This window comes from Ipomoea triloba, chromosome 9, assembly GCF_003576645.1.
Source record: "Ipomoea triloba cultivar NCNSP0323 chromosome 9, ASM357664v1".
Lineage (NCBI taxonomy): Eukaryota > Viridiplantae > Streptophyta > Magnoliopsida > Solanales > Convolvulaceae > Ipomoea > Ipomoea triloba.
Genome location: NC_044924.1, coordinates 5,756,868 through 5,821,226, shown reverse-complemented (window position 1 = coordinate 5,821,226; position 64,359 = coordinate 5,756,868). Strand labels below are relative to the sequence as shown.

At 29.8% G+C, this 64,359-nt stretch overlaps 4 protein-coding genes across 4 annotated transcripts; all 4 read right to left on the bottom strand.

Moving 5' to 3' along the window:
- Positions 1–34,289: 34,289 nt before the first annotated feature.
- LOC116030300 (tropinone reductase homolog) lies at positions 34,290–35,838 on the bottom strand. The gene is made up of 5 exons (XM_031272517.1): positions 35,726–35,838; positions 35,415–35,622; positions 35,077–35,296; positions 34,849–34,961; positions 34,290–34,690 (listed from the first exon to the last, which is right to left on the bottom strand). The coding sequence occupies exons 1-5, from the start codon at positions 35,785–35,787 to the stop codon at positions 34,511–34,513; spliced, it is 783 nt and encodes a 260-aa protein (XP_031128377.1). The 5' UTR covers positions 35,788–35,838; the 3' UTR covers positions 34,290–34,510.
- Positions 35,839–38,762: 2,924 nt separating this feature from the next.
- LOC116028733 (tropinone reductase homolog) lies at positions 38,763–40,534 on the bottom strand. Its single transcript, XM_031270544.1, has 5 exons — positions 40,370–40,534; positions 40,059–40,266; positions 39,546–39,762; positions 39,220–39,332; positions 38,763–39,133 (listed from the first exon to the last, which is right to left on the bottom strand). The coding sequence occupies exons 1-5, from the start codon at positions 40,429–40,431 to the stop codon at positions 38,954–38,956; spliced, it is 780 nt and encodes a 259-aa protein (XP_031126404.1). The 5' UTR covers positions 40,432–40,534; the 3' UTR covers positions 38,763–38,953.
- A 1,991-nt stretch (positions 40,535–42,525) lies between these two features.
- LOC116028734 (tropinone reductase homolog) lies at positions 42,526–44,022 on the bottom strand. Its single transcript, XM_031270545.1, has 5 exons — positions 43,866–44,022; positions 43,556–43,763; positions 43,251–43,467; positions 42,950–43,062; positions 42,526–42,859 (listed from the first exon to the last, which is right to left on the bottom strand). The coding sequence occupies exons 1-5, from the start codon at positions 43,925–43,927 to the stop codon at positions 42,680–42,682; spliced, it is 780 nt and encodes a 259-aa protein (XP_031126405.1). The 5' UTR covers positions 43,928–44,022; the 3' UTR covers positions 42,526–42,679.
- Positions 44,023–56,178: 12,156 nt separating this feature from the next.
- On the bottom strand, positions 56,179–58,225 carry LOC116028416 (tropinone reductase homolog At2g29290-like). Its single transcript, XM_031270131.1, has 5 exons — positions 58,038–58,225; positions 57,747–57,954; positions 56,972–57,188; positions 56,778–56,884; positions 56,179–56,548 (listed from the first exon to the last, which is right to left on the bottom strand). The coding sequence occupies exons 1-5, from the start codon at positions 58,127–58,129 to the stop codon at positions 56,360–56,362; spliced, it is 813 nt and encodes a 270-aa protein (XP_031125991.1). The 5' UTR covers positions 58,130–58,225; the 3' UTR covers positions 56,179–56,359.
- Between the last annotated feature and the right edge of the window lie 6,134 nt (positions 58,226–64,359).

The window sequence follows — 64,359 nt, the reverse complement described above, 5'->3', positions numbered from 1 at the left end:
ACATTTATCTGTTATTACAGGTCACTAAAAGGTTATTATGTCTTGATGAACAAAATTGGCATGTTTATGTACCAAAATGCAACTTTAAATATTTTGATAGCCTAATTGATGCCTATTTGACACATTTTATGGAAAAAAATGTGACATTTAAATTTACCTGGTATTACAGGTCACCAACATGTAATTATGTCTTATAAACTAAATTGACATGTTTATATATCTAATTGCAACTTTAAAAATTTTAAGGGCCTAATTGATTTTTCAGGTAAAGTTCGATGCCCTATTTGACACATTTTATGCATAAAAAGTGACATTTACATTACCTGTTATTACAGGTCACTAACAGGTAATTATGCATTGATGAACTAAATTTGCATGTTTATGTATCAAATTGCAACTTTAAATATTTTGAGAGCCTAATTGATGCCTATTTGACACATTTTATGGATAAAAAATTGACATTTAAATTTACCTTGTATTACAGGTCACCAACATTTAATTATGCCTTATAAACTAAATTGACATGTTTATGTACCTAATAGCAACTTTAAAAACTTTAAGGGCCTAATTGATTTTTTAGGTAAAGTTTGATGGCCTATTTGACACATTTTATGCATAAAAAGTGACATTTACATTACCTGTTATTACAGGTCACTAACAAGTAATTATGCCTTTATGAACTAAATTTGCATGTTTATGTATCAAATTGCAACTTTAAATATTTTGAGAGCCTAATTGATGCCTATTTGACACATTTTATGGAAAAAAAAAATAACATTTAAATATACCTGGTATTACAGGTCACCAAGAGTTAATTATGCCTTATAAACTAAATTGACATGTTTATGTACCTAATTGCAACTTTAAAAACTTTAAGGGCCTAATTGATTTTTTAGATAAAGTTCGATGGCCTATTTGACACATTTTATGCTTAAAAAGTGACATTTACATTTACCTGTTATTACAGGTCACTAACAGGTAATTATGTCTTGATGAACTAAATTGGCATGTTTATGTACCAAATTGCAACTTTAAATATTTTGAGAGCCTAATTGATGCCTATTTGACACATTTTATGGAAAAAAAAAATAACATTTAAATATACCTCGTATAACAGGTCACCAAGAGTTAATTATGCCTTATAAACTAAATTGACATGTTTATGTACCTAATTGCAACTTTAAAAACTTTAAGGGCCTAATTGATTTTTTAGGTAAAGTTCGATGGCCTATTTGACATATTTTATGCTTAAAAAGTGACATTTACATTTATCTGTTATTACAGGTCACTAAAAGGTAATTATGTCTTGATGAACAAAATTGGCATGTTTATGTACCAAAATGCAACTTTAAATATTTTGAGAGCCTAATTGATGTCTATTTGACACATTTTATGCAAAAAAAAGTGACATTTAAATTTACCTGCTGTTACAGGTCATCACCAGGTAATTATGTTTTATAAACTAAATTGACATGTTTATGTACCTAATTGCAACTTTAAAAACTTTAAGGGCCTAATTGATTTTTTAGGTAAAGTTTGATGGCCTATTTGACACATTTTATGCATAAAAAGTGACATTTACATTTACCTGTTATTACAGGTCACTAACAAGTAATTATGCCTTGATGAACTAAATTTGCATGTTTATGTACCAAATTGCAACTTTAAATATTTTGAGAGCCTAATTGATGCCTATTTGACACATTTTATGGAAAAAAAAAATAACATTTAAATATACCTGGTATTACAGGTCACCAACAGGTAATTATGCCTTATAAACTAAATTGACATGTTTATGTACCTAATTGCAACTTTAAAAGGTTTAAGGGCCTAATTGATTTTTTAGGTAAAGTTTGATGGCCTATTTGACACATTTTATGCATAAAAAGTGACATTTACATTTACCTGTTATTACAGGTCACTAACAAGTAATTATGCCTTGATGAACTAAATTTGCATGTTTATGTACCAAATTGCAACTTTAAATATTTTGAGAGCCTAATTGATGCCTATTTGACACATTTTATGGAAAAAAAAAATAACATTTAAATATACCTGGTATTACAGGTCACCAAGAGTTAATTATGCCTTATAAACTAAATTGACATGTTTATGTACCTAATTGCAACTTTAAAAACTTTAAGGGCCTAATTGATTTTTTAGGTAAAGTTCGATGGCCTATTTGACATATTTTATGCATAAAAAGTGACATTTACATTTACCTGTTATTACAGGTCACTAACAAGTAATTATGCCTTGATGAACTAAATTTGCATGTTTATGTACCAAATTGCAACTTTAAATATTTTGAGAGCCTAATTGATGCCTATTTGACACATTTTATGGAAAAAAAAAATAACATTTAAATATACCTGGTATTACAGGTCACCAAGAGTTAATTATGCCTTATAAACTAAATTGACATGTTTATGTACCTAATTGCAACTTTAAAAACTTTAAGGGCCTAATTGATTTTTTAGGTAAAGTTCGATGGCCTATTTGACATATTTTATGCATAAAAAGTGACATTTACATTTACCTGTTATTACAGGTCACTAACAAGTAATTATGCCTTGATGAACTAAATTTGCATGTTTATGTACCAAATTGCAACTTTAAATATTTTGAGAGCCTAATTGATGCCTATTTGACACATTTTATGGAAAAAAAAAATAACATTTAAATATACCTGGTATTACAGGTCACCAAGAGTTAATTATGCCTTATAAACTAAATTGACATGTTTATGTACCTAATTGCAACTTTAAAAACTTTAAGGGCCTAATTGATTTTTTAGGTAAAGTTCGATGGCCTATTTGACATATTTTATGCTTAAAAAGTGACATTTACATTTATCTGTTATTACAGGTCACTAAAAGGTAATTATGTCTTGATGAACAAAATTGGCATGTTTATGTACCAAAATGCAACTTTAAATATTTTGAGAGCCTAATTGATGTCTATTTGACACATTTTATGCAAAAAAAAGTGACATTTAAATTTACCTGCTGTTACAGGTCATCACCAGGTAATTATGTTTTATAAACTAAATTGACATGTTTATGTACCTAATTGCAACTTTAAAAACTTTAAGGGCCTAATTGATTTTTTAGGTAAAGTTTGATGGCCTATTTGACACATTTTATGCATAAAAAGTGACATTTACATTTACCTGTTATTACAGGTCACTAACAAGTAATTATGCCTTGATGAACTAAATTTGCATGTTTATGTACCAAATTGCAACTTTAAATATTTTGAGAGCCTAATTGATGCCTATTTGACACATTTTATGGAAAAAAAAAATAACATTTAAATATACCTGGTATTACAGGTCACCAAGAGTTAATTATGCCTTATAAACTAAATTGACATGTTTATGTACCTAATTGCAACTTTAAAAACTTTAAGGGCCTAATTGATTTTTTAGGTAAAGTTCGATGGCCTATTTGACATATTTTATGCTTAAAAAGTGACATTTACATTTATCTGTTATTACAGGTCACTAAAAGGTTATTATGTCTTGATGAACAAAATTGGCATGTTTATGTACCAAAATGCAACTTTAAATATTTTGAGAGCCTAATTGATGCCTATTTGACACATTTTATGGAAAAAAAAAATAACATTTAAATATACCTGGTATTACAGGTCACCAAGAGGTAATTATGCCTTATAAACTAAATTGACATGTTTATGTACCTAATTGCAACTTTAAAAACTTTAAGGGCCTAATTGATTTTTTAGGTAAAGTTCGATGGCCTATTTGACACATTTTATGCATAAAAAGTGACATTTACATTTACCTGTTATTACAGGTCACTAACAAGTAATTATGCCTTGATGAACTAAATTTGCATGTTTATGTACCAAATTGCAACTTTAAATATTTTGAGAGCCTAATTGATGCCTATTTGACACATTTTATGGAAAAAAAAAATAACATTTAAATATACCTGGTATTACAGGTCACCAAGAGTTAATTATGCCTTATAAACTAAATTGACATGTTTATGTACCTAATTGCAACTTTAAAAACTTTAAGGGCCTAATTGATTTTTTAGGTAAAGTTCGATGGCCTATTTGACACATTTTATGCATAAAAAGTGACATTTACATTTACCTGTTATTACAGGTCACTAACAAGTAATTATGCCTTGATGAACTAAATTTGCATGTTTATGTACCAAATTGCAACTTTAAATATTTTGAGAGCCTAATTGATGCCTATTTGACACATTTTATGGAAAAAAAAAATAACATTTAAATATACCTGGTATTACAGGTCACCAAGAGTTAATTATGCCTTATAAACTAAATTGACATGTTTATGTACCTAATTGCAACTTTAAAAACTTTAAGGGCCTAATTGATTTTTTAGGTAAAGTTCGATGGCCTATTTGACACATTTTATGCATAAAAAGTGACATTTACATTTACCTGTTATTACAGGTCACTAACAAGTAATTATGCCTTGATGAACTAAATTTGCATGTTTATGTACCAAATTGCAACTTTAAATATTTTGAGAGCCTAATTGATGCCTATTTGACACATTTTATGGAAAAAAAAAATAACATTTAAATATACCTGGTATTACAGGTCACCAAGAGTTAATTATGCCTTATAAACTAAATTGACATGTTTATGTACCTAATTGCAACTTTAAAAACTTTAAGGGCCTAATTGATTTTTTAGGTAAAGTTCGATGGCCTATTTGACACATTTTATGCATAAAAAGTGACATTTACATTTACCTGTTATTACAGGTCACTAACAAGTAATTATGCCTTGATGAACTAAATTTGCATGTTTATGTACCAAATTGCAACTTTAAATATTTTGAGAGCCTAATTGATGCCTATTTGACACATTTTATGGAAAAAAAAAATAACATTTAAATATACCTGGTATTACAGGTCACCAAGAGTTAATTATGCCTTATAAACTAAATTGACATGTTTATGTACCTAATTGCAACTTTAAAAACTTTAAGGGCCTAATTGATTTTTTAGGTAAAGTTCGATGGCCTATTTGACACATTTTATGCATAAAAAGTGACATTTACATTTACCTGTTATTACAGGTCACTAACAAGTAATTATGCCTTGATGAACTAAATTTGCATGTTTATGTACCAAATTGCAACTTTAAATATTTTGAGAGCCTAATTGATGCCTATTTGACACATTTTATGGAAAAAAAAAATAACATTTAAATATACCTGGTATTACAGGTCACCAAGAGTTAATTATGCCTTATAAACTAAATTGACATGTTTATGTACCTAATTGCAACTTTAAAAACTTTAAGGGCCTAATTGATTTTTTAGGTAAAGTTCGATGGCCTATTTGACACATTTTATGCATAAAAAGTGACATTTACATTTACCTGTTATTACAGGTCACTAACAAGTAATTATGCCTTGATGAACTAAATTTGCATGTTTATGTACCAAATTGCAACTTTAAATATTTTGAGAGCCTAATTGATGCCTATTTGACACATTTTATGGAAAAAAAAAATAACATTTAAATATACCTGGTATTACAGGTCACCAAGAGTTAATTATGCCTTATAAACTAAATTGACATGTTTATGTACCTAATTGCAACTTTAAAAACTTTAAGGGCCTAATTGATTTTTTAGGTAAAGTTCGATGGCCTATTTGACACATTTTATGCATAAAAAGTGACATTTACATTTACCTGTTATTACAGGTCACTAACAAGTAATTATGCCTTGATGAACTAAATTTGCATGTTTATGTACCAAATTGCAACTTTAAATATTTTGAGAGCCTAATTGATGCCTATTTGACACATTTTATGGAAAAAAAAAATAACATTTAAATATACCTGGTATTACAGGTCACCAAGAGTTAATTATGCCTTATAAACTAAATTGACATGTTTATGTACCTAATTGCAACTTTAAAAACTTTAAGGGCCTAATTGATTTTTTAGGTAAAGTTCGATGGCCTATTTGACACATTTTATGCATAAAAAGTGACATTTACATTTACCTGTTATTACAGGTCACTAACAAGTAATTATGCCTTGATGAACTAAATTTGCATGTTTATGTACCAAATTGCAACTTTAAATATTTTGAGAGCCTAATTGATGCCTATTTGACACATTTTATGGAAAAAAAAAATAACATTTAAATATACCTGGTATTACAGGTCACCAAGAGTTAATTATGCCTTATAAACTAAATTGACATGTTTATGTACCTAATTGCAACTTTAAAAACTTTAAGGGCCTAATTGATTTTTTAGGTAAAGTTCGATGGCCTATTTGACACATTTTATGCATAAAAAGTGACATTTACATTTACCTGTTATTACAGGTCACTAACAAGTAATTATGCCTTGATGAACTAAATTTGCATGTTTATGTACCAAATTGCAACTTTAAATATTTTGAGAGCCTAATTGATGCCTATTTGACACATTTTATGGAAAAAAAAAATAACATTTAAATATACCTGGTATTACAGGTCACCAAGAGTTAATTATGCCTTATAAACTAAATTGACATGTTTATGTACCTAATTGCAACTTTAAAAACTTTAAGGGCCTAATTGATTTTTTAGGTAAAGTTCGATGGCCTATTTGACACATTTTATGCATAAAAAGTGACATTTACATTTACCTGTTATTACAGGTCACTAACAAGTAATTATGCCTTGATGAACTAAATTTGCATGTTTATGTACCAAATTGCAACTTTAAATATTTTGAGAGCCTAATTGATGCCTATTTGACACATTTTATGGAAAAAAAAAATAACATTTAAATATACCTGGTATTACAGGTCACCAAGAGTTAATTATGCCTTATAAACTAAATTGACATGTTTATGTACCTAATTGCAACTTTAAAAACTTTAAGGGCCTAATTGATTTTTTAGGTAAAGTTCGATGGCCTATTTGACACATTTTATGCATAAAAAGTGACATTTACATTTACCTGTTATTACAGGTCACTAACAAGTAATTATGCCTTGATGAACTAAATTTGCATGTTTATGTACCAAATTGCAACTTTAAATATTTTGAGAGCCTAATTGATGCCTATTTGACACATTTTATGGAAAAAAAAAATAACATTTAAATATACCTGGTATTACAGGTCACCAAGAGTTAATTATGCCTTATAAACTAAATTGACATGTTTATGTACCTAATTGCAACTTTAAAAACTTTAAGGGCCTAATTGATTTTTTAGGTAAAGTTCGATGGCCTATTTGACACATTTTATGCATAAAAAGTGACATTTACATTTACCTGTTATTACAGGTCACTAACAAGTAATTATGCCTTGATGAACTAAATTTGCATGTTTATGTACCAAATTGCAACTTTAAATATTTTGAGAGCCTAATTGATGCCTATTTGACACATTTTATGGAAAAAAAAAATAACATTTAAATATACCTGGTATTACAGGTCACCAAGAGTTAATTATGCCTTATAAACTAAATTGACATGTTTATGTACCTAATTGCAACTTTAAAAACTTTAAGGGCCTAATTGATTTTTTAGGTAAAGTTCGATGGCCTATTTGACACATTTTATGCATAAAAAGTGACATTTACATTTACCTGTTATTACAGGTCACTAACAAGTAATTATGCCTTGATGAACTAAATTTGCATGTTTATGTACCAAATTGCAACTTTAAATATTTTGAGAGCCTAATTGATGCCTATTTGACACATTTTATGGAAAAAAAAAATAACATTTAAATATACCTGGTATTACAGGTCACCAAGAGTTAATTATGCCTTATAAACTAAATTGACATGTTTATGTACCTAATTGCAACTTTAAAAACTTTAAGGGCCTAATTGATTTTTTAGGTAAAGTTCGATGGCCTATTTGACACATTTTATGCATAAAAAGTGACATTTACATTTACCTGTTATTACAGGTCACTAACAAGTAATTATGCCTTGATGAACTAAATTTGCATGTTTATGTACCAAATTGCAACTTTAAATATTTTGAGAGCCTAATTGATGCCTATTTGACACATTTTATGGAAAAAAAAAATAACATTTAAATATACCTGGTATTACAGGTCACCAAGAGTTAATTATGCCTTATAAACTAAATTGACATGTTTATGTACCTAATTGCAACTTTAAAAACTTTAAGGGCCTAATTGATTTTTTAGGTAAAGTTCGATGGCCTATTTGACACATTTTATGCATAAAAAGTGACATTTACATTTACCTGTTATTACAGGTCACTAACAAGTAATTATGCCTTGATGAACTAAATTTGCATGTTTATGTACCAAATTGCAACTTTAAATATTTTGAGAGCCTAATTGATGCCTATTTGACACATTTTATGGAAAAAAAAAATAACATTTAAATATACCTGGTATTACAGGTCACCAAGAGTTAATTATGCCTTATAAACTAAATTGACATGTTTATGTACCTAATTGCAACTTTAAAAACTTTAAGGGCCTAATTGATTTTTTAGGTAAAGTTCGATGGCCTATTTGACACATTTTATGCATAAAAAGTGACATTTACATTTACCTGTTATTACAGGTCACTAACAAGTAATTATGCCTTGATGAACTAAATTTGCATGTTTATGTACCAAATTGCAACTTTAAATATTTTGAGAGCCTAATTGATGCCTATTTGACACATTTTATGGAAAAAAAAAATAACATTTAAATATACCTGGTATTACAGGTCACCAAGAGTTAATTATGCCTTATAAACTAAATTGACATGTTTATGTACCTAATTGCAACTTTAAAAACTTTAAGGGCCTAATTGATTTTTTAGGTAAAGTTCGATGGCCTATTTGACACATTTTATGCATAAAAAGTGACATTTACATTTACCTGTTATTACAGGTCACTAACAAGTAATTATGCCTTGATGAACTAAATTTGCATGTTTATGTACCAAATTGCAACTTTAAATATTTTGAGAGCCTAATTGATGCCTATTTGACACATTTTATGGAAAAAAAAAATAACATTTAAATATACCTGGTATTACAGGTCACCAAGAGTTAATTATGCCTTATAAACTAAATTGACATGTTTATGTACCTAATTGCAACTTTAAAAACTTTAAGGGCCTAATTGATTTTTTAGGTAAAGTTCGATGGCCTATTTGACACATTTTATGCATAAAAAGTGACATTTACATTTACCTGTTATTACAGGTCACTAACAAGTAATTATGCCTTGATGAACTAAATTTGCATGTTTATGTACCAAATTGCAACTTTAAATATTTTGAGAGCCTAATTGATGCCTATTTGACACATTTTATGGAAAAAAAAAATAACATTTAAATATACCTGGTATTACAGGTCACCAAGAGTTAATTATGCCTTATAAACTAAATTGACATGTTTATGTACCTAATTGCAACTTTAAAAACTTTAAGGGCCTAATTGATTTTTTAGGTAAAGTTCGATGGCCTATTTGACACATTTTATGCATAAAAAGTGACATTTACATTTACCTGTTATTACAGGTCACTAACAAGTAATTATGCCTTGATGAACTAAATTTGCATGTTTATGTACCAAATTGCAACTTTAAATATTTTGAGAGCCTAATTGATGCCTATTTGACACATTTTATGGAAAAAAAAAATAACATTTAAATATACCTGGTATTACAGGTCACCAAGAGTTAATTATGCCTTATAAACTAAATTGACATGTTTATGTACCTAATTGCAACTTTAAAAACTTTAAGGGCCTAATTGATTTTTTAGGTAAAGTTCGATGGCCTATTTGACACATTTTATGCATAAAAAGTGACATTTACATTTACCTGTTATTACAGGTCACTAACAAGTAATTATGCCTTGATGAACTAAATTTGCATGTTTATGTACCAAATTGCAACTTTAAATATTTTGAGAGCCTAATTGATGCCTATTTGACACATTTTATGGAAAAAAAAAATAACATTTAAATATACCTGGTATTACAGGTCACCAAGAGTTAATTATGCCTTATAAACTAAATTGACATGTTTATGTACCTAATTGCAACTTTAAAAACTTTAAGGGCCTAATTGATTTTTTAGGTAAAGTTCGATGGCCTATTTGACACATTTTATGCATAAAAAGTGACATTTACATTTACCTGTTATTACAGGTCACTAACAAGTAATTATGCCTTGATGAACTAAATTTGCATGTTTATGTACCAAATTGCAACTTTAAATATTTTGAGAGCCTAATTGATGCCTATTTGACACATTTTATGGAAAAAAAAAATAACATTTAAATATACCTGGTATTACAGGTCACCAAGAGTTAATTATGCCTTATAAACTAAATTGACATGTTTATGTACCTAATTGCAACTTTAAAAACTTTAAGGGCCTAATTGATTTTTTAGGTAAAGTTCGATGGCCTATTTGACACATTTTATGCATAAAAAGTGACATTTACATTTACCTGTTATTACAGGTCACTAACAAGTAATTATGCCTTGATGAACTAAATTTGCATGTTTATGTACCAAATTGCAACTTTAAATATTTTGAGAGCCTAATTGATGCCTATTTGACACATTTTATGGAAAAAAAAAATAACATTTAAATATACCTGGTATTACAGGTCACCAAGAGTTAATTATGCCTTATAAACTAAATTGACATGTTTATGTACCTAATTGCAACTTTAAAAACTTTAAGGGCCTAATTGATTTTTTAGGTAAAGTTTGATGGCCTATTTGACACATTTTATGCATAAAAAGTGACATTTACATTTACCTGTTATTACAGGTCACTAACAAGTAATTATGCCTTGATGAACTAAATTTGCATGTTTATGTACCAAATTGCAACTTTAAATATTTTGAGAGCCTAATTGATGCCTATTTGACACATTTTATGGAAAAAAAAAATAACATTTAAATATACCTGGTATTACAGGTCACCAAGAGTTAATTATGCCTTATAAACTAAATTGACATGTTTATGTACCTAATTGCAACTTTAAAAACTTTAAGGGCCTAATTGATTTTTTAGGTAAAGTTTGATGGCCTATTTGACACATTTTATGCATAAAAAGTGACATTTACATTTACCTGTTATTACAGGTCACTAACAAGTAATTATGCCTTGATGAACTAAATTTGCATGTTTATGTACCAAATTGCAACTTTAAATATTTTGAGAGCCTAATTGATGCCTATTTGACACATTTTATGGAAAAAAAAAATAACATTTAAATATACCTGGTATTACAGGTCACCAAGAGTTAATTATGCCTTATAAACTAAATTGACATGTTTATGTACCTAATTGCAACTTTAAAAACTTTAAGGGCCTAATTGATTTTTTAGGTAAAGTTTGATGGCCTATTTGACACATTTTATGCATAAAAAGTGACATTTACATTTACCTGTTATTACAGGTCACTAACAAGTAATTATGCCTTGATGAACTAAATTTGCATGTTTATGTACCAAATTGCAACTTTAAATATTTTGAGAGCCTAATTGATGCCTATTTGACACATTTTATGGAAAAAAAAAATAACATTTAAATATACCTGGTATTACAGGTCACCAAGAGTTAATTATGCCTTATAAACTAAATTGACATGTTTATGTACCTAATTGCAACTTTAAAAACTTTAAGGGCCTAATTGATTTTTTAGGTAAAGTTTGATGGCCTATTTGACACATTTTATGCATAAAAAGTGACATTTACATTTACCTGTTATTACAGGTCACTAACAAGTAATTATGCCTTGATGAACTAAATTTGCATGTTTATGTACCAAATTGCAACTTTAAATATTTTGAGAGCCTAATTGATGCCTATTTGACACATTTTATGGAAAAAAAAAATAACATTTAAATATACCTGGTATTACAGGTCACCAAGAGTTAATTATGCCTTATAAACTAAATTGACATGTTTATGTACCTAATTGCAACTTTAAAAACTTTAAGGGCCTAATTGATTTTTTAGGTAAAGTTCGATGGCCTATTTGACACATTTTATGCATAAAAAGTGACATTTACATTTACCTGTTATTACAGGTCACTAACAAGTAATTATGCCTTGATGAACTAAATTTGCATGTTTATGTACCAAATTGCAACTTTAAATATTTTGAGAGCCTAATTGATGCCTATTTGACACATTTTATGGAAAAAAAAAATAACATTTAAATATACCTGGTATTACAGGTCACCAAGAGTTAATTATGCCTTATAAACTAAATTGACATGTTTATGTACCTAATTGCAACTTTAAAAACTTTAAGGGCCTAATTGATTTTTTAGGTAAAGTTCGATGGCCTATTTGACACATTTTATGCATAAAAAGTGACATTTACATTTACCTGTTATTACAGGTCACTAACAAGTAATTATGCCTTGATGAACTAAATTTGCATGTTTATGTACCAAATTGCAACTTTAAATATTTTGAGAGCCTAATTGATGCCTATTTGACACATTTTATGGAAAAAAAAAATAACATTTAAATATACCTGGTATTACAGGTCACCAAGAGTTAATTATGCCTTATAAACTAAATTGACATGTTTATGTACCTAATTGCAACTTTAAAAACTTTAAGGGCCTAATTGATTTTTTAGGTAAAGTTCGATGGCCTATTTGACACATTTTATGCATAAAAAGTGACATTTACATTTACCTGTTATTACAGGTCACTAACAAGTAATTATGCCTTGATGAACTAAATTTGCATGTTTATGTACCAAATTGCAACTTTAAATATTTTGAGAGCCTAATTGATGCCTATTTGACACATTTTATGGAAAAAAAAAATAACATTTAAATATACCTGGTATTACAGGTCACCAAGAGTTAATTATGCCTTATAAACTAAATTGACATGTTTATGTACCTAATTGCAACTTTAAAAACTTTAAGGGCCTAATTGATTTTTTAGGTAAAGTTCGATGGCCTATTTGACACATTTTATGCATAAAAAGTGACATTTACATTTACCTGTTATTACAGGTCACTAACAAGTAATTATGCCTTGATGAACTAAATTTGCATGTTTATGTACCAAATTGCAACTTTAAATATTTTGAGAGCCTAATTGATGCCTATTTGACACATTTTATGGAAAAAAAAAATAACATTTAAATATACCTGGTATTACAGGTCACCAAGAGTTAATTATGCCTTATAAACTAAATTGACATGTTTATGTACCTAATTGCAACTTTAAAAACTTTAAGGGCCTAATTGATTTTTTAGGTAAAGTTCGATGGCCTATTTGACACATTTTATGCATAAAAAGTGACATTTACATTTACCTGTTATTACAGGTCACTAACAAGTAATTATGCCTTGATGAACTAAATTTGCATGTTTATGTACCAAATTGCAACTTTAAATATTTTGAGAGCCTAATTGATGCCTATTTGACACATTTTATGGAAAAAAAAAATAACATTTAAATATACCTGGTATTACAGGTCACCAAGAGTTAATTATGCCTTATAAACTAAATTGACATGTTTATGTACCTAATTGCAACTTTAAAAACTTTAAGGGCCTAATTGATTTTTTAGGTAAAGTTCGATGGCCTATTTGACACATTTTATGCATAAAAAGTGACATTTACATTTACCTGTTATTACAGGTCACTAACAAGTAATTATGCCTTGATGAACTAAATTTGCATGTTTATGTACCAAATTGCAACTTTAAATATTTTGAGAGCCTAATTGATGCCTATTTGACACATTTTATGGAAAAAAAAAATAACATTTAAATATACCTGGTATTACAGGTCACCAAGAGTTAATTATGCCTTATAAACTAAATTGACATGTTTATGTACCTAATTGCAACTTTAAAAACTTTAAGGGCCTAATTGATTTTTTAGGTAAAGTTCGATGGCCTATTTGACACATTTTATGCATAAAAAGTGACATTTACATTTACCTGTTATTACAGGTCACTAACAAGTAATTATGCCTTGATGAACTAAATTTGCATGTTTATGTACCAAATTGCAACTTTAAATATTTTGAGAGCCTAATTGATGCCTATTTGACACATTTTATGGAAAAAAAAAATAACATTTAAATATACCTGGTATTACAGGTCACCAAGAGTTAATTATGCCTTATAAACTAAATTGACATGTTTATGTACCTAATTGCAACTTTAAAAACTTTAAGGGCCTAATTGATTTTTTAGGTAAAGTTCGATGGCCTATTTGACACATTTTATGCATAAAAAGTGACATTTACATTTACCTGTTATTACAGGTCACTAACAAGTAATTATGCCTTGATGAACTAAATTTGCATGTTTATGTACCAAATTGCAACTTTAAATATTTTGAGAGCCTAATTGATGCCTATTTGACACATTTTATGGAAAAAAAAAATAACATTTAAATATACCTGGTATTACAGGTCACCAAGAGTTAATTATGCCTTATAAACTAAATTGACATGTTTATGTACCTAATTGCAACTTTAAAAACTTTAAGGGCCTAATTGATTTTTTAGGTAAAGTTCGATGGCCTATTTGACACATTTTATGCATAAAAAGTGACATTTACATTTACCTGTTATTACAGGTCACTAACAAGTAATTATGCCTTGATGAACTAAATTTGCATGTTTATGTACCAAATTGCAACTTTAAATATTTTGAGAGCCTAATTGATGCCTATTTGACACATTTTATGGAAAAAAAAAATAACATTTAAATATACCTGGTATTACAGGTCACCAACAGGTAATTATGCCTTATAAACTAAATTGACATGTTTATGTACCTAATTGCAACTTTAAAAGCTTTAAGGGCCTAATTGATTTTTTAGGTAAAGTTTGATGGCCTATTTGACACATTTTATGCATAAAAAGTGACATTTACATTTACCTGTTATTACAGGTCACTAACAAGTAATTATGCCTTGATGAACTAAATTTGCATGTTTATGTACCAAATTGCAACTTTAAATATTTTGAGAGCCTAATTGATGCCTATTTGACACATTTTATGGAAAAAAAAAATAACATTTAAATATACCTGGTATTACAGGTCACCAAGAGTTAATTATGCCTTATAAACTAAATTGACATGTTTATGTACCTAATTGCAACTTTAAAAACTTTAAGGGCCTAATTGATTTTTTAGGTAAAGTTCGATGGCCTATTTGACACATTTTATGCATAAAAAGTGACATTTACATTTACCTGTTATTACAGGTCACTAACAAGTAATTATGCCTTGATGAACTAAATTTGCATGTTTATGTACCAAATTGCAACTTTAAATATTTTGAGAGCCTAATTGATGCCTATTTGACACATTTTATGGAAAAAAAAAATAACATTTAAATATACCTGGTATTACAGGTCACCAAGAGTTAATTATGCCTTATAAACTAAATTGACATGTTTATGTACCTAATTGCAACTTTAAAAACTTTAAGGGCCTAATTGATTTTTTAGGTAAAGTTCGATGGCCTATTTGACACATTTTATGCATAAAAAGTGACATTTACATTTACCTGTTATTACAGGTCACTAACAAGTAATTATGCCTTGATGAACTAAATTTGCATGTTTATGTACCAAATTGCAACTTTAAATATTTTGAGAGCCTAATTGATGCCTATTTGACACATTTTATGGAAAAAAAAAATAACATTTAAATATACCTGGTATTACAGGTCACCAAGAGTTAATTATGCCTTATAAACTAAATTGACATGTTTATGTACCTAATTGCAACTTTAAAAACTTTAAGGGCCTAATTGATTTTTTAGGTAAAGTTCGATGGCCTATTTGACACATTTTATGCATAAAAAGTGACATTTACATTTACCTGTTATTACAGGTCACTAACAAGTAATTATGCCTTGATGAACTAAATTTGCATGTTTATGTACCAAATTGCAACTTTAAATATTTTGAGAGCCTAATTGATGCCTATTTGACACATTTTATGGAAAAAAAAAATAACATTTAAATATACCTGGTATTACAGGTCACCAAGAGTTAATTATGCCTTATAAACTAAATTGACATGTTTATGTACCTAATTGCAACTTTAAAAACTTTAAGGGCCTAATTGATTTTTTAGGTAAAGTTCGATGGCCTATTTGACACATTTTATGCATAAAAAGTGACATTTACATTTACCTGTTATTACAGGTCACTAACAAGTAATTATGCCTTGATGAACTAAATTTGCATGTTTATGTACCAAATTGCAACTTTAAATATTTTGAGAGCCTAATTGATGCCTATTTGACACATTTTATGGAAAAAAAAAATAACATTTAAATATACCTGGTATTACAGGTCACCAAGAGTTAATTATGCCTTATAAACTAAATTGACATGTTTATGTACCTAATTGCAACTTTAAAAACTTTAAGGGCCTAATTGATTTTTTAGGTAAAGTTCGATGGCCTATTTGACACATTTTATGCATAAAAAGTGACATTTACATTTACCTGTTATTACAGGTCACTAACAAGTAATTATGCCTTGATGAACTAAATTTGCATGTTTATGTACCAAATTGCAACTTTAAATATTTTGAGAGCCTAATTGATGCCTATTTGACACATTTTATGGAAAAAAAAAATAACATTTAAATATACCTGGTATTACAGGTCACCAAGAGTTAATTATGCCTTATAAACTAAATTGACATGTTTATGTACCTAATTGCAACTTTAAAAACTTTAAGGGCCTAATTGATTTTTTAGGTAAAGTTCGATGGCCTATTTGACACATTTTATGCATAAAAAGTGACATTTACATTTACCTGTTATTACAGGTCACTAACAAGTAATTATGCCTTGATGAACTAAATTTGCATGTTTATGTACCAAATTGCAACTTTAAATATTTTGAGAGCCTAATTGATGCCTATTTGACACATTTTATGGAAAAAAAAAATAACATTTAAATATACCTGGTATTACAGGTCACCAAGAGTTAATTATGCCTTATAAACTAAATTGACATGTTTATGTACCTAATTGCAACTTTAAAAACTTTAAGGGCCTAATTGATTTTTTAGGTAAAGTTCGATGGCCTATTTGACACATTTTATGCATAAAAAGTGACATTTACATTTACCTGTTATTACAGGTCACTAACAAGTAATTATGCCTTGATGAACTAAATTTGCATGTTTATGTACCAAATTGCAACTTTAAATATTTTGAGAGCCTAATTGATGCCTATTTGACACATTTTATGGAAAAAAAAAATAACATTTAAATATACCTGGTATTACAGGTCACCAAGAGTTAATTATGCCTTATAAACTAAATTGACATGTTTATGTACCTAATTGCAACTTTAAAAACTTTAAGGGCCTAATTGATTTTTTAGGTAAAGTTCGATGGCCTATTTGACACATTTTATGCATAAAAAGTGACATTTACATTTACCTGTTATTACAGGTCACTAACAAGTAATTATGCCTTGATGAACTAAATTTGCATGTTTATGTACCAAATTGCAACTTTAAATATTTTGAGAGCCTAATTGATGCCTATTTGACACATTTTATGGAAAAAAAACTAACATTTAAATATACCTGGTATTACAGGTCACCAAGAGTTAATTATGCCTTATAAACTAAATTGACATGTTTATGTACCTAATTGCAACTTTAAAAACTTTAAGGGCCTAATTGATTTTTTAGGTAAAGTTTGATGGCCTATTTGACACATTTTATGCATAAAAAGTGACATTTACATTTACCTGTTATTACAGGTCACTAACAAGTAATTATGCCTTGATGAACTAAATTTGCATGTTTATGTACCAAATTGCAACTTTAAATATTTTGAGAGCCTAATTGATGCCTATTTGACACATTTTATGGATAAAAAAACTAACATTTAAGTATACCTGGTATTACAGGTCACCAAAAGGTAATTATGCCTTATAAACTAAATTGAGATGTTTATGTACCTAATTGCAACTTTAAAAAATTTAAGAGCCTAATTGATTTTTCAGGTAAAGTTTGATGGCCTATTTGACACATTTTATGCATAAAAAGTGACATTTACATTTACCTGTTATTACAGGTCACTAACAGGTAATTATGTCTTGATTAACTAAATTGGCATGTTTATGTACCAAATTGCAACTTTAAATATTTTGAGAGCCTAATTGATGTCTATTTGACACATTTTATGCAAAAAAAAGTGACATTTAAATTTACCTGCTGTTACAGGTCATCACCAGGTAATTATGTTTTATAAACTAAATTGACATGTTTATGTACCTAATTGCAACTTTAAAAACTTTAAGGGCCTAATTGATTTTTTAGATAAAGTTCGATGGCCTATTTGACACATTTTATGCTTAAAAAGTGAAATTTACATTTACCTGTTATTACAGGTCACTAACAGGTAATTATGTCTTGATTAACTAAATTGGCATGTTTATGTACCAAATTGCAACTTTAAATATTTTGAGAGCCTAATTGATGCCTATTTGACACATTTTATGGAAAAAAATGTGACATTTAAATTTACCTGGTATTACAGGTCACCAACATGTAATTATGTCTTATAAACTAAATTGACATGTTTATATATCTAATTGCAACTTTAAAAATTTTAAGGGCCTAATTGATTTTTCAGGTAAAGTTCGATGCCCTATTTGACACATTTTATGCATAAAAAGTGACATTTACATTACCTGTTATTACAGGTCACTAACAGGTAATTATGTCTTGATTAACTAAATTGGCATGTTTATGTACCAAATTGCAACTTTAAATATTTCGAGAGCTTAATTGATGCCTATTTGACACATTTTATTGAAAAAAATGTGACATTTAAATTTACCTTGTATTACAGGTCACCAACAGGTAATTATGCCTTATAAACTAAATTGACATGTTTATGTACCTAATTGCAACTTAAAAAATTTTAAGGGCCTAATTGATTTTTCAGGTAAAGTTCGATGCCCTATTTGACACATTTTATGCATAAAAAGTGACATTTACGTTACCTGTTATTACAAGTCACTAACAAGTAATTATACCTTTATAAACTAAATTTGCATGTTTATATATCAAATTGCAACTTTACATATTTTGAGAGCCTAATTGATGCCTATTTGACATATTTTATGCAAAAAAAAAAAAAAGTGACATTTAAATTTACCTGGTATTATAAGTCACCAACAGGTAATTATGCCTTATAAACTAATATGACATGTTTACGTACCTAATCGCAACTTTAAAAACTTTAAGGGCCTAATTGATTTTTTAGGTAAAGTTTGATTGCCTATTTGACACATTCTATGCATAAAAAGTGACATTTACATTTACCTGTTATTACAGGTCACTAACAAGTAATTATGCCTTGATGAACTAAATTTGCATTTTATGTACCAAATTGCAACTTTAAATATTTTGAGAGCCTAATTGATGCCTATTTGACACGTTTTATGGAAAAAAAAACTAACATTTAAATATACCTCGTATAACAGGTCACCAAGAGTTAATTATGCCTTATAAACTAAATTGACATGTTTATGTACCTAATTGCAACTTTAAAAACTTTAAGGGCCTAATTGATTTTTTAGGTAAAGTTTGATGGCCTATTTGACACATTTTATGCATAAAAAGTGACATTTACATTTACCTGTTATTACAGGTCACTAACAAGTAATTATGCCTTGATGAACTAAATTTGCATGTTTATGTACCAAATTGCAACTTTAAATATTTTGAGAGCCTAATTGATGCCTATTTGACACATTTTATGGAAAAAAAAAATAACATTTAAATATACCTCGTATTACAGGTCACCAAGAGTTAATTATGCCTTATAAACTAAATTGACATGTTTATGTACCTAATTGCAACTTTAAAAACTTTAAGGGCCTAATTGATTTTTTAGGTAAAGTTTGATGGCCTATTTGACACATTTTATGCATAAAAAGTGACCTTTACATTTACCTGTTATTACAGGTCACTAACAAGTAATTATGCCTTGATGAACTAAATTTGCATGTTTATGTACCAAATTGCAACTTTAAATATTTTGAGAGCCTAATTGATGCCTATTTGACACATTTTATGGAAAAAAAAACTAACATTTAAATATACCTGGTATTACAGGTCACCAAGAGTTAATTATGCCTTATAAACTAAATTGACATGTTTATGTACCTAATTGCAACTTTAAAAACTTTAAGGGCCTAATTGATTTTTTAGGTAAAGTTTGATGGCCTATTTGACACATTTTATGCATAAAAAGTGACATTTACATTTACCTGTTATTACAGGTCACTAACAAGTAATTATGCCTTGATGAACTAAATTTGCATGTTTATGTACCAAATTGCAACTTTAAATATTTTGAGAGCCTAATTGATGCCTATTTGACACATTTTATGGAAAAAAAAAATAACATTTAAATATACCTGGTATTACAGGTCACCAAGAGTTAATTATGCCTTATAAACTAAATTGACATGTTTATGTACCTAATTGCAACTTTAAAAACTTTAAGGGCCTAATTGATTTTTTAGGTAAAGTTTGATGGCCTATTTGACACATTTTATGCATAAAAAGTGACATTTACATTTACCTGTTATTACAGGTCACTAACAAGTAATTATGCCTTGATGAACTAAATTTGCATGTTTATGTACCAAATTGCAACTTTAAATATTTTGAGAGCCTAATTGATGCCTATTTGACACATTTTATGGAAAAAAAAAATAACATTTAAATATACCTGGTATTACAGGTCACCAAGAGTTAATTATGCCTTATAAACTAAATTGACATGTTTATGTACCTAATTGCAACTTTAAAAACTTTAAGGGCCTAATTGATTTTTTAGGTAAAGTTTGATGGCCTATTTGACACATTTTATGCATAAAAAGTGACATTTACATTTACCTGTTATTACAGGTCACTAACAAGTAATTATGCCTTGATGAACTAAATTTGCATGTTTATGTACCAAATTGCAACTTTAAATATTTTGAGAGCCTAATTGATGCCTATTTGACACATTTTATGGAAAAAAAAAATAACATTTAAATATACCTGGTATTACAGGTCACCAAGAGTTAATTATGCCTTATAAACTAAATTGACATGTTTATGTACCTAATTGCAACTTTAAAAACTTTAAGGGCCTAATTGATTTTTTAGGTAAAGTTTGATGGCCTATTTGACACATTTTATGCATAAAAAGTGACATTTACATTTACCTGTTATTACAGGTCACTAACAAGTAATTATGCCTTGATGAACTAAATTTGCATGTTTATGTACCAAATTGCAACTTTAAATATTTTGAGAGCCTAATTGATGCCTATTTGACACATTTTATGGAAAAAAAAAATAACATTTAAATATACCTGGTATTACAGGTCACCAAGAGTTAATTATGCCTTATAAACTAAATTGACATGTTTATGTACCTAATTGCAACTTTAAAAACTTTAAGGGCCTAATTGATTTTTTAGGTAAAGTTTGATGGCCTATTTGACACATTTTATGCATAAAAAGTGACATTTACATTTACCTGTTATTACAGGTCACTAACAAGTAATTATGCCTTGATGAACTAAATTTGCATGTTTATGTACCAAATTGCAACTTTAAATATTTTGAGAGCCTAATTGATGCCTATTTGACACATTTTATGGAAAAAAAAAATAACATTTAAATATACCTGGTATTACAGGTCACCAAGAGTTAATTATGCCTTATAAACTAAATTGACATGTTTATGTACCTAATTGCAACTTTAAAAACTTTAAGGGCCTAATTGATTTTTTAGGTAAAGTTTGATGGCCTATTTGACACATTTTATGCATAAAAAGTGACATTTACATTTACCTGTTATTACAGGTCACTAACAAGTAATTATGCCTTGATGAACTAAATTTGCATGTTTATGTACCAAATTGCAACTTTAAATATTTTGAGAGCCTAATTGATGCCTATTTGACACATTTTATGGATAAAAAAACTAACATTTAAGTATACCTGGTATTACAGGTCACCAACAGGTAATTATGTCTTATAAACTAAATTGAGATGTTTATGTACCTAATTGCAACTTTAAAAAATTTAAGAGCCTAATTGATTTTTCAGGTAAAGTTTGATGGCCTATTTGACACATTTTATGGATAAAAAAACTAACATTTAAGTATACCTGGTATTACAGGTCACCAACAGGTAATTATGCCTTATAAACTAAATTGAGATGTTTATGTACCTAATTGCAACTTTAAAAAATTTAAGAGCCTAATTGATTTTTCAGGTAAAGTTCGATGGCCTATTTGATATATTTTATGCTTAAAAAGTGACATTTACATTTATCAGTTATTACAGGTCACTAAAAGGTTATTATGTCTTGATGAACAAAATTGGCATGTTTATGTACCAAATTGCAACTTTAAATATTTCGAGAGCTTAATTGATGCCTATTTGACACATTTTATGCATAAAAAGTGACATTTACATTTATCAGTTATTACAGGTCACTAAAAGGTTATTATGTCTTGATGATCAAAATTGGCATGTTTATGTACCAAATTGCAACTTTAAATATTTCGAGAGCTTAATTGATGCCTATTTGACACATTTTATGGAAAAAAATGTGACATTTAAATTTACCTAGTATTACAGGTCACCAACAGGTAATTATGCCTTATAAACTAAATTGACATGTTTATGTACCTAATTGCAACTTAAAAAATTTTAAGGGCCTAATTGATTTTTCAGGTAAAGTTCGATGCCCTATTTGACACATTTTATGGAAAAAAATGTGACATTTAAATTTACCTAGTATTACAGGTCACCAACAGGTAATTATGCCTTATAAACTAAATTGAGATGTTTATGTACCTAATTGCAACTTAAAAAATTTTAAGGGCCTAATTGATTTTTCAGGTAAAGTTCGATGCCCTATTTGACACATTTTATGCATAAAAAGTGACATTTACATTACCTGTTATTACAAGTCACTAACAGGTAATTATACCTTTATAAACTAAATTTGCATGTTTATATATCAAATTGCAACTTTAAATATTTTGAGAGCCTAATTGATGCCTATTTGACACATTTTATGCATAAAAAGTGACATTTACATTTACCTGTTATTACAGGTCACTAACAAGTAATTATGCCTTGATGAACTAAATTTGCATGTTTATGTACCAAATTGCAACTTTAAATATTTTGAGAGCCTAATTGATGCCTATTTGACATATTTTATGCAAAAAAAAAAAGTGACATTTAAATTTACCTGGTATTATAAGTCACCAACAGATAATTATGCCTTATAAACTAATATGACATGTTTACGTACCTAATCGCAACTTTAAAAACTTTAAGGGCCTAATTGATTTTTTAGGTAAAGTTTGATTGCCTATTTGACACATTTTATGCATAAAAAGTGACATTTACATTTACCTGTTATTACAGGTCACTAACAAGTAATTATGCCTTGATGAACTAAATTTGCATGTTTATGTACCAAATTGCAACTTTAAATATTTTGAGAGCCTAATTGATGCCTATTTGACACATTTTATGGAAAAAAAAAACTAACGTTTAAATATACCTCGTATAACAGGTCACCAAGAGTTAATTATGCCTTATAAACTAAATTGACATGTTTATGTACCTAATTGCAACTTTAAAAACTTTAAGGGCCTAATTGATTTTTCAGGTAAAGTTCGATGGCCTATTTGACACATTTTATGCTTAAAAAGTGACATTTACATTTATCAGTTATTACAGGTCACTAAAAGGTTATTATGTCTTGATGAACAAAATTGGCATGTTTATGTACCAAAATGCAACTTTAAATATTTTGAGAGCCAAATTGATGTCTATTTGACACATTTTATGCAAAAAAAAGTGACATTTAAATTTACCTGCTGTTACAGGTCATCACCAGGTAATTATGCTTTATAAACTAAATTGACATGTTTATGTATCTAATTGCAACTTTAAAAACTTTAAGGGTCTAATTGATTTTTTAGATAAAGTTCGATGGCCTATTTGACACATTTTATGCTTAAAAAGTGACAATTACATTTACCTGTAATTACAGGTCACTAACAGGTAATTATGTCTTGATTAACTAAATTGGCATGTTTATGTACCAAATTGAAACTTTAAATATTTTGAGAGCCTAATTGATGCCTATTTGACACATTTTATCCAAAAAAAAAAAAAAGTGACATTTAAATTTACCTGGTATTATAGGTCACCAACAGGTAATTATGCCTTATAAACTAAGTATTATAGGTCACCAACAGGTAATTATGCCTTATAAACTAAATTGACATGTTTATGTACCTAATTGCAACTTTAAAAACTTTAAGGGCCTAATTGAATTTTTAGGTAACGTTTGATGGCCTATTTGACACATTTTATGCATAAAAAGTGACATTTACATTTACCTGTTATTACAGGTCACTAACAAGTAATTATGCCTTGATGAACTAAATTTGCATGTTTATGTACCAAATTGCAACTTTAAATATTTTGAGAGCCTAATTGATGCCTATTTGACACATTTTATGGAAAAAAAAAACTAACATTTAAATATACCTCGTATTACAGGTCACCAAGAGTTAATTATGCCTTATAAACTAAATTGACATTTTTATGTACCTAATTGCAACTTTAAAAACTTTAAGGGCCTAATTGATTTTTTAGGTAAAGTTTGATGGCCTATTTGACACATTTTATGCATAAAAAGTGACATTTCCATTTACCTGTTATTACAGGTCACTAACAAGTAATTATGCCTTGATGAACTAAATTTGCATGTTTATGTACCAAATTGCAACTTTAAATATTTTGAGAGCCTAATTGATGCCTATTTGACACATTTTATGGAAAAAAAAACTAACATTTAAATATACCTGGTATTACAGGTCACCAACAGGTAATTATGCCTTATAAACTAAATTGAGATGTTTATGTACTTAATTGCAACTTTAAAAACTTTAAGGGCCTAATTGATTTTTTAGGTAAGTTTGATGGCCTATTTGACACATTTTATGCATAAAAAGTGACATTTACATTTACCTGTTATTACAGGTCACTAACAAGTAATTATGCCTTGATGAACTAAATTTGCATGTTTATGTACCAAATTGCAACTTTAAATATTTTGAGAGCCTAATTGATGTCTATTTGACACATTTTATGCAAAAAAAAGTGACATTTAAATTTACCTGCTGTTACAGGTCATCACCAGGTAATTATGTTTTATAAACTAAATTGACATGTTTATGTACCTAATTACAACTTTAAAAACTTTAAGGGCCTAATTGATTTTTTAGATAAAGTTCGATGGCTTATTTGACACATTTTATGCTTAAAAAGTGACATTTACATTTACCTGTTATTACAGGTCACTAACAGGTAATTATGTGTTGATTAACTAAATTGGCATGTTTATGTACCAAATTGCAACTTTAAATATTTTGAGAGCCTAATTGATGCCTATTTGACACATTTTATGGAAAAAAATGTGACATTTAAATTTACCTGGTATTACAGTTCACCAACATGTAATTATGTCTTATAAACTAAATTGACATGTTTATATATCTAATTGCAACTTTAAAAATTTTAAGGGCCTAATTGATTTTTCAGGTAAAGTTCGATGCCCTATTTGACACATTTTATGCATAAAAAGTGACATTTACATTACCTGTTATTACAGGTCACTAACAGGTAATTATGTCTTGATTAACTAAATTGGCATGTTTATGTACCAAATTGCAACTTTAAATATTTCGAGAGCTTAATTGATGCCTATTTGACACATTTTATGGAAAAAAATGTGACATTTAAATTTACCTGTTATTACAGGTCACCAACAGGTAATTATGCCTTATAAACTAAATTGACAAGTTTATATACCTAATTGCAACTTAAAAAATTTTAAGGCCTAATTGATTTTTCACGTAAAGTTCGGTGCCTTATTTGACACATTTTATGCATAAAAAGTGACATTTACATTACCTGTTATTACAGGTCACTAACAGGTAATTATGCCTTGATAAACTAAATTTGCATGTTTATGTATCAAATTGCAACTTTAAATATTTTGAGAGCCTAATTGATGCCTATTTGACACATTTTATGCATAAAAAGTGACATTTACATTACCTGTTATTACAGGTCACTAACAGGTAATTATGCCTTGATAAACTAAATTTGCATGTTTATGTATCAAATTGCAACTTTAAATATTTTGAGAGCCTAATTGATGCCTATTTGACATAGTTTATGCAAAAAAAAAAGTGACATTTAAATTTACCTGGTATTATAGGTCACCAACAGGTAATTATGCCTTATAAACTAATATGACATGTTTACGTACCTAATTGCAACTTTAAAAACTTTAAGGGCCTAATTGATTTTTTAGGTAAAGTTTAATGGCCTATTTGACACATTTTATGCATAAAAAGTGACATTTACATTTACCTGTTATTACAGGTCACTAACAAGTAATTATGCCTTGATGAACTAAATTTGCATGTTTATGTACCAAATTGCAACTTTAAATATTTTGAGAGCCTAATTGATGCCTATTTGACACATTTTATGGAAAAAAAAAAGTAACATTTAAATATACCTAGTATTACAGGTCACAAACAGGTAATTATGCCTTATAAACTAAATTGACATGTTTATGTACCTAATTGCAACTTTAAAAACTTTAAGGGCCAAATTGATTTTTCAGGTAAAGTTCGATGACCTATTTGACCCATAATTGATTTTTCAGGTAAAGTTCGATGACCTATTTGACCCATTTTATATTTTTCAGGTAAAGTTCGATGACCTATTTGACCCATTTTATGCATAAAAGGTAAAGTTCGATGACCTATTTGACCCATTTTATGCATAAAAAGTGACATTTATATTTACCTGTTATTACACGTCACTAACAGGTAATTATGCCTTAATGAACTAAATTTGCATGTTTATGTACCAAATTGCAACTTTAAATATTTTGAGAGCCTAATTGATGCCTATTTGACACATTTTATGGATAAAAAATTGACATTTAAATTTACCTTGTATTACAGGTCACCAACATTTAATTATGTCTTATAAACTAAATTGACATGTTTATGTACCTAATAGCAACTCTTATAAACTAAATTGACATGTTTATGTACCTAATAGCAACTTTAATAAACTAAATTGACATGTTTATGTACCTAATAGCAACTTTAAAAACTTTAAGGGCCTAATTGATTTTTCAGGTAGCAACTTTAAAAACTTTAAGGGCCTAATTGATTTTTCAGGTAAAAACTTTAAAAACTTTAAGGGCCTAATTGATTTTTCAGGTAAAGTTCGATGGCCTATTTGACACATTTTATGCTTAAAAAGTGACATTTACATTTATCTGTTATTAATTTTATGCTTAAAAAGTGACATTTACATTTATCTGTTATTACAGGTCACTAAAAGGTTATTATGTTACATTTATCTGTTATTACAGGTCACTAAAAGGTTATTATGTCACATTTATCTGTTATTACAGGTCACTAAAAGGTTATTATGTCTTGATTATCTGTTATTACAGGTCACTAAAAGGTTATTATGTCTTGATGAACAAAATTGGCATGTTTATGTACCAAAATGCAACTTTAAATATTTTGAGAGCCAAATTGATGTCTATTTGACACATTTTATGCAAAAAAAAATGACATTTAAATTTACCTGCTGTTACTGGTCATCACCAGGTAATTATGCTTTATAAACTAAATTGACATGTTTATGTATCTAATTGCAACTTTAAAAACTTTAAGGGTCTAATTGATTTTTTAGATAAAGTTCGATGGCCTATTTGACACATTATATGCTTAAAAAGTGACAATTACATTTACCTGTTATTACAGGTCACTAACAGGTAATTATGTCTTGATTAACTAAATTGGCATGTTTATGTACCAAATTGAAACTTTAAATATTTTGAGAGCCTAATTGATGCCTATTTGACACATTTTATGGAAAAAAATGTGACATTTAAATTTACCTGTTATTACAGGTCACTAACAGGTAATTATGTCTTGATTAACTAAATTGGCATGTTTATGTACCAAATTGAAACTTTAAATATTTTGAGAGCCTAATTGATGCCTATTTGACACATTTTATGGAAAAATATGTGACATTTAAATTTACCTGGTATTACAGGTCACCAACATGTAATTATGTCTTATAAACTAAATTGACATGTTTATATATCTAATTGCAACTTTAAAAATTTTAAGGGCCTAATTGATTTTTCAGGTAAAGTTCGATGCCCTATTTGACACATTTTATGCATAAAAAGTGACATTTACATTACCTGTTATTACAGGTCACTAACAGGTAATTATGTCTTGATGAACTAAATTGGCATGTTTATGTACCAAATTGCAACTTTAAATAGTTCGAGAGCTTAATTGATGCCTATTTGACACATTTTATGGAAAAAAATGTGACATTTAAATTTACCTGGTATTACAGGTCACCAACATGTAATTATGTCTTATAAACTAAATTGACATGTTTATATATCTAATTGCAACTTTAAAATTTTTAAGGGCCTAATTGATTTTTCAGGTAAAGTTCGATGCCCTATTTGACACATTTTATGCATAAAAAGTGACATTTACATTACCTGTTATTACAGGTCACTAACAGGTAATTATGCCTTGATAAACTAAATTTGCATGTTTATGTATCAAATTGCAACTTTAAATATTTTGAGAGCCTAATTGATGCCTATTTGACACATTTTATGCAAAAAAAAAAAAAGGGACATTTAAATTTACCTGGTATTATAGGTCACCAACAGGTAATTATGCCTTATAAACTAAAATGACATGTTTATGTACCTAATTGCAACTTTAAAAACTTTAAGGGCCTAATTGATTTTTTAGGTAAAGTTTGATGGCCTATTTGACACATTTTATGCTTAAAAAGTGACATTTACATTTACCTGTTATTACAGGTCACTAACAGGTAATTATGCTTTGATGAACTAAATTGGCATGTTGATGTACCAAATTGAAACTTTAAATATTTTGAGAGCCTAATTGATGCCTATTTGACACATTTTATGCAAAAAAAAAAAAGTGACATTTAAATTTACCTGGTATTACAGGTCAGCAACAGGTAATTATGGCTTATAAACTAAATTGACATGTTTATGTACCTAATTGCAACTTTAAAAATTTTAAGGGGCCTAATTGATTTTTCAGGTAAAGTTCGATGCCCTATTTGACACATTTTATGCTTAAAAAGTGACATTTACATTTATCTGTTATTACAGGTCACTAAAAGGTTATTATGTCTTGATGAACAAAATTGGCACGTTTATGTACCAAAATGCAACTTTAAATATTTTGAGAGCCTAATTGATGTCTATTTGACACATTTTATGAAAAAAAAAGTGACATTTAAATTTACCTGATTTTACAGGTCGTCACCAGGTAATTATGTTTTATAAACTAAATTGACATGTTTATCACCAGGTAATTATGTTTTATAAACTAAATTGACATGTTTATGTACCTGTAATTATGTTTTATAAACTAAATTGACATGTTTATGTACCTAATTGCAACTTTAAAAACTTTAAGGGCCTAATTGATTTTTTAGATAAAGTTCGATAGCCTATTTGACACATTTTATGCTTAAAAAGTGACATTTACATTTACTTGTTATTACAGGTCACTAACAGGTAATTATGTCTTGATTAACTAAATTGGCATGTTTATGTACCAAATTGCAACTTTAAATATTTTGAGAGCCTAATTGATGCCTATTTGACACATTTTATGCAAAAAAAAAAAAGTGACATTTAAATTTACCTGGTATTACAGGTCACCAACAGGTAATTATGCCTTATAAACTAAAATGACATGTTTATGTACCTAATTGCAACTTTAAAAACTTTAAGGGCCTAATTGATTTTTTAGATAAAGTTCGATAGCCTATTTGACACATTTTATGCTTAAAAAGTGACATTTACATTTACTTGTTATTACAGGTCACTAACAGGTAATTATGTCTTGATTAACTAAATTGGCATGTTTATGTACCAAATTGCAACTTTAAATATTTTGAGAGCCTAATTGATGCCTATTTGACACATTTTATGGAAAAAAAATGTGACATTTAAATTTACCTGGTATTACAGGTCACCAACAGGTAATTATGCCTTATAAACTAAATTGACATGTTTATATACCTAATTGCAACTTAAAAAATATTAAGGGCCTAATTGATTTTTCAGGTAAAGTTCGATGCCCTATTTGACACATTTTATGCATAAAAAGTGACATTTACATTACCTGTTATTACAGGTCACTAACAGGTAATTATGCCTTGATAAACTAAATTTGCATGTTTATATATCAAATTGCAACTTTAAATATTTTGAGAGCCTAATTGATGCCTATTTGACATAGTTTATGCAAAAAAAAAAAGTGACATTTAAATTTACCTGGTATTATAGGTCACCTACAGGTAATTATGCCTTATAAACTAATATGACATGTTTACGTACCTAATTGCAACTTTAAAAACTTTAAGGGCCTAATTGATTTTTTACGTAAAGTTTGATGGCCTATTTGACACATTTTATGCATAAAAAGTGACATTTACATTTACCTGTTATTACAGGTCACTAACAAGTAATTATGCCTTGATAAACTAAATTTGCATGTTTATGTACCAAATTGCAACTTTAAATATTTTGAGAGCCTAATTGATGCCTATTTGACACATTTTATGGAAAAAAAAAGTAACATTTAAATATACCTAGTATTACAGGTCACCAACAGGTAATTATGCCTTATAAACTAAATTGACATGTTTATGTACCTAATTGCAACTTTAAAAACTTTAAGGGCCTAATTGATTTTTCAAGTAAAGTTCGATGACCTATTTGACCCATTTTATGCATAAAAAGTGACATTTATATTTACCTGTTATTACACGTCACTAACAGGTAATTATGCCTTGATGAACTAAATTTGCATGTTTATGTACCAAATTGCAACTTTAAATATTTTGAGAGCCTAATTGATGCCTATTTGACACATTTTATGGAAAAAAAAAGTAACATTTAAATATACCTAGTATTACAGGTCACCAACAGGTAATTATGCCTTATAAACTAAATTGACATGTTTATGTACCTAATAGCAACTTTAAAAACTTTAAGGGCCTAATTGATTTTTCAGGTAAAGTTCGATGGCCTATTTGACATATTTTATGCTTAGAAAGTGACATTTACATTTATCTGTTATTACAGGTCACTAAAAGGTAATTATGTCTTGATGAACAAAATTGGCATGTTTATGTACCAAATTGCAACTTTAAATATTTTGAGAGCCTAATTGATGCCTATTTGACACATTCTATGGAAAAAAAAAAGTGACATTTAAATTTATCTGGTATTACAGGTCACCAACAGTTAATTATGCCTTATAAACTAAATTGACATGTTTGTGTACCTAATTGCAACTTTAAAAACTTTAAGGGCCTAATTGATTTTTTAGGTAAAGTTCGATGGCCTATTTGACACATTTTATGCTTAAAAAGTGACATTTACATTTACCTGTTATTACAGGTCACTAACAGGTAATTATGCTTTGATGAACTAAATTGGCATGTTGATGTACCAAATTGAAACTTTAAATATTTTGAGAGCCTAATTGATGCCTATTTGACACATTTTATGCAAAAAAAAAAAAAGTGACATTTAAATTTACCTGGTATTACAGGTCAGCAACAGGTAATTATGACTTATAAACTAAATTGACATGTTTATGTACCTAATTGCAACTCTTATAAACTAAATTGACATGTTTATGTACCTAATTGCAACTTTAAAAACTTTAATTGACATGTTTATGTACCTAATTGCAACTTTAAAAACTTTAAGGGCCTAATTGATTTTTTAGGTAAAGTTCGATGGCCTATTTGACACATTTTATACTTAAAAAGTGAAATTTACATTTACCTGTTATTACAGGTCACTAACAGGTAATTATGTTTAGATTAACTAAATTTGCATGTTTATGTACCAAATTGCAACTTTAAATATTTTGAGAGCCTAATAGGTGCCTATTTGACACATTTTATGCTTAAAAAGTGACATTTAAATTTACATGTTATTACAGGTCACTAACATGTAATTGTGCCTTGATGAACTAAATTGGCATGTTTATGTACCATATTGAAACTTTAAATATTTTGAGAGCTTAATTGATGCCTATTTGACACATTTTATGCTTAAAAAGTGACATTTAAATTAACTTGTATTACAGGTCACTAACAGGTAATTATGCCTTATAAACTAAATTGACATGTGTATGTACCTAATTGCAACTTTAAAAACTTTAAGGGCCTAATTGATTTTTTAGGTAAAGTTCGATGGCCTATTTGACATATTTTATGCTTAAAAAGTGGCATTTACATTTATCTGTTATTACAGGTCACTAAATGGTAATTATGTCTTGATGAACAAAATTGGCATGTTTATGTACCAAAATGCAACTTTAAATATTTTGAGAGCCTAATTGATGTCTATTTGACACATTTTATGCAAAAAAAAAGTGACATTTAAATTTACCTGCTGTTACATGTCATCAACAGGTAATTATGCCTTATAAACTAAATTGACATGTTTATGTACCTAATTGCAACTTTAAAAACTTTAAGGGCCTAATTGATTTTTTAGGTAAAATTCGATGGCCTATTTGACACATTTTATGCTTAAAAAGTGACATATTTATATTTACCTGTTATTACACGTCACTAACAGGTAATTATGCCTTGATGAACTAAATTTGCATGTTTATGTACCAAATTGCAACTTTAAATATTTTGAGAGCCTAATTGATGCCTATTTGACACATTTTATGGAAAAAAAATTGACATTTAAATTTACCTTGTATTACTGGTCACCAACATTTAATTATGCCTTATAAACTAAATTGACATGTTTATGTACCTAATAGCAACTTTAAAAACTTTAAGGGCCTAATTGATTTTTCAGGTAAAGTTCGATGGCTTATTTGACACATTTTATGCAAAAAAAGTGACATTTACATTTACCTGTTATTACACGTCACTAACAGGTAATTATGCCTTATAAACTAAATTGACATGTTTATGTACCTAATAGCAACTTTAAAAACTTTAAGGGCCTAATTGATTTTTCAGGTAAAGTTCGATGGCTTATTTAACACATTTTATGCATAAAAAGTGACATTTACATTTACCTGTTATTACAGGTCACTAACAAGTAATTATGTCTTGATGAACTAAATTTGCATGTTTATGTACCAAATTGCAACTTTAAATATTTTGAGAGCCTAATTGATGCCTATTTGACATATTTTATAAAAAAAAAAAAAAGTGACATTTAAATTTACCTGGTATTATAAGTCACCAACAGGTAATTATGCCTTATAAACTAATATGACATGTTTACGTACCTAATCGCAACTTTAAAAACTTTAAGGGCCTAATTGATTTTTTAGGTAAAGTTTGATGGCCTATTTGACACATTTTATGCATAAAAAGTGACATTTACATTTACCTGTTATTACAGGTCACTAACAAGTAATTATGCCTTGATGAACTAAATTTGCATGTTTATGTACCAAATTGCAACTTTAAATATTTTGAGAGCCTAATTGATGCCTATTTGACACATTTTATGGAAAAAAAATGACATTTAAATTTACCTGGTATTACAGGTCACCAACATGTAATTATGCCTTATAAACTAAATTAACATGTTTATGTACCTAATTGCAACTTTAAAAACTTTAAGGGCCTAATTGATTTTTCAGGTAAAGTTCCACGGCCTACTTCACACATTTATGCTAAAAAAGTGACATTTACATTTAATTGTGATAAATTATATATATTCCATATTTGATAAATGATTGTTAGCTGATTGGATTAGAGGGTATAACTAGTTGATAATATTAACTGATTGTTGAAATGTGTTTGGTAAAATTAGCTGTTAGCGGATAGCTTTTTGGTATAATTTCTTTTGTTCAAAAAGATAATTATAATAGTTGTTTTGAATAACTTTTAGAATATTAGCATTTTGGAGATACAAATACTATATGAGACGATTGCATTTAATAAAATAGAAAATTAGAGAAATGAATAACGTGAGGAATGGTGAAATGAAAAAGTAGAGGAATGAGGATGGAAAATTGGAAAAAAAAAAAAAGAAAAACTGAAAATGTAAAAACAGAAAAATAAAATAAATGTTCCCTAAGTTTAGAAAACTTAAAATTTTGTGGCAACATAAGGTGTTATTATTTGTGTGCTCATTTGTCTGGACTCTGGATATTCCAAGACAAGCAGGCACTCTACATACAAAACATATTCCAACGCACTTCAATTTTTAGAACAAAAAAAGAAAGAGCATTGACTTATTGCTTATGGAGGACTGGCCTATTAATTAAGGAAAACCATTGACGGTAGCACCACCGTCTACACAGAGTATATGACCAGTAATATATGAAGCTGCCGGAGAGCAAAGAAATGCCACCGGCCCAGAAACTTCAGTAGGCTTGCCGGGACGATGTAATGCAGAACGATTGATTAGACCGTTGATTGCTTCTTTGGTTGTTGAATCTTGCTGCAAAATGTTGAGATTATATGTTAAAAGATAATTAGAATGTATATATTATGTTCACCCATCCATTCATGGTAATTAACCAAACTCAATTCCCAGCAAATTTAAATAAAAAAAATAAAAAAAATAAAAGAAAAGTGAGAGAAAAAATGCATACGTACACAGACTAAATGAACAAGAGGGGTTTCGATAACCCATGGAGCCACTGCATTGACGCGGATATTATCTTTTGCCCACTCGCATGATAAGTTTTTGGTTAATTGATTTATAGCCCCTATAATTGATTAAAAGATTAAATGGTCAGAGGTACTAAATTGAATTATTGCACAAAATTTTTAATTTTTTAGAACCCAAACAGAAATTGGATAGGATATGATGGATATGATTACCTTTAGTGAGTCCATAGAGAGAAGAACCAGGTAATGCAACAATCCCTGCAGTGGAAGAGATAAACACTAAGCTTCCATTACCAGAGGCTTTTAGCAAAGGGTATGCCATTTGAGATATGTGGAAAGAAGCCTCAACATTGGTGCCCATTAGAAGTGACCAATCTTTCTCTGTAATATGCTGCATTTCTTTAGACGATGTTCCCACACCTGCATTATTTACCTAGATTGGACGTGGTAATTATATTAATTATTGATTAATAATACATACCAAGTCTTAATTTTAATTTCTTCGAGATAAATCACAATCTATATATATATATATATGTATTGCAACTTACTAGGATGTTAAGCTTTCCATCGAAGTGATCACTAACAACCTTCATAAGCTTTTCACGCTCCTCTCGTATCATTAGGTTACACGCTGATCCCGATACTTTATATCCCTTGCTAATCCATTTCTGCAAACACGCGTCCAATTCTTCTTGTTCTAGTGCACACGTATATACATGTGCCCCAAAACTTGCTAGTTCCTCTACTATGGCAAGTCTAAATAAGATAAAATAAAAATTTTTACACACTCTAAATATTATAAAATTATAATAAAATATTGAAACTTTATATGAATTATATTCTACAATCGATCTCTTACCCTATACCTCGAGCACCACCAGTAACAAGGGCAGTCATGCCATTAAAACACCATGATGCCATAGCTGAAGCTATAGTATAAAATGGTTTAAACTAAAGGAATTATATAGTGGTAATATAACCCAAATAAGCTAGCTAGTATATATAATGTACAAGCTAGGCCATTGAATTCTTTTATTTAATGCGATTCAATTAGTCCCAAATGGAATATAGGTACACTAGACCCCAACATGGTCAAATATGGCTTGCAGGATCTTGTATAACATTATAACAATAAATAGCTGGAAATATTAGAAGTATGCATTGTTTTATTAGACTACATGAATTTATTCTTTTGAAACTATAGTATTGTAATAGTTTTATAACTTTTATTATTTATCCCAAGTCAAATTCAAGACATGACAATACTAGATTTTTAAAATGCCCATATTTTTATTACTTATAAATTAAATAAACTCATAACAGTCAATTATATATAAAGTTGTATTAGTCATTCAAAAGATTCGTTACATTGTTATACAGATTTCTAGAAGATAGTATTACTCTATTTTATTTATTCAGTTCAACTCCTGATGTGACGTTGCAAAAGACAATTCAAAATGGAAATGATATATAAATTTTAAAATTTTTGAAAATAAATATTGAGCAGTCAACTAATGAAATGCAGTTTACTATATATAATTGTACAAAATAGAAAATATATACTATAGGTGATCGAGCCGTGGGACATTTTCTTGTGGATTAACTCGTTTGACTTTTCAATTCAAACGGGTAAAAGAAGTCTCATCCGGCAGAAGTGACTTCTAGAATTTGGATATATATATATATATATATAGGGAAGGGGTCAGGTGCGGGTATATCTTTCCGTGCAGTTGTGCGGTACTCACCTTAAGCATTAAAACGGCGCACTTTAAGTACACGAACCACGCACATTAAGCTAAGAACACAAACCACGCACTTAAAGTTTTTAAATAGTGTACCTTCAATTGAGAACATACAATGTGCACCTTAAGTATACAAATCACGCACTTTAAGTACACAAGTCACGCACTTTAAGAACACAAATCACGCACCCAAAGTTTTAAAATGGCGCACCTAAGTTTCAACAACTCATGCACCTTAAGCGTACATATCACACACCTTAAGAAGAAAAATAACGCACCTTAAGTAGAAAAATCATGCACCTTAATCTTCTTTAAGTTCACTCACCTTAAGTTTTAACACTCACGCACCTTAAACATACAAATTACGCACCTTAAGAAAAATATTACGCACCTAAGACCACCGCAAAACCGTACGGGAGACATCTCACTGCATGGGAACTGAATTTTATATATATATATATATATATATATATATATATATATATATATATAAAGCCCATAACATGGCTTGGCCCAACTCCAAGCAAAAGAAAAGGAAATTAACATTCATAGCATTTCTTTTTACGTTGGGTGGTTATGCCGTGGATCCAGGTCCACCTTGCAAGGTGGACCTGGGTCTACATTCACATACACTATACTCTACATTCACATACACTATACTGTACATTCACACTCTGTAAACTCTACATTTACACATTACAGGATTATATGTTTAGTAACTATATTACCACTGTTATGCATTCACACATTCAAAACTCTATATTCACAGGTCCTGTACTCTATATTCACAAATTAAGAACTCCACATTCACACATTACAAGGCTATAAGTTGCTAGAACTTCTTAACTCTATTACAGATTCACACATGCATAACTCTACATTCACGATTTCTATACTCTACATTCACACTTTGAAACCTTTACATTCACACATTTCTAGGCAACTCTACATTCACACAATCATAAGTCTACATTCACGATTTCTATACTCTACATTCACACTTTGAAACCTCTACATTCACACATTTTTGGGCAACTCTAATTCAGCAATATGTTTACTAATTTAAAAAAAAAAAAAAAAAAAAAAAAAAAAAANAAAAAAAAAAAAGACGAAACGACGTAGTTTTGGACCCAGGTCCACCTTGCAAGGTGGACCTGGGTCCACGGCATAATTTGCCGTATGCCGCGGCACGGATAATTTATTTCTTTTTGGACATCAGATTTTTTTCTCTTGTTACGATTTTTTACAATTTCTTTCTTATTTACAGTTTTCTTCATGACCGTGCCTGGCTAATTTATTTATTCTTGGCCAAATTACGTGAACCATTAACCATTTGTACTGTAAGATAAATTTGTGTCAACTGTGAATTCGTGATGGTTGAATAATTAAAATTCTTCTGTGTTTTTACCAAATATTTGTCAGATTAGTTGATGAATCTTATAATTATTTTTTTCTAGTCTGATAAACAAATAGGGCTGATGAATATTACAACTTTAGTGTTAATTCAGTTTTAACGAGAATATTAATCTAAATTAAACATAATTTCTTGTGCTTATATTATTTTGTTTTTTGAATTTTTCTGCTATCAAATTAAATTTAAGCATTTTGGCCGTAGTTATTTTTATCAATGAACAATGCTGATTATTGTTTTGGCCGTAGTTATTTTTATGTGTTTTTGTTTAGTTTCAAAAATTAATTCTACCCCCCTTTCCCTTTATATTTAGTACAAAAATCAATCTAGTTGCTTCTCCTAGGAACAATCCTTGCTCACACTAGTACATTTGTAAAGTTTGATCAATAATCCTAATATCTTGCATTTAACTATCCTTTTAAAGTCAAATGTCCATCCTTTGTATATGCCAAACCATAATCCATGGTTCATTTTAAGATATTTTAATTTAGTACCCTTTTAAATGCTTCCCAATAAAACATGCTAGGTTACCAATCCTAATTACAAGTGTTTGTACTTAATTTCTAATTCTTAAATATCATATCAATAATATATACATTTTTATTTGTTTTTCTTTTTTTTTAGTGATTTAGTACATTTTCCTTTGAGTTTTTTTTAGTGATTTAGTACATTTTCCTTTGAGTTTTTTTTAGTGTTTGACAATTAGTGAATAGCTAATAGCAGACAACAAATCACATACATTATAAAAAGTTTATGAGATCAGATTCTATATTTATGCATAAATCTTTGTTGTAACATATTTGTGTGCCCGTTTGAGACTACATATCAAATTCAAATACAACTCAATTTTAATTCAATAATGTTCAAAATCACAATCAAGAAAAAAAAATACACTTAGTATTTATTGGGACATGTGAATTGAATAGGTTATTAATTAAGGACAACCATTGATACTGGCTCCTCCATCTATGCATAGAATATGGCCGGTAATATATGCAGCCATCGGAGAGCAGAGGAATGCCACTGGCCCAGAAACCTCTGTAGTTTCACCGGGGCGACGCAATGGTGCCCTATTGATCATGTTGTTGAGTGATTCTCTTGCTACAGGATCTTGCTGTAACACGTTGAAAATTTTTAAGATTATTAGATTACTCAAAACCAAGCCCACAATAATAATAATAGTAATAATAGTTTACTTACTTGGACTAAAATAGTAAGAGGAGTTGTGATGACCCATGGTGCCACAGCATTGACGCGAATATTATCTTTTGCCCACTCGCATGCTAAGTTCTTTGTCAGTTGGTTTATTGCCGCTATAATTAATCAAGAAATTAAATAGTTAGATAATCAAAATATATAACATTGTATTTTATTTACTCCCAAACATACTAATTTTTCTATAGCATTAATTGATACTTATGTCGATAATACTGTTACAATCAAATCTGGTATATCTGATTGTATTAACTACTATATATACCAATGCCAATAATATCCAATATAATTATAATTACAGATGTAGTTACCTTTGGATGTTCCATAGAGAGTAGAACCAGGTGTGGAAATAACCCCGGAAGCAGAGGACACAAACACTACGCTTCCATTTCCAGAGGCTTTTAGCAAAGGGTATGCCAATTGAGATATGTGGAAAGAAGCATCAAGATTGGTGCTCATAACAAGAGACCAATCTTTTGCACTACAATCTTTAGCTTCCGTATATATTGCCAGACCTGCATTGTTTACCTACATTCAACATGGTAAATTAATTGGCATATATAGGGATTACTTGTTGACGATATTAAAGAGTTGACATCTAGGATTAATGATGTTCAATTCAGTTTTGTTAAGCGATCTGCGAATCGCGCCGCCCACTATGTTGCTAGGGAGGCCGTTTCTGTGTCAGGTTGCAATGAGTGGTTTGATACTCCTCCTTTGTTTCTTGTTGACATTCTTGCTGATGATTTAATGAATTAATTGTTTCTTCTCAAAAAATATATATATATATTTCTTTAATAATTTAAATTTGAAATATAACTTACCAAGATATCAAGTTTTCCGTTGAAGTGGTCACCAACAGTCTTCATAAGATTTTCGCGCTCCTCTCGAACTGTTAGGTTACAAGGCAGTCCTGACACTTTGTATCCCTTACTATTCCAGTCTTGCAAACATTGGTCCAGTTCTTCTGGCTCCAGAGCACAAGTATATACATCAGCTCCCAATTTCGCAAATTCTTCTACTATTGCAAGCCTAATTTAGTTTAAACAAATAAAAATATAAATATTCCATCACAAAAATTCTATTAATTTTTTTTAATTGATTCAAGCTAAGATATAACCAATAATTTACTTACCCTATTCCTCGGGCACCACCGGTGACGAGGACAGTCTTGCCATTGAAACACCATGATGCCATAGCTGAAGCTAGAGTATAAAATACACTGAAGTTATGAAATCAGAGGTGATACAAAATTAAGTAGATGATTAGAGTGTAGGAGCTGAGACGACCAATTCGTTGTTGTTGTGGTTTTGTGTCAGCAGTAAGTGGGTGGCTTATATAGGTAGAAGTAAACCTAAAGCATGGTCAAGAGTGGCAGGCTAATTTCCCCTTACAGATCAGATGTGCTATTTACAATTTTAAATTAACAGCCATCAGGTCCGCCATTATTGATTGATGAGTGCACCTTTATTTATTTATTTTCTGATCAACTCACTTGTTTTATCCGTCATGAATTCATAATATATTAAAACGGTAGGGACGCTATATTTCGAAACTAATTTTAATTATAACACCTAAAATTTTAAGGGTGACAAATCTAGTAGATCTAACAGTTTAAAATAAACAAACTTTGTAATATTTATGAAAATACTCCACTCATTTAAAATTTTGTAATATTTATGAAAATGACCCTGCTTATTTTTTTACTTGAATTCCCATCAATCAAATCTTGCAGATCAATGTTTTGAATTTGTTCACATGTTCTCACTTAAAGAATGGTTCTCATATGATTATATGGGCAGGATCAAATCAAAAAAGTTTTTTTTTTTTTCTGAATACTACTAACTCTAAATCAAAAAAGTATACTCATGTAAAAAGTGAGAAATTATCTTAGGCGCCAACCATGATTCCTTAATGATGGAAGGTTTTAGTCAAATAAAAAAATATAGCATCAATTTTATAATTATTTAAAACTTATAAGAGCGGAGTTCATTTTACCATTATTAAAAACTTAAAATTTTAATAGTGATAAGATCTTAGTCTTTGATTTCTCAAAATGTGTGTATATATATATATATAGAGAGATATCAAGCTTACTGGTAAGGTAAGTAGAGACAATAAAGTATAATAATAAAAAAAATGTTCCACCTATAGATCGGTCTGGCATGGCATTATTATGGCCTGGTGAGCCGCACACCAGGATTGTGCTTGTGGTAATTTCTTCTGACTTATTGCTATAAAATAATTAATATCCCTTTTAGAATAGATCTGAACTGACTATTCTCTACAAATTTATTTAATAAAAAGTTGTTATTTCAAATGTATAAAATGAATTAAAACTTGACATGTTTTAGTCAAATAAAAAAAATTAGACATTATTTCGACAAATCAGGGATTATCTTAGTATAAAAAAACAAAACAAAAAAAAAATCAATGAAGGTGTTGGGTTTATAACTTACTAATTAATTTTTGACTTATTTGATTAATTTTATCCGTTTAATTTGGTCAAATAGTTATTAAAAAAAAGGTTTCATATGTAGTGTTTTGGTTTCAATAAGTTAAAAAAGAAAAAAGTTACTTTGAATAATTTTTTTTGTATTAGTTGATTGTAAGTTATTCTTAATAATTGTTGGTTATTGTGATGTTTATATTTATTTAATTTTTATTTAAATTTATAATTTTAATGTTAAATTATTATTATTATTATGATAAACAAAAAATAATTTACAAATTTGCAAGCCATAAATGTTTCACCGCTTTTGCTGCCAAAATGGCAGCAAAGCGGCAAGCAATCTACTTTTTCTTGTTTTTTATTTTTTTTTTTAAAAAAAATTATTTTCTTTTATTATTATTTTATTATTATATTTATAATATAATATGAAATGGGACTCTGAGAGAGATTTGCAGAGATGTAATGTGAATAGTAAATGAATTGCAAATTTGGTGATTTGAAATTGGGACCCATTTTTTAGGGTGAGAGAGATTCGCTCCATACCCATTATTCATGAGAATATATCTAAGTCAAGCCCCAACATGGTGAGGTCTTGCCACACTTCTTACTTGTATAGGTAAATTTTTAATACCGTGCACCTACCATACAAGCACTTTATCGAAAGAGTTGTATATATGAAATTTAGTTTCAACCTCCCGTACATTGCGGGTCCAATCATTTTCCAAGGAATATATAGTGTTTGCAATATGAGAGTTCAATAGCCAACAACAAATAACATATATTATATAAAGTTTATGAGATCAGATTATTTATTTATGTATAAAGCATTAAAGCTAAGCTTTGTCGTAACATATTTGTGTGCTAGTGTGAAATTACATATCAAATTCAAATACAACTCAATTTTAATTCAATAATGTTTAAAATTACTATCAAGCAAAATAATATTCCATAACTTAGTATATATTGGGACACGTGAATTGAATACGTGACTAATTAAGGACAACCATTGATGCTAGCTCCTCCATCTACACATAGAATATGGCCAGTAATATATGCAGCCATTGGGGAGCATAGGAACGCCACTGGCCCAGAAACCTCTATAGTTTCACCGGTACGACGCAATGGCGTCCTATTGATCATACCATCCAGTGATTCTCTTGCTGCAGGATCTTGCTGTAACACGTTGAAATTTTTAAAGATTTTTAGATTACTCAAAGCTCAAAACCAAGGACACAATAATAATAACGGTAATAGTTTACTTACGCGGACTAAATTAGTAAGAGGGGTTGAGATGATCCATGGTGCCACTGCATTGACGCGAATATTATCTTTTGCCCACTCGCATGCTAAGTTCTTTGTCAGATGGTTTATTGCCGCTATAATTAATCAAGAAATTAAATAGTTAGATAATCTAAATATGTAACTTTGTATTTCATTTATCGCGAACCTTGATTTACACCTAATATTAATAATATTGTTACAATCAAATATGATATGTCTGATTATATCAACTACTATAGATACCAGTGCCAATAATATCCAATATAATTACAGATGTAATTACCTTTGGATGTTCCATAGATAGTAGAACCAGGTGTGGCAATAACCCCCGCAGCAGAGGACACAAACACTACGCTTCCGTTTCCAGAGGCTTTTAGCAAAGGATATGCCAACTGAGATATGTTGAAAGAAGCCTCAAGATTGGTGCTCATAACAAGAGACCAATCTTTTGGACTACAATCCTTAGCTTCCGTATATAATGCAACACCTGCATTGTTTACCTGCATCCGATATGGTAATTAATTGGCATATATAGGGATTCATAATATTTTTTTTTCTTTAATGATTTAAAATTTTAATATAACTTACCAAGATATCAAGCTTTCCGTTGAAGTGGTCACCAACGATTTTCATAAGATTTTCGCGCTCGTCTTGAACAGCAAGGTTACAGGACAGTCCTGATACTTTGTACCCCTTACTATTCCAGTCTTGTAAACATTGGTCCAGTTCATTTGGTTCCAGAGCACAAGTATATATATGGGCCCCATATTTCGCTAGCTCTTCTACTATAGCAAGCCTAATTTAGTTCAAACAAATGAAAAATATAATATTCCATTGTTAAATCCTAATAAAATATTTATTTAAAAAAAATTGATTAAAGCTAAGATAATTCACTTACCCTATTCCTCGAGCACCACCGGTGACGAGGACAGTCTTGTCGTTGAAACACCATGATGCCATAGCTGAAGTTAGGGTATAAAATATTCTAAAGTTAAGAAATCAAAGATATATGATACTAAATTAAGTACGATGATAAGAGTGTAGGAGGCGACCAATTTTTTGTTGGTGTGGTTGTGTCAGCTGTAACTGTGTGCCTTATATGAGTAGAAGTAAACCCCAACATGGTCAAGCGTGGCAGGCGAATTTCCACTTGGACAACAAATTATCAAGGAAGAATACAAAATATAGGAATTCCATAGGAAGAAAACTTTATTAAGTGCAGAGTTACTATTTACAATTTTAATTTTAGTCAACAGCCGCCAGGGCCGCCATTATTGATTAATTAGTGCACCTTCTATTATTTATTTTCGTAATAAGCTCAATTAAGTCATCTAACTATACACAATAATGTAATTAGGTCACTAAATTTAAAAAAAAAAATTATAATTAAATATCTAAACTAACTCATTTCATGCAATTCCTCTAATTTATAGGTTTCTAACAGGTCACCCCAAAATTAAAATATTTTTTAAATAATTTTTTTTAATAGAAAAAAAAAACAGCTTTGTCTCCATGGTCGGAGACGAAGCCATGGAGGCAAAGAGTCTCTTTGTCTCCGGCCAAAAACAAAGCTGTTTTTTTAATTAAATAATTATTTTTAAAAATTATTTAAAATTTGAAGTGACATGTAAGAAACTTACAAATTTGACGAATTGCATGAAATGTGGTAATTTAGGAATTCAATTATAGTTTTTTTTTTAGGTTCAGTGACTTAATTGCATTATGATATACATTTCGATAACCTATTTGAACCTTATTCCTTTATTTTCTAGTCAAATCATATATTTTATCCATCATGATATATTAAGACCCTACCCTCAAAACTAATCATAATTGTTACTGCTGTCTAGTAAGATTTCATGTGACACTCCTCATAAATTTATTCAATTTAATATCTAAATTAATTGGACGAGACATGTGCCACCTTATTCTCACACCCCTTGGCTATGGCTATCTTTTATTTATAAAGTGCTTTGAAGTATCTAATTTTAATTTTTTAATATGCTCTGTGTGTGTGCATATATAGCAATGCAAGCTTATTGGTAAGTTGAGACAAGAAAGTATAATAGAAAAAGGAACATGTTCCCTCCTGTTGGATGTGTGTCTTTCATTCATTGATGTCAATGAATTAACTAATTCATGACTAACACTAAAATTGATGACACATCAAAAGGAAAATTTTGTAGGAAAAATATAGAAGGGGTTTGTAGCATTGCTCAATAAAAAAAATGTTCTAATTGTAGAATATACTATAACTTTTATAATATACGCCAATTTAGATCGGTCTGGAATGGCATTATTATCCATTGTTATATGGTGGACCATGGTCCAAAAATGTTATCAATTTTTTTTAATTAAAAAAAAAAAGCAAAAACGGAGGTCATTACAAAAATCTCGTATTTATGATGTGCTTATAATAAAATGAAATTACAGTGTATCTAAAATAAAACTGAATAACATGTCTCACATATTGAGTGTATACTGGCAAATGAAACTATAGTTGAATTATAATGATATTTTAGTTATGCTATAATGAAACTATAGTGTATCTAAAATGAAACTGAGGAACATATATCATATATTGAGTGTATATTGTCAAATTAAATTGTAGTTGATTTAAAATGATACTTTAAATTTATTGTATTGAGTATATATTGTCAAATGAAACTGCAATTATATTAAAATGATACTTTAATTGTGTTGTAATCAGACTACAATATGTATAAAATGAAACTACTAACAGGTCTCACATATTGAGTGTGTATTGCACTGTTAAATGAAATTGTAGTTTTATCAAAATGATACTTTAGTTATGTTGTAATGAAACTGCATTGTATATATATAAAATGAAACTGAATAACAAGTTTCACATATTTGAGTGTATATCGTCCAATGAAACCATAGTTGAATTTGAATTATACTTTAGTGGTGTTGTAATAAAATTACATTGTATATAAAATGAAATTCAATAATATGTCTTACATATTGAGTGTATAATGTCAAATGAAATTATACTTAAAACAAAATGACATTTTAGTTGTATTGTAATAAAATTACCGCGTATATAAAATGAAATTAAAATAAATTTGTTGTTTATATATTTTGTTTTTGCATTACTATGTCACATTAAAATTTGTAAATTCTTTCTTTATTTTGAACCCATGTTATTAATATTATTTGATTATTTTATTGCCTTTTTTCATCAACTTTGTTTTTTATTACTTTATAACTTAGAAAATGTAGAGGGCCGAACATCTATTGCATTGCCACCAAAATCATCTCACGTTAGTTTGACTAATAAGACTCCTAACGCGAGTTTGGCCAACGATGGATTAGTTCTCAACACACCAACAAGTCAACTAACACAAGGTCAACATTTATTATATGTGTAATTCCTATATTTTTAATTACCCTATGGTCCATCTAAAAATTTAGTTCTTAAATTGTTTGCCTACATTTGTTTTCATTTTTCAAACAGATAATCACCTGACCAAAATAACGGAGTCATGTGTGGTTATAGGCAATAAAAGAAGAGCAAAAGCCATCCACCAAGGTATTTGTCATTTGTCATGCCATGTTTCTGTAATTATATTTATTTTTTCTAAATACTTTTATCTAAAATGTATGCTCTCTTTACTTTTTTAAGCGAAATTAGTTGTTTATATATCTTTTTTTTAATTACTATTACGCATAATAATGTTTTAACTGTTAATTTATTTTGGTATAATGTTATGAATTTGGTTACAGTATTTTATATTCTTTTAATCAACTTTGTTTCTTATCATGTTATAACTTAGAAAATGAAGATGGTCGGAAATCTCTTTTTGTGCCACAAAAATTATGTCATTTTAGTTTGACTGGTAACACTCCTGACGTGACGGTGAACAACAATGGATTATTTCTCAACACGCCCAGAAGTCAACTGACACAAGGTCAGTCTTTATTTTTTATTTAATTCAACCATTTTTAATTACCTGTTTGTCTATTTCTCAAATTTGTTCTAAATTTCGTTTGCTGCAATTGTTTCCTATTTGAAAACAGATAATCACCTGACTAAAATAACGGAGTCATGTGTGATTATAGGCAATAAAAGAAAAGCAAAACCCAACCACAAAGGTATTTCTCCCGTGATTAGAATAGTTTCTTTAATTATATTTATTTGTTCTTTCTAATTAGTTTTCGCAAAAACATATGCTCTCCTTACTTTTTTAATACAAATTGGTTGTTTATATATCTTATTTTTAATTACTATTACGCTTTAAAATGTTTTAACTGTTTATTTATTTTGGCATAATGTTATAAATTTGGTTACACTATTTTATAGTCTTTTAATCAACTTTGTTTCTTATCATGTTATAACTTAGAAAATGAAGATGGTCGGAAATGTCATTTTGTGCCACAAAAATCATGTCATGTTAGTTTGACTGATAACACTCCTGACGTGACGTTGACCAACAATGTATTATTTCTCAACACGCCCAGAAGTCAAGTAACACAAGGTCAGTCTTTATTTTTTTTTTATTAACTTTAAACTTTAGTTCAAAATTTCTTTGTCTTCATATTAATTTATTTTGCTTTTTGATTCTAAATCCATTCCTATATATACAGATACGACATTTGTAGAAGCATCATCCTCAATGAACCGTTGTTTAATGGAAGATTTTGACGATGCTGTTTTAAATCAACAATCCCTTGCATCTTTAACAAATGGTATAGTTGATAAATTTTTTTATAATTATTAGCCAATTTTCTAATTATTTAAACTTATGTAGGTGAATATTTGGATTTTGCTGATCCCACATATTTATGTCCTCATTGTGGAGCGCTGTTTTGGTTGGAAGAACGAGTGAACAAATCAGTTGGTACTAAGAACCCTAAGTTCTCACTTTGTTGTACTCATGGAAAAATTCAATTACCAAGGCCTACAACTCCACCTCCTCAGATTTTTCGTTTGTTTTTCAATCAAGATGGTCGAAGTAAACATTTTCTGGAGAATATTAGGTCTTATAATAATATGTTTTGCTTTACATCAATGGGAGGAAAGATCGATAGAACAGTCAATGTTGGCACAAGCCCGCCTGTCTTTAGATTGCATGGTCAAAATTTCCATTTAATGGGGAGTTTGCTGCCACAACAAGGCCAAAGGCCGAAATTTGCCCAGTTGTATATTTACGACACTCAGAATGAAGATTCCAATCGATTGAATGCAGTCGGGTAATTTAGAACTATTTTTATATATAGTATTTAATTTAAGTATTCTTATGCCCTAATATTTTCCTATATACCAAATTATTTCAATATGGTTTCCTGCATTGTTATTTATGTAGGGACAATGATACTACCAACAGATTGCATCTTGATATTGTTCAAAATATTAAAGATGCTTTGGATGAAAACAATGCATTCGTGAAGTCATTATATATATAGTATTTAATTTAACAATGCTTTGGATGAAAATATTAAAGACTTCCGTTCAAATTTCAAAGGAAGCAGTTCCCGGTGATGTTGTCCTATGCAATGACAATAAACAAAAGCCAGGGACAAACATTGTCAGTAGTAGGTTTACTATTGAAGAAACCAGTATTCAACCATGGTCAGTTGTATGTTGCAGTTTCCAGTGTTAGTAATCCGGATGGACTCAAAGTCTTAATTGCTGATGAAACCAAGGGCTTAGTCAACTATACACAAAATGTGGTTTACAATGAAATTTTCAATAATTTGTAATTCTATTTTCCATTCAATATATAATGAAGCCATAATCTTTTTCAACGAGTACTATAATATGTTATTTTCCTTTTTTTTCCAATTTATTAGACAATTATTATCGTTCAAAATCAACAACTACTAAAGGCCGTGCATCGCACGGGTGCAATACTAGTTATTATTAAAAACAAAAGAATATATAGTTAAATTAATAAACAACAACAACAACAATGGTAAATAATAATAAAAACTACTTATTTAAAAATTCATATTTAAAAAAATAATTTAAGTTATAATTCAATAAATAAAATAATAGAGATTCATGTGTTTTTAACTCATTTATATATTATTTACAGATAATAAAAAATTAATTTACCAAATATTTTCCAACAAAATAGTAATACTACCTGCGAGTTAAAACAACTAATGCCGTCAACTATCAACTATGACTCTATGAGTATCATTTAACTTGGAGTTAATTCCAGCATTGGTCCTCCGACTATCGTGATTTTCCACAATTAGACCTTGACTTTTAATTTGGACAATTTAGACACTTGACTATCAAAATGTTTCCAATGTTGGTCCTTTCGTCATAAATTGGTTAAGTGAACGTCAAATTTAGGGGTAAAACGGTCTTATAACATGTTCTGAGTATAATACTTCATCGTTCTCCTCTCTGCGATAGAATGAAATATCTTTCTGCATAAAGATAGATTTTGATTTTACAAATCACAATGCAAAACATTAAAAGAAAGAGCCTTTGAGTTGTTAGATTTGGCATGGGCACTGCATTTAATTACAGTATAAATTTTGATTTATGTACTTGAACGTAGAAGGTCATTGAACAATTAAGGTAAAAACATCAGTCTGAAGGTGTAAATTACAATGAATAGAAGAAGAGACATATACATATGAATTAAAGCTGTAACTCTGTAAGTCTAACCACACATCTGAAACACAGTGGAAAAGCAATGAATTTGAGAAGCCAAAGAAAGAATCAAGGGTACCCAAATAGCACGAAAATCCCTAGTAAAATGAGCCAAATAATATGAACCAGCAATAGAGCTTGACTTGATCCACCATTCCCCACATCGCAAAACCCCAATCGCACCAGTAAGTCACGCCATCAACGCCGCAAACCGAGTTAGGCCGGAAACACTTGATTGGGCAGGAAGTCGAGGGATCCAGCATGGGGCAGACGCCACTATCGTCCTCATCCGATGGCAATAGGAGCGGAATTTGCTTGACTCTACCAAGACAGATGTGAACAAACAAAAAACGACAATGAGAAGGGCGAACACGAGGAGAGAAAACAGAGGTTTCGGTGACGAAATCATGGTGAGCTTGAAGCGGAACTCACCCTTTGCTGTCGATTTCCAAAATTATTATACTGAGAAACCGTAAAAATCCTTTGAAATTATCAAACCCTAAGATGAGTTTTGAGATTTTGGGCCTTTTGAGGATGAAAGAAAGGTATTTTGAGGAAGGATAGCAGTATATTACGTATAAGACAGATGTATTATACACAAAGTATATTAAAAGACTATTTTACCCCTCAATTTGACGTCCACTTAACCAGCTTGTGACGGAATGACCAACATTGAAAACATTTTGATAGTCAAGGGTCTAAATTGTCCAAATTAAAAGTCGAGATCCAATTGTGAAAAATCACGATAGTCGGAGGACCAATCCTGGAATTAACTCTTTAACTTGTAATTGCTAAACACTCCAATATAATATAAGGATAATTTTAAAGACAGATGATAGGATGATTTTACGTTCAACGTGTTTGTTGCCTTGTTGGTGTATTGCTACATCAGTCCATTTGTAAGCCACCTGAGATTTAGGACATCATTTTTAAGTTTATGGGCAGTTTATGGTATACACAATGTTGTGTGAATCATAATAAAAAGTATATTTTTAATATACTAAAAATATATTATTTATATATGTACTAGTTGTACATTATATAAAATAATATACTTTTAATATAATAATATACTTTTCTTGAATACAATGTACATTTTTAATATATTAAAAATATATTATTTATATATTAAATATATATTATTTGAAAGTCTGGTCCACACAACTCTATAAGCCTTAAAGTCTATGTATTTGGGTTTTACCTTAATATCTACAACATATCTTTGCTGGGCTAATCCACCTATAATTTATTTTTAAAATATGTTGTATCAAGTTTTCCACTTATGTTGGGCTAGGACTAGGTCCCCGCCCTAAACATTGATAAGAAGATGGGCAAACTAGGCCTGTATCATGCAATGCATGCATGTTCATATGATTTGTTCATTTATATAATATTTATAATGCACCGAATTCATGTTCATTATATTATGTTTATGTGTATGTGTATTATGAACATAAATTTTGTACATTATAAAGTTAAATTCTGTGTATTGGATCATTGTCCGCAGTGTTGTTGATCCTGGTCCATGATATATCGATTGACTGTTCCCTTCCTTTCGATTAAAAGAGATATATAATTTTGTAATGTTAGAGCAATTTGTACCAGGAATAGTATAGTTTGGGCTTTGCCTTAATATCTGCAACATATCTTTTCTGGGCTAATCCACCTATAATTTATTTATTTATTAACGAGGTAAACCCCACTCCTCACTATGTGAGTATGTGGGTAAAGCCCTCGCCCTGTGACCCTAGCCGGCAAAGAGCCACAAGGAGGTAAATCAGCCTAGGTTACCCATAGCTGACCGGCACAAACTCAAGGGCTTGAGGTTCGAACCCACGACCTCTCGGCTGCAGGTGTAATCCACCTATAATTTATTGTTTAAATATGTTGTCTCAAGTTTTCCACTGATGTTGGGCTAGATCCACGTCGTCCCTGCCCAAAACATAGATAAGAAGATGGGCAATTTTTATTTTATTTTATTTTATTTTTTTATTTGGGTTTGTCAAAAAATTTGTGTTTAAATAAACAAATATATGTGTGTCTATGTGTATCGGCAAATTATGCTGTGGACCCAGGTCCACCTTGCAAGGTGGATCTGGGTCCGAAACTACGTCATTTTTTGTCTCTTTTTTTTTTTTTAAATTAGTAAACATATTGCTAAATATAGAGTTGTCTAAAAATGTATGAATGTAGAGGTTTCAAAGTGTGAATGTAGAGTATAGGAATTGAATGTAGAGGTTTCAAAGTGTGAATGTAGAGTATAGGAATCGTGAATGTACATTTATGAGTGTGAATGTAGAGTATAGGAATCGTGAATGTACATTTATGATTGTGTGAATGTAGAGTTGTCCAGAAATGTGTGAATGTGGAGGTTTCAAATTGTGAATATAGAGTATAGAAATCGTGAATGTAGAGTTATGCATGTGTGAATCTGTAATAGAATTAAAAGTTCTAGCAACTTGTAGCCCTGTAATGTGTGAATGTGAAGTTCTCAAGTTGTGAATATAGAGTATATGACCTGTGAATATAGAGTTTTGAATGTGTGAATGCATAACAGTGGTAATATAGTTACTAAACATATAATCTTGTAATGTGTGAATGTGGAGTTTACAAAGTGTGAATGTAGAGTATCATATAATACTATAATGTGTGAATGTGGAGTTTACAAAGTGTGAATGTAGAGTATAATGTATGTGAATGTGGAGTTTACAAAGTGTGAATGTAAAGTACAGTGTATGTGAATGTAGAGTATATAGTGTATATGAATTTAGACCCAGGTCCACCTTGCAAGGTGGACCTGGGTCCACGGCATAACAATTGATATGTGTCCGTGCACATATACATTTGGACTGATTATGAGATATTTGGTAAAATTGACTTAAAGAATAAACTTTTTTTATACAATGAAACAAAAAACATATATCGGAGCCTAGGATCTTATAGAGTGACAATATTTTCTCATGAATTCATCATTTTAAGATAGTTATTATATCACTATTATTTGAACCCAAGATTTCGAATTAAATTTTAAGAAAATTGTGTCATTTAATTTGCACTCTTATGGATAAGGTTTTAATTTAGAAAAATGCTATTTATTCCTCTAAATTTTAATTTATCCCTAATATTTTTCTCATGATGTGGTTAATAATTATTGTTTGTCCATGAATTAAGTGATCCTACTATTAATTAAAAATAAAATTACTTGTCTAATTAGAAAATATCACGTAAGGAGGAAAAAATTTTGAAGGAGTAAGTAACATTACTCATTAATTTAAATGGAAGAAACATAATTGGTTGAATATGACTATATGTGGTTGTGTATTATCTTATTTTACATACTTTTTTACTCTTTGTCAGTTTATGTCACACGACATAATGTGAAACCAAAATGGCTTCAGCGGCAAAAGTGGTTAAAAGCATTGAACAATGTGCACCTGTACCATTCTTAACAGACACTCCGGACAACTAGTTCGCCACATTGTCTATTACTTCCTACTTTACTAGAAATTTATCACTTATTTGTTTGTTTGGTTATTCTTTTTATTACTCAATTTTTTCAATTTTATCGGACTATATTCTAAAAAAAGTAAGTATGTCCAACATTAAGACTCACACCTAATTATACATTTCCACACGCCCAACTCCAACCTCAACCTAATTTAGTGAGTCTAAGTCCAACTTATTTATGATACAACTCTTACCCTATCGCTGAAAATAAATCTAAAGTGTAACACCTCAACCATTAAATCATTATTGTGTGNTTCAAAGTGTGAATGTAGAGTATAGGAATCGTGAATGTACATTTATGATTGTGTGAATGTAGAGTTGTCCAGAAATGTGTGAATGTGGAGGTTTCAAATTGTGAATATAGAGTATAGAAATCGTGAATGTAGAGTTATGCATGTGTGAATCTGTAATAGAATTAAAAGTTCTAGCAACTTGTAGCCCTGTAATGTGTGAATGTGAAGTTCTCAAGTTGTGAATATAGAGTATATGACCTGTGAATATAGAGTTTTGAATGTGTGAATGCATAACAGTGGTAATATAGTTACTAAACATATAATCTTGTAATGTGTGAATGTGGAGTTTACAAAGTGTGAATGTAGAGTATCATATAATACTATAATGTGTGAATGTGGAGTTTACAAAGTGTGAATGTAGAGTATAATGTATGTGAATGTGGAGTTTACAAAGTGTGAATGTAAAGTACAGTGTATGTGAATGTAGAGTATATAGTGTATATGAATTTAGACCCAGGTCCACCTTGCAAGGTGGACCTGGGTCCACGGCATAACAATTGATATGTGTCCGTGCACATATACATTTGGACTGATTATGAGATATTTGGTAAAATTGACTTAAAGAATAAACTTTTTTTATACAATGAAACAAAAAACATATATCGGAGCCTAGGATCTTATAGAGTGACAATATTTTCTCATGAATTCATCATTTTAAGATAGTTATTATATCACTATTATTTGAACCCAAGATTTCGAATTAAATTTTAAGAAAATTGTGTCATTTAATTTGCACTCTTATGGATAAGGTTTTAATTTAGAAAAATGCTATTTATTCCTCTAAATTTTAATTTATCCCTAATATTTTTCTCATGATGTGGTTAATAATTATTGTTTGTCCATGAATTAAGTGATCCTACTATTAATTAAAAATAAAATTACTTGTCTAATTAGAAAATATCACGTAAGGAGGAAAAAATTTTGAAGGAGTAAGTAACATTACTCATTAATTTAAATGGAAGAAACATAATTGGTTGAATATGACTATATGTGGTTGTGTATTATCTTATTTTACATACTTTTTTACTCTTTGTCAGTTTATGTCACACGACATAATGTGAAACCAAAATGGCTTCAGCGGCAAAAGTGGTTAAAAGCATTGAACAATGTGCACCTGTACCATTCTTAACAGACACTCCGGACAACTAGTTCGCCACATTGTCTATTACTTCCTACTTTACTAGAAATTTATCACTTATTTGTTTGTTTGGTTATTCTTTTTATTACTCAATTTTTTCAATTTTATCGGACTATATTCTAAAAAAAGTAAGTATGTCCAACATTAAGACTCACACCTAATTATACATTTCCACACGCCCAACTCCAACCTCAACCTAATTTAGTGAGTCTAAGTCCAACTTATTTATGATACAACTCTTACCCTATCGCTGAAAATAAATCTAAAGTGTAACACCTCAACCATTAAATCATTATTGTGTGATGAGTACTTATTTGTTTTTCATGGTTAAATTAATTCAAAATCGAGAATACAAAATCAGCGACAGTAATTTATTGGGCCCTAAGACTATAAGTAAAGGCAAAAGCAAGAAAGCTCATCTTGGGCCATGTGATTTAGGTGATCGAAAAATAAATTAAAAATGGAGCATGCCATACCAACAAGGCTCTAAATATGAGTGCTTTTTCAGTTTTTTGAACCCTAAAAATATGCTTTGATGCTCTTTTAGCGACAGGATTCAAGCAACGTTTGTCACTACGAACGTAAGCCAATGCTTTCGGTAGATAAAAAACAGTATAGTAATCTTTGTTTGGATTAATTTCGACTTTTAATGAGAGGGTATACATCAATTAACAAATGACTTTATGATGCATGCAGTTTTTATTGCATTTATTTTAAGTGCTTTGGTTTTTTGGGCATACATAAAAAAGATAGTAGTAACTAGTAAGTATACCAATATTCTTGTGCACTAATGGATTCCATATTTCCTTATAATAATACTACATATAGAAATGCCGTATATTAAATATATAAAAAAAATATGGGTGAAAATGAATTATGATCGATACTTGTTTTAAAATAAGAATTCAATGGGATGTGGGGGTTAGTTGAGAGATGTGATTGGTTCGTGGTTGGCAAGATTCACCTATAAATCCTATAATATGAGTAATTGTGATGTGAATATGTGATAGAAGATTTTGTAGTGTTATAGTTGAATGCGACTCAATTATGATAGTGAAATGACTTACAATAGGTGATGTTTTGAGAGGTCCTATGACCAATATATGGTGGAGATGTGTATACAGATATTTAGATGACGTAGTAATATTATATTCATATTGAGCATGTTATAAAGAGCTAGTAGATATGCTTGTTAAAGCATTCACAGTTTGCTAATGAGTTTCGTGTGATTGGTCATTCTCTTCTTGCAGTTTTTTATAAACTTATGTTGTATAACTAACTAGGTATCCCTTAACCTAGGCGTGTATCATGCATGCATGTCATATATGATTTGTTCATGGGGTGTTCCTTCCTTTTGATAAAAGAGAAAATTTTGTAATTTTAGAACAATTTGTTATTAAATAAGTGATATTGATCATTTAATTTAAGTATGATGACCTGATATAATAAATACCCTTGAATTTGTATATTTATGACTTATGAGATTGCAATATGTTCCACCAATTACTTAGAACCATGCATGCATACCTTACTTAGCATTATTTAATTTGTATTAATAATTCAGCCTTAAATATAATGGGGTGCAAAAAATTGATTGATAAAGATAAGGACTAAATTCAAGAAAAGCAAATATAATACACCCTTTTGACACCACAAAAATGTAATTCATTGACCAATATAATATTAATGCAACAACATATATCTTTATATTAATATCAGATTACAAGATGAAATACAAAATTTTAAATCGCGACAACCCTTCATTATTGCTATTAAACTTATTAGGAAGGAAAATACAAATAAGGATTAGTAAATGGTAGTATCTAGAAATGGAAGCCACCGGCGGTGTAGCCTCCATCAATTTGGACAATCTGGCCGGTGATGTGAGAAGCACCCGGTAGGCAAAAAAATGCCACCAACGGCGATATCTCATCGGCTTCTGCCAACGGCTTCACTGGAGTTCTCATCATAATTGGACCAAACATTGCCTGGATTGCTGGATCAATGTCTTCCTGCAAATTAATACCAAATTTATATATTTTGATTTATGTTATAATTTAATATTGGGCAAGGGCCACTCAATTGGGCGAGAATGCACATGGACCAAACCACACTAAGATTGAATCTAGCTAGTCTAACCCATAACCTTATAAACTCATATTTTATCTCTTATTTTCTTAACATATATGTAGCAGATGATACGAAATTAATTTTTTGCTTTTAAGAGCAGAGGAGTCTTACAGGCTTCATGATTGTGGTTCTGACGGCCCAGGGTGAAACTGTGTTGACCCGGATGCCATCCTTTGCCCATTCACAAGCCAGATTCTTGGTCAACTGGTTTATAGCAGCTGAAATATTTATAATATTAGTCTGATCTGTATTTTACAGTTTACTCGAGCTGAGCTTAAATAGACCTCCAGAATTATTTGTTTTACCTTTAGAGCTTCCATAAATGGAGAGGGCAGGCAATGCAGTGGCGCCAGCCATAGAGGAGATGAAAACAATGCTTGCGTCTCCAGATGCCTTCAGGAGGGGGTAACACAGTTGTGCCACATGGTATGGTGACTCCAAATTTGTTTGAATAATGTTTGAAAATTCTTCGGGATTGTAGTCGTTCGCTTTCCTCATCTTACTGATTGCAGCGTTGTTCACCTAACAAATAAAAACGAGTTACAATTAATCTTATAGTGATAAAGATATTGATAGAGTATGCATCAATCACGAACATGTTGCTTGATTGATACAAGAGTTGTGTAGGTAAAACCCAACAAATTGGGCTGTTTGATTGGGGTATGTAAAGTGAGATTGATGGTCCTAGCCTCCTAGGTAGTACGCATTTCCCGCAGGTTGTTTTTTCTTTCCGTGTCCAATTTTGGAGTGGCCCCCCTAGTATGACTTCTCTCATTTTTTTTTTTTGCTTAATTACTCGCTAAATAAGGATTCTATCTGCCGGCAGATAAAGATTCCGTCATTTTCAATGCTTTATCCTTGTTCACACTATTCCAGCTACTTTTTTTTTTTTTTTCCTATTCGTTATTTCCCCTGTTTCTCCATGAATGTAATTATTATCTTCCACTAATGATGATGTTTGAAAATCTGGTCACCCCATGATGTATAATTCCTAATCAAACAGTAATCTCGATTCCAAAACCAAGAAAAAGAAAGCCGAGAAAGGGGGATCTTAGCTTGAATCCATTCCCATGAACTTACAAGGATGTTAAGCTTGCCATTGAAGACAGAGGAGACGGTTTCGATGAGCTCCACCCTCTGTTCCTTGGACGACAGGTCGCAAACGGAGCCGGTGACTTTGAAGCCTTTTGCCTGCCATTCCCGGACCTTTTCGTCGAGCTCCGTCTGATTCCGGGAGCACGTGTGGACTGCGGCTCCGAATCCGGCCAGTTCCTCCACTATAGCAGCCCTGAATTAATGATTTTGTAAAGAGATTTGGTTATATAATTCTTTCCCTAAAATCTGATCGAGTTGGGTTTAGAGTTGACTCACCCTATGCCTCTGGTTCCGCCGGAAACCAGAGCCGTCTTCCCCTGAAGAGACCATCTTGAGTTCCGGTTGCTCTGCTCTCCTTCCCCGGCCATGTCTCACCTTCTGTACAAATTGTGTTTGTTCTTAAGTAGAATATAGTGAGAGTAGGATGCTACTGTACTGCTCTTGTTTGGGAGATTGGTACAAGGATACCTCGCATTTATAGCCCAATTTTTTTAAGAGTATAATTCCCCGTCATATGAAATATAAAATACTAATAAAAATATATAGCATTTTCCACTAAGGAACAGCGTGAGACTTGTGATCTACGAATTGCAATTGGGTGGAAGTCAATGGAGTTTGAGGTGACTAATAACATTATGGATTAGACTATTCTTATTGTAATATTTTCTCACTTTCAAAATTATATTATACCTTCAATCATTAAATTTGTAATTCCTTTAACGGTTTCACTTTTACATCATAATATAATAAGGGTGCGTTTGGTTCGTACATGGGAATCAGAATCGGAATGGTATCAAATACTTGGTAATGGTAATGGGTTTTGGTGAAAGTATTTAGCATGTTTGGTAGTTGGTTGGAATGGGAATGATTATTAATAGTTGAGGAAGAAAGGAGGAAGGGAGATGAAACCCTTATTTAATAAGGGTATGTGTTTTCTCATTAATGGGATATTTCAAACCCATAGTAGCATTCACAAAACCTATCAACCAAACACAAGCAATCACTTTCATACACATTCCTTAGTCCTAAACCACCAACCAAACACACCCTAAATTCATATATTTTTCAATATATAATAACAACAACAATAATATAACTCAATGGGGTAGCTCATGTGTTAAGTGAGCTCTAGTGGAGAAGAATTTTGGGAGGAGTTCGAAATCTTGCAAGCTGTCATTTGGCACCAAAAGCAATGAGTTTGAAATCTTGCAAAATTTGTAAGCTTTCATGTCACCTCACCTTGAAAGTTGAAAGCACCAAAATTGTTGGAATGAGGTTAATCGTAGAGAGTTTCATAGAAATCAACAATTGCTAATGGTCAAATTTTAGTTTAGTTTTTTTTTTTTAAATACTAATTTATTAGTTCTCCCCTTTCTAGAATTTGAACAGGTCAAGATGATATTAGTATTTGCATTTTGAATTATGGAGCGTTTTTCCCTCTTTTAAAATCATATTTTATGATTGCCCAATAGACGGATTTGATAGCATTGACTACTGACTGCTAATTAATATTAAAAAAATATAATTATCATTGTCGAACAAATCTTAATTCATAAAAGTGAAATCTCTTGTCCTAGAGTGACATAAGTCTCTACACCCTAGTTCTACAGAAAATGTGAATGTATTAAATTATGATGTCTCAGTAACTCATTAACCCTTTAGGTGAGATTACCAATAACGGGTGTTTACAAAGAGCCACTATCTCTCTACCTACTCCTCTCCCCTCCAATAAGAGGTTGAACTACTTTTCCAATACAACGATCAAGATTTGATCATATATCAGGTCGACTCACTTGAGTTAACTCGGCTAACTCTGCCGAGTTGGGCGAGTTAACTCGGCCAAATTTGGCCGAGTCGGCCGCCAACTCAACCCAATCGGCCAGGTTAGGTGTTAGGCGACTGGCCACCTAAGCATACGCCTAAGGAGCAATTCGCCTTAGTTTAGGGACGTTTAGCGCCTAGGCGGTACCTAAGCAGTCTAAGCGGGGAATTTTTGCAACAGTGGAAGAAACACTAACTCACTGGTGGAGATTTAGTGAGGTTTATCTTTTAAACTTAGATAGACTTTTTGCATTTGGATTATTGACATTTTATTCTCTTTGAATTTTGATGTGCCAAAAAATTTATTAACTATATATTTTCAATGAATAATCTATATACATATATTTGATAATTGAGGAGTTTGTAATTCGACTATGATTGGAAAAGAATCAGAGCATGGACCATAATATAAAATTTGTGCGTTTTAGATTCACCTTAAAATTCTTATCATCTTTTACTTTATGACCTTCTAGAATATGATAATTTTCCTTGGTAGAAATGCATAATTCAAGATCTTTAACATCAACTTGCACTATAAGTTCAGATATTATTATTTTTATTATTTTTATTTTTATTATTATTATTAGTAGTAGTAGTGGTGTAATGTGTAATGACCACATTTTAGGTAACATAGTAATATACACCGCGTGAAAATAATGAAGAGAATAAAAAATGTATTGGTTCATCATATAATGATATAAATTTTCCCTTCTCTATCCTTTTTTTTTTCTTTTTTTCTTTTAGAGTATGGCAACTATTTGAAGTAAAGTCATGTTTTATCTCCCTTGTTTTATACAATTTTAATTATTTTTAGAATCATAGTCAATTTTTACAATCTTTTGAGTTGTAATATAAGACATTTAATTGATTCACTCAGGCAAAATAATTAATGATCAAGTCATAGACATATACAAAATTCAAATCTTTTTTTTTTTTTTAAGATAGCGAGAGAAACTTACAAATACTATCACATAGTAAATCTCACTCATATGTAATATCTCACCAACCACACATGAAAGATAAATCGTATTAAAAAGATTTTGCTAGACTAGTTTGATCAAGAGAGTAAACTCAATCAAATTTATCTTTTATATATATATAGAGTTGGACTTGATCAAACAAAGCGGAGTCATGTTTAAGGAATCCAAGAAGTTTGGGGGAGCTAAGGAATCCATCATTGAACATTCCAATATCCAAATATAAAAGGGTTTTTTTTTAAATTGTTCTTTCTTAGCTTGTTTTTAATCTTTATCCAATATCCAAATGAATAAAATTTCATCCAAGTTGTACCTTAGACATCTTTTGACCAGTAGCCGGCCTGAAATAGACATTCAGGTGATGTGTTTTACTCATGTCCAATTTAAATAATCCTTTTAATAGTACGTTAATATTACCTTCTTAATTACTCCATACATAGTAATCTCCATTATATGAAATCCAGTGAAATGATTCAATATTTGAAGCCGTAAATTGTGCGACGAAATCATTTCGCATAGGATGACATCATTGTCTGCGTGTTTTCGAAAAATTTTTATTTTATAGTTATTTATATGATGTTATCTGTAAAATAGGATTGGACAATCTCAACAAGTTGGTTAGATAATTTGTGTAATCACAAAGTTTTAAATTTGACTTTATGTGAAAATTGTTTATTGATTTTTTTAAAATTTCAACTGATAAGCTATGAGCAATCTATATTGGTTTACCTCTCGTGGTCATTTTACCGACAAGAGTTACAATATGATGCATAGAATATTTGACCGTTGAATTTCATTACTATTTTTTTTTTAATACTACTGACTCTATTACAATGCAGTATCTATTCATAACTACTTTTTCAACCTATTGAAGCACAAGAGTCAGTATTGACTCCACTGATGCTCTAACCCACCACCTCCCCCTATTGAAGCACAAGAGTCAGTATACCACCTCCCGTATAAAGGGAAGAGTTTGATGCCACTGGACCACAAGGTCCTTGGCAATAACATATTAACTGAAAAATGGAAACTAAAATTGAAACAGGAAGTGAATATAATAATTTTCTTTAATAACTTTTTTTTTTTTTGGATTCCTTCTAAAGATATAAAATTGCTGTTATTTTTGACTATGAGATAGTAGATCAAATGGAATATCGGGGAGATCGTTGACGACGACGACTTGCATTAATTGTATTAGAAGTTATCAGCAAAGCTGCTCAACCAAAAAGACAAAATTAAGTTTATTTTATTAATAAAATCAACGAAGATCTTGCAGTCCTGCTGTTTTATTAGAAAAATGAGTATATATTTCGTCTATATCTTATCTAAAATTAAAACTCCTCAGCTTTCGGTCAGCATCGCTCTAGGACTGCAACTTACGGAAAATACTTGAATTGGTCGAAACTGAAAATTTTACAAATTAATTATAGAAAAATTTATAATGTTAAAAAAAAAAGATCGTAGCTATTATTATTAAAATGATGGTAGAAATTTAATTTTAGTGGTAGTCAAGGAAAACAGGAATGGTAGAGTAATGTTTACGAAGGTAGGAAAGACTAAAGAGGATATATTGTGGTTTAAGTCATCATCAATCATAATTGCCATTTGCCCATTTGCCACCACAAGAATTGACTTCCATTTGTAGCTGTGCTGGAAGTTTCCGAGAAAAGTTCATTTTGATCCCTTTTTATTATTATATACTTTTTTTTTTTTTGGAATTACTTAATTATAACCTTTTAACTTTAACGAAAGTATAAATTTAAAAAAAGAAAAAAAGAAAAAAAAAAGAATCTAGCGGTATTTTTGTAAATTCATGATTTTGTTATAATTTTTTGTAAGTTCATTATATAGTTGTTCATTAAAGATGGCTAGATCTGAACGACCATGGCTATCTCATCATCTACCACTAAACTAGAAAGAATCGAGTTGAAGGCCGCCTAGCTGCCATCGTTTGAAAGGGAGACAAAATGAGGCCTTGACTTCCTTCACTCCCTTCATAGATGGCCAAATCTATATTACAGAGGTTCACATTTGGATCTCAGGTTCTTGTGGCTATTTTTCACAACCACAATTGTCCACATTGAAACGGCAAGTGGCCATCCACCCCTCAAGAAAAAATGTAGAATAAGATTTACGGAGTATCTTTTTTTTTTTTTTTTTAAATCAGAAATATTATTTATAAACTTGAATGTTCATCAATACTACTTGTCTACTACATCAGTGGCAACTTGCTAAATAAGCCATCGTTTTGAACTTAATTGAACATTTTTGCTACTTTAAGGAATTTAAATATAATAATGGAGTTTCTTCAATTTAGGAGTTCAATTGCACTCGTGTAATTTACCAATTTTAGCCTTTTGGGTTTTTTTTTTTTAAAAAAAAAAAAATACCTTTTCATTCGAGATATGAAAAGAAGTGATACTAAGAGGTGCTCGTTTAAATAAAAGGGTTTAATACTTTAAGGATGTGTTTGGTAACCCGGAAATTATTTTTCGGGCTTTTGGTGTTTGGCAACATTCGGAAAATGTGATCAACGGAAAACATTTTCGGTTGACCATGAAAAATGAGCTCATTTTTTCGGAAAATGACTTCTGGACAAAAAATTCGAAAGTCATTTTTCCGGAAACAGAAAATGGCTTCGTGCGACTTTTTTTTTTGTAAAAATAATAATAATTTATTTCTAATTTCTAATAAATATTATTAGTTTATATATATTTTTATATTTTAAATAAAATAATAAAAATATATAATTATACATTTCTACTCATTTTCCGGAAAATGAACCAAACACACACATACAATTTTCCAGAATACATCCAAACACCGAAAATAAACTCATTTTCCAGAAGTTATTTTCCTTTTTTCCAAACACACCCTAAGTTATTTAAGTATGAGGTTGGAGGTGGAAATAAACGAGATTCATAATCTATACTATTAATAAAAACAATATCCTCAGTTTTAACTTCCCGCCCAAAACAGACCTATAATATTTTGGTGTGCGTAATATTGTATAATATGGTAATACAATTCCTATCCCTAATACAATTCTAAATTAAAATAAAATTCCTAATAAAATATATTCTTCCCTACGTTCCTATTCGTAACACAATTCTATACTAGAATTACTAATGGTAATAATTCAGTATATATATTTCTCTGCAATGCAATCTATACTATTAATAAAAACAATATCCTCAGTTTTAACTTCCCGCCCAAAACAGACCTATAATATTATGGTTTGCGTAATATTGTAAAATATGGTAATACAATTCCTATCCCTAATACAATTGTAAATTCAAATAGAATTCCTAATAAAATATATTCTTCCCTACGTTCCTATTCGTAATACAATTCTAGACTAGAATTACTAATGGTAATAATTCAGTATATATATTTCTCTGCAATGCAATCTATACTATTAATAAAAACAATATCTTCAGTTTTAACTTCCCGCCCAAAACAGACTTATAATATTTTGGTGTTCGTAATATTGTAAAATATGGTAATACAATTCCTATCCCTAATACAATTGTAAATTCAAATAGAATTCCTAATAAAAAATATTCTTCCCTACGTTCCTATTCCTAATAAATTCTAGACTAGAATTACAAATGGTAATAATTCAGTATATATATTTCTATGCAATGCAATCTATACTATTAATAAAAACAATATACTCAGTTTTAACTTCCTGCCCAAAACAGACCTATAATATTATGGTTTGCGTAATATTGTAAAATATGGTAATACAATTCCTATCCCTAATACAATTGTAAATTCAAATAGAATTCCTAATAAAA

Coding starts and splice junctions, on each gene's coding strand:
- LOC116028733 (XM_031270544.1), bottom strand. CDS start 40,431: ATGGCATCATGGTGTTTCAATGGCAAGACTGTCCTCGTCACCGGTGGT. Junction 40,267..40,369: donor GGTGGTGCCCGAGGAATAGG/GTAAGTAAATTA, acceptor AAACTAAATTAG/GCTTGCAATAGTAGAAGAAT. Junction 39,333..39,545: donor TCTCTATGGAACATCCAAAG/GTAACTACATCT, acceptor GATTAATTATAG/CGGCAATAAACCAACTGACA.
- LOC116028416 (XM_031270131.1), bottom strand. CDS start 58,129: ATGGCCGGGGAAGGAGAGCAGAGCAACCGGAACTCAAGATGGTCTCTT. Junction 57,189..57,746: donor ATGGCAAGCTTAACATCCTT/GTAAGTTCATGG, acceptor TTTATTTGTTAG/GTGAACAACGCTGCAATCAG. Junction 56,885..56,971: donor CATTTATGGAAGCTCTAAAG/GTAAAACAAATA, acceptor TAAATATTTCAG/CTGCTATAAACCAGTTGACC.
- LOC116030300 (XM_031272517.1), bottom strand. CDS start 35,787: ATGGCATCATGGTGTTTTAATGGCATGACTGCCCTTGTTACTGGTGGT. Junction 35,623..35,725: donor GGTGGTGCTCGAGGTATAGG/GTAAGAGATCGA, acceptor TATCTTATTTAG/ACTTGCCATAGTAGAGGAAC. Junction 34,962..35,076: donor TCTCTATGGACTCACTAAAG/GTAATCATATCC, acceptor AATCAATTATAG/GGGCTATAAATCAATTAACC.
- LOC116028734 (XM_031270545.1), bottom strand. CDS start 43,927: ATGGCATCATGGTGTTTCAACGACAAGACTGTCCTCGTCACCGGTGGT. Junction 43,764..43,865: donor GGTGGTGCTCGAGGAATAGG/GTAAGTGAATTA, acceptor GAACTAAATTAG/GCTTGCTATAGTAGAAGAGC. Junction 43,468..43,555: donor ACGGAAAGCTTGATATCTTG/GTAAGTTATATT, acceptor TATCGGATGCAG/GTAAACAATGCAGGTGTTGC.